At 45.7% G+C, this 71,760-nt stretch overlaps 3 protein-coding genes across 3 annotated transcripts; all 3 read right to left on the bottom strand.

Annotated features, from left to right (window-relative positions):
- Positions 1-18,001: 18,001 nt before the first annotated feature.
- Positions 18,002-29,216, bottom strand: SERPINA11 (serpin family A member 11). The gene is made up of 5 exons (XM_082648187.1): positions 29,129-29,216; positions 25,170-25,815; positions 23,737-24,010; positions 20,796-20,943; positions 18,002-18,346 (listed from the first exon to the last, which is right to left on the bottom strand). Exons 2-5 carry the CDS (start codon positions 25,810-25,812, stop codon positions 18,143-18,145), a joined length of 1,269 nt encoding a protein of 422 aa, XP_082504313.1. The 5' UTR covers positions 25,813-25,815; positions 29,129-29,216; the 3' UTR covers positions 18,002-18,142.
- Positions 29,217-33,220: 4,004 nt separating this feature from the next.
- Positions 33,221-41,034, bottom strand: LOC309818451 (uterine milk protein-like; the record flags this gene model as incomplete). The annotated part of the gene is made up of 4 exons (XM_082648188.1): positions 33,221-33,427; positions 35,473-35,620; positions 37,340-37,607; positions 40,398-41,034. The coding sequence occupies 4 exons, from the start codon at positions 41,032-41,034 to the stop codon at positions 33,221-33,223; spliced, it is 1,260 nt and encodes a 419-aa protein (XP_082504314.1).
- A 9,866-nt stretch (positions 41,035-50,900) lies between these two features.
- LOC309818525 (serpin A9-like) lies at positions 50,901-60,131 on the bottom strand (the record flags this gene model as incomplete). The annotated part of the gene is given in 5 exon segments (XM_082648260.1): positions 50,901-51,035; positions 52,510-52,601; positions 52,604-52,646; positions 54,572-54,841; positions 60,114-60,131. Coding segments are annotated over 5 exon segments (558 nt in total).
- Positions 60,132-71,760: the final 11,629 nt, after the last annotated feature.

The raw sequence follows: 71,760 nt of genomic DNA, 5'->3' as shown, positions 1-71,760 counted from the left end.
AGACCCTATAGCTAGCTGTAGGAAGTAAACACTTGGGCAACCTCATAATCATGGAGCTGCCTAAATCTGGAATAAATCACACTGAAGACATACTCATTTACTTGACTCTTTGCCACGCTTTCCTAGAATAGGATTTAGCAAACACCACTCTAGTTTGTAATCTTCCTGCAAAAGTGACAGTGGCAAGACTTGAAGCATCTGATGGCCTTTATTTCTGAAAGACTCATAGGAACAACCACTCAAGCACAAGACCTTTGACTCTCCATGGAAGGAAAGTCAGGGATTCTCCTAGTCTGTCAAATCCAACCTACTTTCAGGCCCTTGCTAGAATCTGCCTGTCTTCTCCTTGGTGTCTAGTAGTGTCTGAATTTTTCTACTTGGTTTTCCATTCAATTTCAAGTTCTACCCTATTTGATATTTGTTTTCCTATTGAAAATAGCTCAAACCAGGCACGGAAGCCAGAAGTGAAAATGTCACAAATCACAGATAAGGGAACACAGGTGCTTTTGTGACTTTCTCTGCCAAGGTAGGGCTGTGTTTCTGGTTTACTTCTTTGGAGATGCAGCAACTTCCAGGCAATGTTTCTCACTCAAGTGCAGCACAGTTTACTTTTATTTAACTAACACTTATGGGAACTATACTCAATATTTTAAAAATATTTATTTAAAATAATAAATAAATATTTTAATAGTCTTAGTTGCAGCACACGGGATCTAGTTCCCTGACCGGGGATCAAACACCCGGCCCCCTGCATTGGGAACGCAGAGTCTTAACCACTGGACCACCAGGGAAGTCTCAACATTTATTTTGTAATAACCTATAAGGGAAAGGAATCTGAAAAAGAACATATATATATAACTGAATCACTTTGCTGTACACCTGAAACTAATACAACATTGTAAATCAACTATACTTCAATTTAAAAAAATCCTAACACTTATATAGCACTTACTATGTGCCAGGCATTTTAACTGCATTATTCCCTCGTTGAGGGAGCAGTGAGTCGTAGATGAATTTAAGAGAAAAGTCCAGGGCACAATTGTCTCTGTTTGCTGAAAGCGAGATGGAGCAGATGAAGGAAGCTTTGCACGGTCAAGGTGCTGACTTGGGAATCAAGGTTGTGGAGAGCAGACCACAAGGCGGGAGCCTCTAAGGTGGCTGCAGGACACTGAGCTGGGAACTCTCCCGACTTGCATAAGGGATGCTTGCAAAGCCACATCAGGTTCGCATGTCAGGATTCTGGGTAGGGTCCTAGGAATGGGGAGTCAAGAAAAGCCTCCAGTCCAGCTCAGAGACCCGGTCATGCCATCCAAGGGACCCAGGATCTGGGAAAGAAGAAAGGGCTGGGTGGGAGGTGAAGAGCCTTCAGGAAAATCCAGTTTCAGCCTTAGATCAATAGGACCAAAGCTATTTTGGGGTACAAATACTGGGAACATTATTTTAGAACCTCTTTTCCCTCTTTTTAAATTTGTAAGTTAAAATAGCATTCCACGACATTGTTTTCTATTTTTATTTTATTTTATTTTGTTTTATTTTATTTTATTTTATTGAAGTATAGTTGATTTACAACGTTGTACCAATAGGACATTGTCTAGGAATAAAACATAATATTCAAATTAAAAAGACATAATTTATATACAGTATCAAACTTTTTGAAAATTGTAAGTAATAAATTTTATCTGAGAGTTTGAAGTCAGTGGGCAACTTTCCTTTTCTCCTGGGTCTGATATGAGGCCAGCCAATTACACTGTGGACATAAGGATGGGGTCAGGAGGAAAAGAAGCAGCACCTTGTTATCTATTAGTATCTAGCTTCAAGCAACTAACTGGTAAATCTACCAGCCATTCTCACCAATGTTCCAGAAACAGCTTTGGTCCTGCTGACCTTCCCTGACTGTCCAGCATGCAGGGAGCCTGCTTTCTCTTGCTGCCTGTGAATCTGGGCTCAGGAAAGACAAGCCAGTCGGGTTTTTAGGCCCCGTCAAGTGTTGTCTTAGATTACATTCTAAAGGCAAACAAACACTGCTGATGGGTTACCAGTAGATGGAGGGACAGCCATCAATCACTGGAAAAGGACATCATTTTGGTTGGTTGGCAGGTTTTTGCTTTAGATTTAGTTTCCTTTTGGTTTCACAATAGAGTCTGTCCACGTGTTTTACTTTGCTAGGGCTGCCATAATAAAATGCCACAGAATAGGTGGCTTAAACAACATAAATTTATTTTTCATAGTTCTAGAAGCTGGAAGTCCAAGATCAAGGTGCTAGCAGGGCTGGTTTCCTCTGAGGCCTGTGTCCTTGGCTTGCAGATGGCTACCTTCTTACTGTGTCCTCACATGGCCTTTCCTCTGCGCATGTGCACCCCACCCCTGGTGTCTCTTTGTGTGTACAAATTTCCTCTTCTTATAAGGACACTAGTCATACTGGATTAGGGCTCACTTTAAGGGCCTTATTTTAACTTAATTACCTCTTCAAAGGCCCTATCTCCAAATACAGTCACATTCTGAGGTATTGGGGGTTAGGATTTTAACACATTAATTTGGGGGGACACAATTCAGACCATCACACCATTTCTGATTTATTGGAGGACTGTTCTATGATGATGCTTTTTTTATTTCCTTGCACAATTATCAGTATACTGCCTCTCATCTCCACATTCACCTTCCAATCCAAGCTCTGTGACCACGGCATCATGAGCATGATTCCTGTAGGCGTTTCTCCTTTACAGTGTCAAGCTTTCTCAGTAGGAGGCGCTGGAGAGACACTGCAGGAGGAAGAGGGCTTCTACCCGGCTTCCTCCTCCGGCAGCTGCCCCTGCAGCATGGTGCTGGTGGGAGGTCGGTGGGAGGACCACAGTGTGGGTGTGAGACCAGCCAGTGATGCTTCGTCCCAGAACACGCCAGGGATGGGCAATCCTTCAGCCACCTCCCAGCCTGAGTCCAGCATGGTGGTTGCCACCAGTCGCTCCACACCAACTCCAGGCCTCCCGTCCACACTGGTGCCCCCACTGCCTCTGCTTGCCTTCCCCTCTGGAGTTTTGTCTCCTGTGGCCCTCCTGATGCTGCGGTCCTCCCGACATGGACACCACGTGACCTCCTGTCTGCACCAGCGCCCGCAATCCTGCTGCATGCCTGCAGAACCAGCCACCGACGGTGGCCTGCCTGCGCCTTGGAGGGGCTGCTTCCTGCTTTCCCAGTGACTGCAGATCAGCTCTGGCCTGGGCAAACCAGTGACCTTCTCTGACACCAGTGGGATGCACGGGCACCTTCTCCCCCTGGGAGAGAAGTCCCCCTGCCCCAAGGGACTCTCCCTTTCCAAGTTTGTCCTTTCTTGGGTATTCTCTGTCAGTCCTACAGAATCTTCTAGAGTTCATGTACATTTTAGAGTTACTCTTTTATAATGGCTTCATAATTCTTTATATTATATTGTCCTGTTTAAATCACAAGGTGGTTTCTGTCTCCTCACTGGACCCAGATTGACCAGAAATCAACATGTAATTAGCACTTACTGTGGTCCCTGAAGTTTACATATGCTATTTCACTTAATGCACTTAATTTCACTCAATGCGGTGCAGGGTAGTGGATAAAAGCACGGACTCGGGTACCAAGTAGGTGTGTATGACAATTCTAGCTCCACCACTTACCATCTCTGTCATGTTTGGGTAGAGGATGCTGGGATGCACCACCCAGATCTCCCTTCAGGACCCAGGTTCTCATGCATTCAGCCGCCAACAATGTCGGCTGCTAACAGCTCATGGCTCTGTGTTGCCCTGAAATTCATTTTCTACTGAAGGAAGCTACCACGCCCAAAGTGACAACCCCTCTGGGGAGAAATCCACACCAGTGGCTGGTTGATGTGGGGCTACAAACGCCTGGTCTCCCATGCCTTTATTAAGCCCATCTCCATATCAGAGTGTCCTGTGATCTGAGGTTGCTGTTGCAAGCGCATCGAACATCTCCCTCTGTCCAAACCTGTTTCCCTCGCTCCTTCATAGGGATGGTTCCTGCGAGCACTCCCCCGTAAAACTCCTGCATGCACATTTCACAGTCTCTGAGTGTTTTTCAGGAACCCGAATTGAAACAGTAAGTTATTGGACTCCTCTGAACTTCTGTTCTTTCACTTATAAAAGAGAGATGATAATTGCAAATATGTCAGAAATCCCTGTGGGGATTAAATGAGATAATGCACGCAAATTGTGTAGCAAATTACTTGACACACACTGAGCACTCAAAGGAATTCATTTTTAAGATCATTAATAAAATGAACACATGATTATCCCCATTTCATACATGGGGAAACTGAGGTTGGGAAAGTTTAAGTAACTTTCCAAAGTCACATAGTAAAGAACGATGACCTAGGGGGTGGGATAGGGAGGGTGGGAGGGAGGCTCAAGAGGGAGGGGATATGGGGACATGTGTATGCATATGACTGATGCAGTTTGTTGTGCAACAGAAGCTAACACAGTATTGTGAAGAAAAAAAAAAAGAGTGGAGCTGGGATTTCAGCCTATATATAGTTTTTTTCTGCTACCACTTTATGTTGTCTCTGGTTCTTTGGAGGTAACGTGGAAGTTTTGATAGAAGTTTTGATTAGAATAAAAAGTTTGTGGAGGAAGTTGAGAAGGGCAGGTAGAAGGTTGTCTTGGAGACTTATGGAAAGTGTGTGACCATCAGCTTCAGAGAGGCAGAAAGTATACCCAGGGAACAGATCTGTGTAAATGCTTGTATGGGAATTGTATGAAAGAACGATAGAGCACTGGAATTGAATAAAACACCCCAAGCAATTGTTTGGACTGCCATTCATAATGCAGAAAGGGAAAAGTCGAAGCTACGTTCCTCCCAGAAGTTTTACTGGTTTTCAGAGTTATTTTTAACTACTGGCCAAATTCTTAGAACTGGAGGAAGAAGCTATTTGATGTTTTGTTCTTTACACAATTTGTACAATCCACAGGTGGCTTTACTTTTCCTTTTTCCACTCCGGGATAATGGAAACAGCAATTCTCTTTGTAAAGGATTCTCCTGAGCACCTCTGGTTGAGAGTAGAAGAAATATAAAATGAAAAGAAAAATGAATGAATTCTTGCTGTCGAATTGGGAACCAGCAGGAAACAACAGGCAAAGAGACAACATTTAAAACATCAGTGTGTCAGTTGTCAACATCCACTCCTCTGGGCGTTATTGTCCCCAAGACACTTCCTGTGGGCTGAGATCTCACTATTGGTTTGGGGCAGTGCAAGGCCCAAGAGCGAATCTGTGAAAGTCTCCTGATCTTTCACCTCTGCTTGCTCTGTGCTGGACCCCACAGACCATTTAAAGAAAGCAAACTTCACATAGATGGAGCATGTGGGTGGAAACATCATTAGCTGCCCCAAGACACAGCCTAGAAACAGGAGAGGCTGGACAGTGCAATGGAGTGCAGATGGGCATCCTCCAGCTGGAAGAGAAGGAAATTCTCTCAGGCTGAATCAGCGGGACTTAGAGACTACTAGAGTTCATGTGATGGGTAACAGAAAGGAACTTCTAACCAGGAGCTGTCATGTGCAGCAAGTCACACTTGTCTACAGATGCAGATGGATCAAGGCCTCTACAGGTAAAGAATTGGAAGCTTTGGGCAGGGAGAGTAAAAATCCAGTTTTAGAGGGGCTTCCCTGGTGGCGCAGTGGTTGAGAGTCCGCCTGCCAATGCAGGGGACGCGGGTTCGTGCCCCGGTCCGGGAAGATCCCACATGCCACGGAGCGGCTGGGCCCGTGAGCCATGGCCGCTGAGCCTGCGCGTCCGGAGCCTGTGCTCCGCAACGGGAGAGGTCGCAACAATGAGAGGCCCGCGTACTGAAAAAAAAAAAAAAAAAAAATCCAGTTTTAGAGAACTTTCCACCCAAGGCCACCTTTGGCTAAGGATAAGTGCTAAACTGTCGCCCCATCCTGCTTGCAGATCCAAATTTCAAGATTCTCCCTTCCATCTCTGGCCCTGAGTGGAATAAATCATTTTGAGGAAACAGAATAATCATTTTATGCAAATGACCTGTGTTATAGTGCTAGGAAAGCCAAGAGAAAAAAAACTGAAAAGTATTAGACACGATTAACACATTCAAAATATTCATTAAGGTGGTGAGTTAAGACGTGAGTCTGTAGTTTTCATATATATGGTAGAAAAGGCAGCCAGCCAATGGAAGGAAAAATCTTACGCACAAGAGCAACAAGGTGTGTAATACACTCGTGAATGACAGTAACAAGAGATGCGCCAGATCTTCAGGAAAAAAGAAAAAGGAAAACTTGGTAAGGGCCACATACAGATGAGTAAGAGAAGAGGTTCACCTTGTTCTTTGATGGAAAGACTCTACAATTTATAAGATGTACATTTTCTCTACGTCGATTTATACATACGGTATAATTCCTATCAACAACCCAGCAGAATTTTTCTTGGACTCTGACAAGAGGATCCTAAAATTCATCTAGAAGCCTCATTTTATTTAAAAAAACCCTGGAAAAATCTTTAAAAAAATAAGAATATGGGGAACTTGTTCCATACAATGATACTACAGTATTAACACATGAAGTACCAGGTACAAAAACGCAGACAGTTCACGCTGGCTGAGAGAGAGTCAAGAAACAGATTCATGTGTATAGGAGAATTTGACTTACAAAAGATCACAATTCAAATCAACTCTGGCTACCCAGACACAACTATTTTGGGAAGATAATCTGAAAAAAAATGCTTCAATATCCTATAATTTGTATCTCCTTTGAGTGAACAATTTTAATTGCACAGATATATTCAAAGGATACGCATCTTTTTGTTCTTAAAATTTAAAAAAAATCTTAAAACCTGTTAGAGAATTTTAAACTAAAAACTTATGGATGGCACACCTAAAAATGCAATATTATGCAGTCATTAAAATAATATGTTGTTATGTCCAAATAAAATTTTAAAAGCAGTATGCATGGTAGGATCTTGTTTTGGGGTGTGTGTGTGTGTGTGTGTGTGTGTGTGTGTGTGTGTGTGTGTCTATTTATTTTAGCAATGTATATATTCTAAGAAAAGAATATGGCAAAGGCTAATAGGACTCATTCTGGGTGGTGGGTAACTAAATTTTATTTTTATACTACTTCTATGGACCTTATGAAGTGCACACAGTGATCATGTGTGGCTCAGGGAACTAAACATTAATAATAAAGGAAGCTCGTGCAGGGGACACTCAAAACCCCTCATTGCTAGAGCAGGTCTGTCTAGTTTGCTGAATCATACAATTAATGACATCACCGTGTTTCCTACTTATCCAGTCATATGACATACATCCTAAGTGGAAGCACTCTCAGGGAGCAGCAGCGTCTGAACCCCGTTTAATTTCCTATTTGTCTCACCTGAAAACTGAGCTTCAACTTCAAAGCCCATTTGTTCAGATTGCCTTATGTTGTTGAGCCAAGGCAGACATCGTGGCATCTTCTTGACCTTTCTTTCTGATTGCAGGCATCAGTCATCTGAACAATGCTTCTGTGCCTCTTAAAATCAGAACAAGAAGAATTGCGCTAATACAAAGACCAACTGGAGCTGGATTCCAGGAAGAAAACAATAAGTGTTTTTATGCCCACAAACGTCTATTCTCTCCCTTGCCACTAAACACTATGTAGCCGATACATTTCCTTTTGCTTCAAAAGCCAAGAACTTATATCTGAGTTCAGTGTACATGTATAGACAAGATAAATGATAGACAACTTCTATTTCTGCATTTTTTCATACTTTTAAAATGGGCTTTTTTGCATTTTTTTAAATCTTAAGTTATGTTCTTTCATATTATTTAGTTCCATAAATAGCTTGAAATCCTTTTGGAAGAAAGTTAGATTTGGGAGCCCTGCCCAGGGAGGCTGAGAACAGAAACTGACCTTCAGAGATGTGTATAGTGAGCCTGGCTTGTAAGGAGGCACAGTGACAGTGACAGAGCCAGTGCCCCAAGATCGAAACTCAGTTCCACAGCAGTAGTAGGGGTTGTCCTCCTAGCGGCAACGCTGGCAGGTGCAGTGGGGTCTGTCTGACCTTCTCTCACTTGTAAGGCCATAAAAGGGAGCACTCCTGGCCCTGAAAACTCAGGCCTCAGCCTCCAGGAGCGTTGAAGTCAGAGGATGGGGAGCCTGCAGTGGGTGGAGGCATCTGAGCCAAGGATGGTGTCTCTTCCAGCACATGGAGGGCTGCAGGCACTGACAGCGAGGACCAGTGGTGGTGGCTACGGTTGCAGTGGGGATGTTCACTCCATCACTCAGTGACAGGGAGCCCTTTGTGTTATGAAGTTCCTACTGCTCGCTGCTCAACAGGCCAATAAATTGAGCCACTAGTTGTTGAGACAAGGAATAGCAACTTTATTTGGAAAGCCAGCAGACTGAGAAGATGGTGGACTCATGTCCCAAAGAACCATCTTACCCAAGTTAGAATTCAGGCTTCTTTTCTACTAAAAGAGGAGGGCGTGTGGCTGGTGTATGAATCCTTCTTGGTGTATGAATCCTTTGTTCTTGTAGCTGTCCAGTTTGGTCTTGTCACAATGTTCCTATAAGCCTCCAACAAGACAAATATTATTCTCTGTTCTGCAACTTTTTATCTCTATATGAATGGAAAAGGGTTATACCTTTAAGGATCAGAGCCTTGAGAATGGGGTATCATTGCCTATATTTCAGGCTGTAGGCAACATTCTTTTACAAAGATGCAGAGCCAGCACGACTAAGCACAGGCAACAAGAGTTAGAGCTAAGGAATAGATCCAGTATGGAGTCAGGTTTGTTCTTCTCTGTTACATTTGTTCTTCTCTGTTATATTTGTTCTTATCTGTTACATTCTCTGGCTCCAGGGCTTCTGATCCTCCATCAATGCCCCAGACACTCATGGCCAATCTGCCAATTCATTCAGCCTACTCTGACTCGAGAGCCCCATGCCCCTGTGGTCCAGCCTCCGCCTACCAGGTGCAGAGAGTTATCCAGGGGTGTATGCACAGGTGTCCAAGTGCAGAGATGAACAGCTGGGAACTTGTTGCTGAAACTTGGCCTCTGTTCACCGGTGCCTAGAGACAGAGTTTTGGGTGAAGTAGAAAAGATTAGCTCTTATTATTTTGCTGGGCAACGGGGGCCACAGTGGGCTAATGCCCTCAAGACTGTGTCCTGCCCTGGAGGGGGTAGTGAGGAGTCATAGTGTTCAAGGAGCAGGGCATGATCAGCTTGTGGTTGTTCTTATGACTGGTTGGTGGTGAGGTAATGGGGAGTCAGCATCATCAACCTTCTGTTTCCAACCAATCTGGGGTCTATGTTCTTATGGTCAGCAGTTTTCATCTGGTAGGAATGTGTCTCAGGCCTTTATCTCTGTCTTTCAGGGAACTGGGAGCTTGGTGATTCTGCGATGTGGCGGACTCACAGTCTAAATTGTTACCAGTTCCCAGGCCCAACAGCTGTTCTTCGTTTTCACATTTTCTCACTTCCCAGTCATTAACTCTCGAGGCAGCCTTTCACTTCAAAAGACAAGGACACAGGGGCTTGTGCACGGTTTCTAGTTCTCCTCCCAGGGAAGTCTCACTCTGGTCTTACCTGTCTTTCAATTGGAGGGTTTATCTGTGGCCTGCCTCTCAACCCTCATAATATCTCACACCAGTGCCTGTCACTTAATGCCCAGTGGTGATAGTTGCTGTTCTTGTTTTTTTTCTTTTTCTTTCTTGTATAAATAGTATAAATAATGTTGCCTAATAGTCTATACTGGAAGGGCATCCTGGTCTTAGTTCAAATTTGCCCCTAAAAAACTGGGTGACCTTGGGCAGGACAACAACCTCTTTAGGCCTCAGGAGCTTCCTAAGAAAAGGAAAATAAAAAAGAAAGAAGAAAGAACAATAGATAACATAATGCAGACCACAGAGCACTTTTCCTTAAAGTGGGTCACACAGAACACCAAATCTGTGGGATGTTAGTAAGTGTTATGAGACAAAAATATATCTGTGATCAAATGACCTTGATAAACACTGGATTAAATGAAGCAAGGTGATCTGGCATTGAGACAGAGCCTAAGCAGGAGAGAAGGTGAGAGAGAGAGGTTATCCTGTCTGATGACTCTGCAGTTTCCACTTTTCCGCAAATGCTTATATGGCTTTCAGAGGGTTCTTTGATGGCCCTACATCCTTACAATGGATACCCCTCTTCTCATACCAGCCTGAGTAGTTTTCTGCTCCCTAGGCCCAGACGATCACCAACAAATCCCTTCACCAGGGCTGAAAATGAGGAAAGCCATTCTCTGGCCCATCTCTCTGCCACTGCGTCTCTCTGTGCATCTGCTCCCTTCACTTCTAAACATCCTCTGCTTCTCCATTTCATAAGTGGCCTTTAATAGCTGACCCATGACCTTTCAGCTCTGGTATCACAGTACTTTCACGAATTGCCAGGAAAGGTCTTGATTGGTCCAGTTCATCTTTCTGAGCTCAGCCACAACTCATGGGCAGCCAACCAATGGACGGGTTACCCTTGAATCAAATCCCATCCCTCGCTCAGCTGGCCCTGTTCAAGGGCCTTCAGGGACATCAGATTCCTTGAGATGGGGACATGAGCAGGTACCTCAAAACCTGCCACTTCAGTCCTTGGGGAGGGGGTGGGGAGGACCTAGAGAACTTGGGCACTCAGGCACCACAACTCATCATATTGTCTTCTTGGTCTGGAATTCCCAAGGTCCATCCCCACACCCATTCTCCCCTTTATATCAGTTACCTATACTTCATAACAAACCACTCCGGAAGTTGGCTCATAAATCTTTAGGTCAGCTGAGCAGTTCTGGCCTGGCCCAGGCTTGGCTGATCTTGGCTCGGATAGATCAGCAGCTGTGGTCAGCTGGCTGGTCAGCTGGGCCGCTGGTTTAGGATGGCCTCACTCACGGTTTTGCAAGAGATTGGATGTCAGCCATGGTGATGGAGGATCCTGAGCCATGTGTCTCTGATCCTTCAGCAGGCCAGCCTGGATTTGCTCACATGCAAGGGTCCGGAGCTGTCTCTGCCTCACAGATGTCTCTTCTAAGTTCTCTTTTAACCATATTCACTGCTCTTTCTCCCCTGATGCCCAGCCAGCCTGCCCTCCAGCTTAATAGACCTTTCCTTTCTTCTGACCCCGTCACAAATATTGAGCATTTATACCCCTCCCTGGATTGCTAGATTTAGCAAATAAAAATATGACAATATTAATTTGAATATTGTATAAACAACAACCACCTTTTTTTTTTTTTTAAAGTAGAAGTATGTCCCAAACATAGCATGGGATATACTTAAACTAAAAGATGACTTGTTGAAATTTTTTTTCTTTTTGGTACGTGGGCCTCTCACTGTTGTGGCCTCTTCCATTGCGGAGCACAGGCTCCAGACGCGCAGGCTCAGCGGCCATGGCTCACAGGCCTAGCCGTGCCGCGGCATGTGGGATCTTCCCGGACCGGGGCACGAACCCGTGTCCCCTGCATCGGCAGGCGGACTCTCAACCACTGCGCCACCAGGGAAGCCCCTACTTGTTGAAATTTAAGTTTAATTGGGTGTTCTTATTTTGTCTGTTAACCCTCCCCTCCCACAAGTCCTCCTTGGCCCAGCCTCAAGGGAGAGGAGAGGGTGCTGGGCTGCTTCTAGGATGGGCAATGATCCTCTATAACCAGCAGGGGGCAGGGCTGGTCTTCGATAATAGGGCAGTGAGTATGGGATCAACATCTTCTCAGTCTCTCTCTCCTTGTAAATGGTGGGTGATAAAATGTAGGCTGAGGGTACCCATTATTTGAGAGATCTCAATTACTTTGAGAATCATTTCCCTCTCAAACATGAAGTCGATCAAGGCATCACCATAGATACACAAGATTCGGTATTGCCTCATTAATCTTACTCTACTTGGTGCTGAAGTCCATGGGCTTCTGGGCCCAGGCTATCCTGATATTATTTAAACATTTAGCAACCTGGATGCTTTATAGGTATTTCAAACTGGTGGCCCACAAGCTGAACTCAGGATTTGGATTTGGGCCTACGTGTGCAGACCCAATCTTATGTCCAGCCCTCTCTCCACATAGGAGAAGGCTCTGCTATGACACTCACTTTGTAACATCTCTGTATAACTACAGCAGTCAGTCCAGGCCAGAGCCCTTCCGGCAGGCTTTCAAGAGGGTCATCCCTTCCTCTAACTTGGGGGCGGGGAGGGCTTTCTTTCTTGAATGGACCCCTCCCCCATCACACTTGCAGCATGAGGCATTGGGGCAAACATATCCCCTCTCGGTCTGCTCTTTGAGTACATTCTCATCCCACACTCCCTCATCCCTCCATCTACCACAGGATTTCTATCTTGAACCGTCTTAATGGTAGGATTCCAGATTTTGGTTTGGGCTTTGGAGGAAACAGTTCTTGTGGGTCTGAGGCAGATGTCACTGGGTCCAGCTCAACTGACCAGGGTTTTGTGGATGATATTGGTTCAAAGCCATTGCCAACAGTGAAACAAACCTTGGATTTCCATTTGCCTTTTGCATCTTGTTCAAGCATCACTATCAGGAAACTCTTGGAGAGGTGGGACTGTGAATTGGAGTAGACCATGGGGGTTTCCAGATCCCTGCCCTTTTACAATTTTAATAGCACACTGGTTTCTAACACATTAGTGAACAAAATAAATACAAACCCGCTTCTACAATGTTGAGAGATCCAGAGACGAGGTAACAAGATTTCTCATTACCAAGGGTCTTCTCACACAGTGGAGCTGCCATTGGATATTGCAGATGAGTGTCGGGTGGTGTGGTCAAGGTTCCCTAGAGACAAAAGAATTTGAAAAAGAATAGATACATGTATATGTATAACTGAATCACTTTGTTGTACACCTGAACGAACCATATTATTAATCAACTATATGCCAATATAAAATAAAAAGTTAAAAAAATTTAAAACCAGTAAAAAAAAAGAAAATAAAAAGAAACAAATGCCTAGATGCAGTTGGGTCTATTACATGTTTTATGTACTGGTTCATTGATCTGTCTCTTTTGGCATCAGTGCAATTTTGCTTTAATTAATAAAATAAGATCAAGTTAAAAATCAATCAGTCCATCAGTAAATAGTCTGTATATAATCAGCTACTGTGTTTTTGGCAAATACAGGTTTATTACTATTCTTTTCCATAAAGAATTGCATTTTATTCTTGTTTATTATTACACAGTGGTCTCTTCTAAAAAGAAAAAAAAAGTTTCCCTATAGAGAACCAATAAGAGAGATTATTTCTATGTATGTATGTATGTATCTATCTATCTATCATCTTTGTTTATTGGAATTTGCTCAAGTGACTATGGAGGCTGGCAAGTCCCAAATCTGCAGAGCTGATGTCTTAGCGTGAGGGCCATCAGGCAAGTGAATTCTCCCTTCCTTAGGGGAGGGTCAGTTTTTTGTTCTATTCAGGCCATCAGTGAATTGAATGAGGCCCACTCACATTATGGAGGACAATCTGCTTTACTTAGTTTATTGATTTAAATGTTAATCTCACCCCAAAACCACACAAACACTCAGAATAATGTCTGGACACCAAATGTCTGGGCACTCCATGGACCAGCCAAGTTGACACCTAATATGAGGTTATTACAGTGGGCGTGGAATCGTAGCATGGGCTTCTCTTTGTAGGAATACATCTGGCATCTGATTATGGGAGAGAGTCTAATATCAGACTCATCCTTCCTCAAAAAACTATAAATGCTGAATAAAATAAAAAATATAGATGGTTAAAGGTACTGGAGAACAATGGAGAAGGATGAGATAAGGATGGGGAGAAGATTCCAGAGAGAAAGGAATTGTGTTATAGTGAAGCTAACATTTGCTGCTGCCTTTTCCCTCTGGGACTTTTGCTGATTCGCAATCTGGGGCACAGGACACAGTGGCCTAGAGCCTATAATAGTGTCACTAGGGTGGGGAAACAAAAACGGGAGTTCAGAAGCAACAAGAAGTTAGGACTCGAGGGACCAAGTTCCTAGAGAATAGAGAACCACAAGGAAGTGAATCCAGTGTTCTGCATACAATTTCCCTTCAAAGAATTTTCTGACTCCTGAGTGGTGAATGTATGGGATGAGATGCTGAATAATCATGACAAAGTCACCAGCTAAAATAACACAGATTTTAGTAGGCTCATAGTACTCAGGAAACAAAAATTTGTGCGTGAACCTGTGAAGGGGCCAGGGCTCTGGAAAACAGCCACACTTTCCGTGGATACCTCCTCACTGCTACATTACGGGGGAGGCCAAATAAACCTGACCCCAAAAGAGACTGAAACCCAGTCTGTACTCTATCTGCCTGAGAGAAGAAAATCAAATCTCCTCTTGAGGAAGGAAATAGCCGCAGCTACATAATTTCTGATATACATTGTTCGGCATCTAATAAAAAATGACCAGGCATAACAAATAACAGGAAAAAATAACTGAAAATGAAAAGCAGAGAATAAACACTCACAGGTATCTAGATATTGGAGTCATCAAACACAGACTTCAACCATGATTATTCTGTATAATAAAATAGATGAAAAGATAGAAAATTTCACAGAGAAGTGGAATCCATAAAAAGAATCAAAACTCTGGTACTAAAAAATTAAAATACCTTCAATTAAGAATAAAATAGAGGTATTTAACAGCAGATCAAACGGAACAAAAGAGAGCAGAAGTGAGAGATGGGCAAGTAGAAAGTATCCAGATTAAGCCTAGAGAGAAAAAAGAATAGAAAATGCAGGAAAGCACATAGGAGACATATGGGACGTGCCTGGAACATCTAATATATGCATGACTGTGGTCCCAGAAAAAGAAAAAAATGGGAATAGAAGCAATTTTTAAAGAGACAGTCTCTGTGAATTTTTCAAAACAGACATCAAATTGCATTTTCAAGAAGTTATATGAACCCCAAGCCGGATTAATACATGAAAAACTGTACCTAGCGACATCATTTTAAAGCAGGTGAAAGACCAAAAAAAAAAGAGAGAAGAGAGAGAATGTAAAGAAGTCAGAGGGGGAAAAATTCATTACCTTCAAAGGATTATAAAAATTATAGATAACTTTTCAACTAAAAATGTGAAAGTCAAATATAATGGAGTGACGTATTTCCAGCACTGAAAGAAAACATCTGCCTACTTAAAGTTCCACACCCAGTAAAATTATCCTTCAAGAATGAAGGCAAAACAAAGGTGTTTTTATCTGAATCTGTCTGGTTCCTTGAACAGGAAAACAGAGGCACTGCAAGTAGTTTTTGTAATAAAGGGTTTTATTATAGGAACTGGGGATCCCATGAGTGTGGGTGGATTGGGGCCGGTATGAAGTTCTGGAAGACTGCAGCTGGGGGAACAGAGAAAGTCACCAACTACTTTAGCCGGAACTACTGGAGTGGACAGGATGGTAAACAAACACTGAAAGCAAAACAAATTAAAGCAAGCTAACAAGGACTTCTGAGAAACAAAGCTGGAGGGCTTGACTTAATATCAAGACTTACAGAGCTGCGATATTTAAGATGGTGTAGCACTGACGCAAGAAAAGACAAAGAGTTCAACAGAAGCGTAAGTAGGAGTCTAGAAAACACCCTCTCCTACTTGGACAACTTTAAAGCTCTCAGCTCTGTTCCTGGCTGGAATGAAGGGAGAACATTTATGCCCATTTTCGTGGACTCTGTGATGCTCATGGAAACTTGAGGTAGGGTGACAGTGGCTTTAATGCTATTTTCCCCACAGGGTCCTGTGTATTCGTGTAGGTTGTACCTGGCCAGGGGCTTAGTTGCATGTTCAAAGCCTATTTACCTCCTTTGACCCAGGGGCAAAAGAAGTGTAGCTGGGACTCTCTGGCATGGCAGAAATGGTTCAAGACCCACCAAAGAGAATCACAAGAGCTTTAAAAATATACATTTTAGGTAGCTGTTGACTTACCTTGAAAATGATCAGGTTCTTCATGAACTTAGGTTACCAGGGAGGAAGTGTTGGTGGCAGGGATAGATTGGGAGTTTGGGATTGACATGTATACACTGTTGTACTTAAAATAGATAACCAACAAGGACCTACTGTATAGCACAGGGAACTCTGCTCAGTATTCTTGAATAACCAAAATGGGAAAAGAATTCGAAAAAGAATAGATACATGTATATGTATAGCTGAGTCACTTTGCTGTACACCTGAAACTAACACTACATTTTTAATCAATTATACTCCAATATAAAATGAAAATTAAAAAAAAGAAAATGATCGGGTTCTTCTAGATGGTTAAAAGTTCAGTTTGAAGTATAAATACATATGGAATCTCCACTTGGGGAGAAATTTACTCAATTCACAGATGACTGAAAGTGACAGCTTAAGATGGAAAGGAAGAAACAACTCAGTGAATGACACTAACAATAATGTTTCTAGAGAAAACCTGCAGGCTGTCATCCACGTGTGCCTCTACAGTCTCAGCCCTGATCCCTGGGCCAGCGGTTCCCTCTGGGCGCCACAGTGCTGTCACGGTGAATGTCCCTGTCACAGCAAATGTCCCTGCAGCAAGAGCAATCTTGCCCTCCAGATGGAATCTTTCATGCCTGGGCAAAGTCCCTGAAGGCTCTCCATCTACACCTTCGGGTTCTGAGGATGTGCTCCCTATATGGTTTCACTGGGAGGGTTCACATCTGGCACCTGGACCAGTGGCCCCCTGGGGGATTTGGACATTCCCTAGAGCTGAGCTATGCTCCGTGAGAATAAAGGACAGCCCTGAGGGCTGGGGCAACCAAAAGAATAGGGTGGAGATGAACAAATGTTCATTGAGCACCTATGGTTTACCAGGTGCTTAATGCTTCACATTCGTGACCTCATTTGATTTTCACAATTCTGTAACTTAGGTTTTATGTTTTCCATTCTTCAGAAGAGACTGAGGCACAGCGGGATCAAGCATCATGTCCAAGGTTGGCTGACCAGTGGGAGGTGGCAAGAATTCACTAGTGTCTGGAAGTCTGCCTCAATGCTGGCATCCAAAGCCTCCAACCCTTTACCTCCAAATCCCTCTCCAGCGTGATCTTCCACTGTGACCCTACATGAACTTTCTGTTGCTGCAAAACTGGTTTTCTCTTCTTAGAACATACATTTTTCTTTCTTTGCCCCGGTGGCCTTTGCCCATAGTATGTCTCTTCCACCCTCTCCGGGACTATCTTACCCTCCCTTTATTTAAGGCTTCCCTTGTTTTCAAGACCCAACTCGAGTCTTGCCTCCTTTGGGTGGGCATGGGGGAGTTCTACCACTTGCAATTTTTGGTACAGCTTCTTCCTAGACATGCACCACACACAGCCACCCTCTAGGTCTCGACACTGACTTCATCATGGGGATGTATTGTCACATGTATGGTACATACATGCAGCTAAGATGGCATTTCTGAGTTTCCCCACCACTTCCAGATTGATGCCTTTTTAAGACTGGGGGGCACACTTGTGGGAGTAGGACTTCTGACCTCTAAACAATGCATCATTGCCTCTGAATACTGCCCCCGCATTCATCCCACTGACCAAGATTGTGCGTTAAGCCCACTGTCTCACCAGGCCATGTCAACCCTTCCACTTTCTTTGATCTTGGGGTTGTCCTTGGGCGTTTGACTTCCGTTTCTGGATTGGCCCATTATTGCATTGACCTATCCTCACATCCCTTTCTTTTCATAGAACATGTCTTAGAGTCCCTGCCCTGGCTTCAATCTCCTCTCAAGGTTAAACTAACTCCTGACATCGAGGCAATGACGTTTCAGGACGACCTCACTTTGCTGCATAGCCAAGATTGGCCACTATGAAGTGAGAGACTCGCTTATTCCTCCTGATATCCTTTGTGCCTTTTCCTAGGACCCAAAAGACACTCAGGAAAGACCAGCAGTGGCGGGAGAAGTGGTGGACGTCTCTGAGGAGACCATAATCGGAGGCTGTTCTCACCTCCAAATTTCTAACCACAGTTGACACTAGATTGGAGGAGATTGTAGAGTGAATGACTGACCGCTGCTCTGCGTGCTCACCCCCACCCCCGTAAGCATCGCCCCTCACTGTTCACAGAACCCAAGGCCAACTTTATTAGCATTTTTGCACACTGATTAAATGGTCCTCAGAGCAACCCTGAGATGCAGGCTGGCGCTGGCCTTCCTGTTTTTCAGGGAGGTGACAGGACACCTCCTGGCCTCCTACCACCGTCACCCCGCAGCTGGGTTGACGACTTTTCCCAGGAAGAGTAGGCTCTGGGTGGTCACCTCCCAAAACAGCACCAGGAAAGGTCGGTTGAAATGGGCGTGTGGGGCCGACGTTGCGTTCAGAGATTGGGGCTGGGAGAGGAGGCCGGAGGCCACACCTGCCTCTGTTCCCCGCTCACTCACGTCCACTGCCGCCTTGTGTGACACCTAGAAGGAGAGAAGAGGGGCAGAGACAGCATCAGGGCAGGGTGTTTCCAGGGGCTGATGTCACCTCACGCGGCACGAGGGAGATGGAAGCGGAGTCACCCCGTTCAGGTGCCGCCTTCCCAGGCAGCACTCCAACCTTTATTTCATTTCCCGCCCCGTCCCGGTTTCTCCGCCTCCATCATTTCCTGGGGAGTCACCCTGACTGTGCTGTTTGTTCTTTGAAGGGGAGACAGATGGGCCTGAACAGGGCTGAAGGCTACCTGAGCATGCACCAGGCTGCAAAAACCCAACAGCGACTTTTAGGGGCATTTCCCAAGCACCTGGGTGCACGTGGCACAGACCCAAGGACATTTTCTGTCATTTTCTGTTACGAGCTGCATTTGCCCTCTCTTAGCCTCAGTTTTCTCATCTTTAAAATAGCTTGCTCACCTAATTGGCTTTATTTATTTATTTTTTATTGGAGTATAGTTGCTTTACAATATTGTGTTAGTTTATACCATACAACAAAGTGAATCAGCCATATGTATACATATATCCCAATTAGATTAGGAGCTCCAAAAAAAAAGCACTCGCATTTTAGAGATATGATGAAAGGTGCTCCCAGCTGAAAAAAGATTTGCAGTTTAGAATGTTGCAATTGATGGATCAAGGTCCTGATTTGATAGGGCAAGTATGATTATAAATTAAAGAAACTTTTTAAAAATGGTTCTGAAGAACCTAGGGGCAGGACAGGAATAAAGACGCAGACGTAGAGAATGGACTTGAGGACACGGGGAGGGGGAAGGGTAAGCTGAGACGAAGTGAGAGAGTGGCATGGACATATATACACTATCAAATGTAAAACAGATAGCTAGTGGGAAGCAGCCGCATAGCACAGGGAGATCACCTTGGTGCTTTGTGACCACCTAGAGGGGTGGGATAGGGAGGGTGGGAGGGAGGGAGACGCAAGAGGGAGGAGATATGGGGCCATGTGTATATGTATAGCTGATTCACTTTGTTACACAGCAGAAAGTAACACACCATTGTAAAGCAGTTATACTCCAATAAATATGTTAAAATATAAAATTTAAAAAAAAGAAATTTTTTTTAAAAAACATGAAAAGAAAAATGGATTGCTCAGCCTGAATCAATGGTTTTCAAAATAAGCTCAGTGAAACCAGGTTGTGTGATGTGCCGAGCCCTCCACTGGGCTCCATGAAAAGAATTCTGTTTTTTTAAAACCTCATTTTCACACAACTCCTTAGGAAGAATTCTGAGGCTTTAACTAAAAAATGTTGAAAAACATTGGTGTTCACAGTCTCTTTCATTTCCATAAAGGTCTGTGAAGAGATAAATCTAACATCTGAGGTCACTGTGGAAGAAATTCTGTAAAAAACTAAACTATTTCTTTTCCTTTTTGTTTACCTTCTCCACAGAGGGTGCACATGCGCATACACACACACACACACACGTGCACACACACACACACACACACACAAGACTACATCCCTGTTCCTTGGTTTCACATTCCAAATCTCAGCTGGTCTTTCCCAAATAAAAGAGAGTAAACTTTCCTTATGAAATTTCTAATAAAGACCCAACTGATAATGACTCTATCTTAGGAAGATGATGGAAGAACAGAGAAGTGTCTTTTATTGCCTTCCCTCCTGTGGAAAATTGCATTATTATTCTCAAGTATGAACTCTCCCTTCCTGTAGGATCTCATCAGCCCTCGCCCATGCCTTGTGGCTTACAGTACCTCCTGCAGGAGAACATGAGCCCACCCCATTGACGGTGTGGGACTTGCTTTAGCCAATGACTTGTGAGTGGCCTTGACAGAGACCACACGTAAGGAGAAGTGTTAAGAGATATAGCACATTATCTCTGCTTTTTTCCCACTGCTATAAGAATGGTATGTCCCAAATAGGAGCTTCTCCTTTGACCTACATTCTAGAAGGAAGAAAACATGAGAAGTAGATCTGTAGCCAGATGGTAGTGACACACCTCTGACATGTCATATGGCCAGGTAATAAATCTCTGTGATGATAAGGCACTGAGATTTGGGGATCATTTGTTATTGCAGCAAAACTGATGGATATACTTTCTGTTCATGCCCACTACTCTCTACAGCTATAACAAAGGCAGATAGAGTCTCACTACCTGCCCTCGGAGGAAGTTTAAGGGATAAAAACAAAGCTAGTCCCACACCTGGGGAAACTCTGGCTCTGTGGATGACCCTGAATGTGTGTCTACTCTATTCAAGACTCCATCCTTGCTTTGAAGAATATAAAGGTCTAGAAGAAGAGGGTGGGGATGGAAAGGGAGATGCTTATGAAAAGAAGCCTTAAAGATTGTGATATTAAAAAGCCAGAATAGAAAAAAGGGGGAACTTGACTTTCAAATGCACCTCATGTCAGAGGAGAAAAGACACCCCACCTCTGCCAACACACATCCACACTCACCACCTTACCCTGGAGATAGTTCTGTTGAGCTGCCCAGTGATTCCTGAGAAGTCAGCTTCTAAGTTGAATAAGCTGGTGAGACCAATATGGGGGAGTATCTCTTCCAGGTTATATGTTCCAGAAATGGAAAACCTTGGCAAATGCAAATCCAACAGGCTGGGGAGAGAATCAGACGGAGAAGCACTGCTGTCTCGTTATCTGTGCTGCTTTTGACATGTCTGGGGGCAACCTGAGCTTTGGGAAGGAGATGTGCTTCTCAGAGTGTGGGAACCAGTCTTCTCATGACACTACCTGCTATGCCAGGACATTCCACAACCCAGAGCTTCCTTCTCTTCAGACCTCACAGAGAGTCTGTGTCTGGATCTGAGAAGACTCCTGGCATAGCCATAGGTCTTCATCTTTGTCACATTTCTGGAGGGCTTTCTAGGTGCCAGACATTGGATTACAAGGCTTCACTGATGGAAGCCATGTAATAACCATGGAAGTTAAGTACGGTTAACATTATCCCACCTCCATATCCAATTCATCAGCAAGCTCTGTTGGCTCAGATTCTGAACTATATCCTAAATCCATCTACTGGCAACCCCCTAATAGAAGGTACACCATCTCTCACCTGTCTGAGCTTCACGGCCTGTTGAAGAGCTGATGAGAGATCATGCATGTACAGTGTGGGCACAAATCAATAGACTAACTCTCCCTCCTGTTATTGTCATGCCTTTGCCATCAGATTGCCATATTCCTTGTGCTACATTCACAAGTTTCTTGTGACCCATAGAAAAGCTGTCCCTTTCTTCCTGGGATTATTCTCCTCTGGAATTATTGTCTGACAGTTGCCATGACACCCGCAAGCTTGCTTATTTAATAGCCAGCTTGGAAACTCCTGCCTCGAATGAATTCAGATTAGAGATGCTAACTCAGGTTAGAGCATCTTTACCGGTTTAACTCCTGGGCCAATATGAGGGTCCTGATGTCTAACTGAAATGGGAGGTAGTTGGAAGTCAGGGATTGAATGGCGAAAAAAAGGAAACAAATGTGGACAACAGAAAACAGGGCTTACTTGACATAATTTTTTCACAGGTAGAACTTGGAGAGTAGGCCCTACCATGGAGGGGGCTTTGAGTACAGTCTAGCTGAGGGGTGTCTGTTAGAGAGCCCAACGCAGAGTAGGTGTTCAATCAGTGTAAATGAAGAAATGGAGTTACCAGGAAGCATGATTCCTCTGAAAAAACTCATCTTTCTCACAGCTGAATGGAGGGAAACCTGGCAGCCTGAATATTCCATGTCTGAAAGCCCATTCAAATGCTGCCATGATATTGTAACTCTCGGGCTCAAGAAATGGTATCAGGGAGCATCTGAGGTTTAGAAAAATAACTTGGATTGGCTTTGATTTTTGAAGGTCTAAGTGGGAGGTCAAAAGAGACCCTTCCTAAGGGAAAACCTACTGGTCTAGAAGAACCTATAGTATTTCCTCCTGTGATGGGGGAAGGGGCAGGTTCGCTCCAAGGGAGCTTAGGAATATGGGGCTGGAATCAGAAACTGACCAGAGCTATGTAGATTCACAGACAACAGGAATAATACTTTAAATCCTGGCTTCTGTTCTTGACCTGTATCTCTTTTATTTGGTACTTGAATCTCTACCCCCAAACAAAACACCCTTTCTCTATCCTTGATACCTCAATGTCACTGGGGTGCTGAGAGAAGGCTCCCGTGGACATGCAGGTGACTGATGCCTACCAGTTGGTGATGGTGGATTAAAGACAGCCATCAAGATGTTTAGTCTATATGCCCCCCGTCCCTTGAATCTGGTGGGTTCTGTGAATGATCTGATCAATAGAATATGGCAGAAATGACACTGGCAAATTTCTGAGCCCAGGCCTTAAGAGAGTGGGAGCCTTCACTTCCTGCCTTTTAGAACGCTCCTTCTTGGGGCCCTGAACTGTCATATAACAATATCAACTGTGCTGAGCTGCTGTGCAGAAGCCCAAGCTAGCCTCATGGACATGCTGCATGGAGAGAGAGAGAGGTGCCTGCTCGGCCCTTAGCTCAGCCAGCCGGCCAGCCCAGCCTCCAGACATCTGAGTGGAGGAGTCTTCAATATTCCCCCCCTGGCCACCATCTGACTCCATCCTTGAGAGACCCAAGTGAGAACCACCCAGCTGAGCCCAGTCCACCACAGAACTGAGAGAGATACCAGATGGGTTTTTTTTCAAGCCATTCCATTTTGGGGTGGTTTGTTATCCAGCAAGAGGTAATTAGAACTTGAGGCCAGATTTTATCCCAGAGTGCCCCATAAAGGAAGATACACTTCAAGAATGGGTAGCTGGAGTATGGGGTCTAGGGAAATCAGAAAAGGCTAAAACCACTGTGAGAAAAACCACAAACCAAAAAGCAAGTGAGATGGAAGGGGGTAGGTAGAGATTCCCCCAAACTGGCAACTGGCATTTTGATTTTTACAATGTTTTTCTTGGTATTTAATTTTTTAAAGAAATGTTTTAATTAAAACAGAGGCACTCTTAAGAAATACCCACTGTTCTGTGGGGGTCATAATTATTCTTAATAATTGTCCTTGATCTGATTTGTTGCCTACACTTAACTACCTTCTGGTAGTAAATTATTATTTGGAGAAAAAGAGAAGAGCAAAGGTAGAAAGATGTCTGGGAGGGGATAAGAATGATTAATGCCTGGTGAGCACTTCTCCTGCACCAGGTACCAATTTCATATTCTATACATATTAACTCGATTAATCCTCCAACCAACCAATGTGGTGGTTATCATGGCCCCATTTTACATGTGAGGAAATTCAAGGCCCGAAGAGCAAGAATTGCCCAAGACCACGCAGTTGGTTAGCTGGTAGGGCAGTGAGCCAAGCCAGGACTTAGGGTCTTGCAACTGGAGCTGATCAAGGCCTGCTCGAGTTCTTGAACAAAGTCCTTGCACTCTGGCACTTACCTGGGGAGGAGCAGTTGCTCCCATTTCCTCAGGGTCTCTGGCTGCAGGGCAGCCTCTACCTGAGCCATCTTTCCCGGGTCAGGGAGGATCAGCAGGGCCAGGGCGTTTCCACTGTATTCCATCTGGAGGACGGTGCAGGCCACCTCCTGGTCGTAGAGGAACCTGTGCATTTCCTTTTGGTGCATCATGGGGATGCGGAGAGAGGTCCTCTCATCCACAAAGAAGCTCTCTTGCTTCGGGGTCTGGTAGCGATTCAAAGGATGCTTCCACTTGGCTTGGAACACAAAACCCACGAAACCATGAGAACACACTCTAGGAGAGCAAGTCTAGGCAGACATGCACTAAGCCACACTGGTTAGAGATGCACAATCTGTCACAGTCTTGTCCCCGTGTGTAGTATCTCGTCTCTTTCTACTTATCATCTCCACTGACAACCACCTCCTGACAGCACCGATCTTGGTGACAGGGAGAGGGGGCTGGTTCATCCTGTCCCTCACGCCCACTTCCAAGTGACCAAGTACTGCTGATTCTGCCTCCAAAGCCACACCTTGATTTGAGACCACCGTCTTACTTTGAACCATCTCACTAAGCTAACTTGTCTCTGTTCTTCCACCCTTATTCTCATTTCCCAAATTGTAGCCAGACTGAACTTTCTACAACAGGTATGTCACTGCACTGCTTTGAACGTTTTGGTGATTTGGGGATCCTAAGATAAAGTCTAGGGTTCTCAACACAGCCCCTGATTACTTTTTTTATTACAACTCTCAGCACTCCCACCTAGGCATTCCACTATTGTGTTCTATGCTCCAGTCCAACGAAATTTGTTTCTTGAAAGTCAATGGTAGCTCTTTTCCTTGGACCTTTCCTCACCTTTGGAGAATCAAAGATGATTCAGACTCAGACCGTAATGGTTGAACCCATGGATGTGAGGGATACACACCAACCCTAGGATAGCAATAGCCTCCGGGGAGGGATGAAAGGAGGAAAATGGGACCAAGGGATGATTAAAAATGAATTGAACTGTATCTGCAATATTACATTTTTTTAAAAAAATTAAAATCTGAAGTAAATAGTAAAAATGTTAATATTTGCTAATTCTTGGTGGGAGGGAGTGCACGGTGGATTCGATGTCATTCTCTGCATATCTCTATAGGTTTGAAATAGGCAATAATATAAAAAATAAAATATTTCTCTAAAAAATGAAGTATTAATAGAAAAGTGAGATTGAGTGTCAGTGGTATTAAAAATCAGGATAAAACTAGAATAGGAAAAACATGGCAAGAGAAATCAAATATTGATAAATTAAGAAGTAGCCCTATAAGAACATTATTTAAATATACAGAGGCAACTTTCAGAAGAAACAGCTACAGGCTTCTAGATAGGTGCCTTTTAGGGGCAGGGCTGGGGATGGAGGAGCCGGAGGTAGCCCTCACCTTTGAAGAACATGTAATTCAAGAGAACCATGAGCGTGTCTTGGGTGAGCTCCTCCAGGAAGTCCACGACCTGCCCATACGTTTGCTTCTTCACGAAGTCATTTATCTGCCTCCTAGTTGTATTAGAGTCCGTGAAATTGACAGAAAAAGCGAAAGCCCGGTACAGCTCCCTGATGTTGCCCAAAAAGTGCTGCTGAGGCTTCAGCTGCTTGTCCAGGAACAGGGAGTTGCCTACTTTCAGTTCAAGTTTGGGGCTGGGCAGGTCAAGGGTGTGGATGAGGCTCTGGAAGCCCCGGTGGATGTCAGCTTCTGGGATCTCCGTGAGGTTGAAGCCGAGACCTTCCAGGATCTGAGCTGGAGTGTCAGCTTGCGCCCCCAGAGAGAGCAGGGCCAGGGTGCTGGAGATGCTCACCGGGGAGAAGAAGATGTTTCCTGAGGTTTCTGCTGCCAGCTGCTTATATAGACGCAAAGCAAAGTTGGTAATGGTGGGTGTGATTTTGCGGTAGGCCGGGAGGGCTTCCGAGAGCTGGCCACGGGGAGCTTCAGGCACCCCCAGGCTCTTATCTCCGTGCGCAGGAAAGGGTTGCCAGTAGACAGAGGCCAGGATCCCCGCTCCCAGCAGCCACTGCCACGCTGGCCCCATCCTCTAAAAACAAGATGGTGAACACATCATTCTCCTTCATAAGCAGCTTCACAGCGCTTCACACTTACATTCGTCAGGGAATTTACATTTACATTTACATTCGGCAAACCTCCCATCCAAACTGGATCCCACAGAGGTGTCAGGCGGGGTATTGTAGAGCAGGGGTCCCCAACCCCTGGGCCGCACAGCAAGAGGGGAGCGGCGGACAAGCAAGCAAAGCTTCATCTGCCGCTCCCCATTGCCTGCGTTACCGCCTGGACCATCGCCCCGCAAACTCCGTCCATGGAAAAATTGTCTTCCATGAAACCGGTACCTGGTGCCAAAAAGTTTGGGGACCGCTGCTACGGAGGGTGAGGCGGTGATGAGCCAGCGGGCTCCAGATGCTTTCCCCCAGGCTAGAGTCAGAGCAGCGGCCTCTTGTCTGCTTTACATATTGATTTGCCTGTAAGATTTTGCTGAGAAAAGGACTCTGGGCTATTAAAAATAGAACTTCTGTGGTCTTTTCTGCCTGCATTCCTCCCTGCATCTATCCTTCCTCCCTCTCTTCCTTCCTTCCTTCCTTCCTTCCTTCTTTTTCTTTTATCTTTCTCCTTTCCAGTCATTCTTTCAATCACTCGTTAACTTTCAAAGACTGGGGCAACCCTCAATACTATGGAACGAATGGTCAGGACACTGTGACACAAGTGATGTTGGGCTTCCCCTGCACCTAGGTGTTGCCAGTAACTAGAATCTTGCTGACTGGAGGGGAGAGGATGATGTGTGGAACTCCTGGGCCAGGCTCTCCCAGAAAGAGGAGTGCCCTCTACTTTTCTGGTCTCCATTCGCTGGAGTGTGGATGCGACGATCAGCCCTGGGGACCTTGCGGGTGGGTGCAGCTCATGAGGAATGAGGGGTGGCAAAGCCGCAGGATGGATGGAGCCTGAGGGTGGGGAAGAGACAAGAAAGATCTACTCTGTCTCCATCAAACCTGCTATTTCAAGTACCTCTTGTCACACGCAAGGGCTGAAACCTGTATCTTAGTTGATGGAGAATTTAAGGAAAGCTATCTGTTAAATTGTACCCCCCGTCCCACAAATTCATATGTTGAAGTCCTAATCCCCAGCATGTCAGAGTGTGATCTTGTTTGGAAATAGTGTCATTGAGATGTAACTAGTTAATATGAGGTTAATATGGGCCCTAATCTAATATGACTGGTGTTTTTATAAAAAGGGGAAATTGGACACAGACATACACACAAGGAGAAGGAGATGTAAACATGACGGCAGAAATCAATCAGGGTGATGCTCTACAAGCCACGGGACACCAAAGATTGCCAGCAAACCCCCAGCAGCAAAGAGAGAGGCCTGGAACAGACTGTCCCTCAGAACCTCAGAAGGAACCAGCCCTGCCAACGCCTTGATCTTGGACATCTAGTCCTCAGAGCTGTGAGAATCCGTTCCTGTTGTTTCAGCTGGGTGGAAGTTTGTTATGTCAGCCCTAGGAAACAAATGCAGTAACTCCTGTGCTTTAAGTTATAAAATGTGCCACAAGAGCCTTCGTGTCACCCGAGGGGTTCAAAGTGCTTCAGGGTTGGGAGCGAAGCTCCAGCTCAAGGTGAAGCTGCAGTGTAGACAATGTGCTTGTCACACACACATCCCCACGTGCACACACTCGGACACCCCCATCCCCCACCTTGCTGTCCTCCGTAAGGAGTCTCGTCCCCTCGCTCCCTTCAAAACTGACCCTTCTGTTGTCCCATTGCCACAGCGGCTGCCCACAGCTAATCACCCCATCCTTGTTGCTCATCTGTCCTGATAAATTTTGTGTCTTAATCAGCACCTTTAATACCTTTTGCCCAAACCAATGATCTCTGGGTCGCTTACATATTTTTGTAGATGATTTATAGCGCCTGGTGCTCTAAATACCCAACCAAACCCCCAAGGCCAGTTGTCAGGAGGGACGAATCTAGCCGCGTTATCGATTACGTTGAAACACATTTGCTGGTCAAAGTACTGCAGGCAGTTTCCCAATGCCACGTCCTACCCCCTCCAGCACAGCTTGCTGTAGGCCCGCTTAATTTCTGTTCATATTGGGAAGCAGAACAACTTAAAAATTGGTCTGCTCCTGGGGAAAATTAGAAGTACAGCTGTAATAAAACTATTTCCAGTTTATTCTTCTTACCCCAATGAACTCACCACCATTTTCTACTTACTGAACCCCCAGCATACCCAAATTTGCAGAGGACCTATTTCCCAGAGGACTGAATTGTAAGTCAGGGGGTCCGGGTTTGAATCAAGGCTCTGCAGTTAAATCACTGGGTGATACAATGTAGAGGAAGCTCTCTGAACTGCAGTGTGTTATTTGTAAAATGCAAATGACAATGCCTACCTCCTGGGGGTGGGGTTGCTTGTGGATTATAAGACGTAATATGTACATAGCACGTAGCACATAGGAAGTACGCAGTGTTAATTTTCACTCCTTTCTACTGAGGCTGGATATAGTTACACCCAATTTATTCCTTTATTCCTTTTCCAGAAAGATCCCAGAGGAAAATTAAGAACTCCATAATTAATTATAATATCCCTATTTATTATTTCTTTTATGGTAGGGATATTAGCTATATTGTATCATTGGTTCCCGGACAGATTTGTTCTTAAATGCAGGGGGAGGGATGTGTGTGAAGCGGGGATAGTATTTGGATCATCTCAAAGTCTGGAGAAGGAGGTGCTATTATTGGAGTTTAATGGGAGAGAGAAAACTCTCGAAATGCTAGAATAGTCACAGCCAAAGAAGAAGGGTCCGTCCCAAATGCCAGCAGTGCCCCAGTGGAGAAAAACTTGCTTAATTTCTTTAAATTGAATCCTTACGAGAACCTTAAGACCTTGGTAATATTATCCCTGGAGAGAAACACCTATTAAGGAGAGAAACACTTATTAAGTGGCAGGGGCATGATTCAAATTCCAGACCAGGCCCCTGCATCATCACCCTTTCATATAATAGAGTTTCCAGTAAAGTTGCTGAAACAACTTTATCATTTTGTTTTGGGTTGTATTGTTCCGTTTTCTTGTCTAACTTTTTGAGGAATACTGGGAATTTCTCAAAAAATTTAAAGGCCAAGCTATCCATAAAATGTTATTTAAAACCTGAAGTTCCTACTTCAAGCCTTAGAAGGAGTACATCATCACTTTTTTCCTTTAGGGGACTCAGTTCTCCCATTTATTCTGCCAAAGTGAGAGAGAGAGAGAGAGAGAGAGAGAGAGAGAGAGACAGAGAGAGAGAGAGAGGGAGAGAGAGCTGCCACCCCGGCCTGCATTTCAGACACAAGCGTGGTACTCACAGCAAGGTCCCTGGGCTGGGGGCCCTGGGTCTTCAGCGCTGCATCACCTCCTACCCACAGGAAAATAGTGTTTGAAGGTCATGGCAGCCTAGTCAATATTTGTCAGGTCAATTCCTGGAACCGGTATGAAAACAGGAAGTGACCTTTTCTTCAAAGTTTCTGCCCTGCCAGCCTGTCCTACAAAGTGAATTGTGACTCTGGACCCAGCTTGGTTTGAGGACGCTCTCATGTTGGAGGTGGCAGCAGGGGGTCGTGATGCGGAGGCTGCTGATGCATTACCTGTGTTTGGTGTATTCCAGGCAGTTTTCTTTATGAACCACTCTCACAATAGTAATGTGAAACGTTAACTATACCTACAGTGGTGATCATTTCACAGTATCTGTAAGTCAAACCATCGTGCTGTATACCTTTAACTTATACAGTGATGGATGTCAATTATTTCTCAGTAAAACTGGGACCATTAAAGAATGCGAGAGGCATGATTCTCTCTGCTTTACAAATGGGAAGCTGAGGCCCAGCGAGGTCAGTAACTCGTTCGCTCAGTAAGTGGGTGGTGGAGGCATCCATCCTCAGAAGACAGATCTGACCCCCCGGCCGAGGCCTTCACTACAACACTAAACCGTTCCGGTATTTTACTGATGCGTTAATAAATATGATCCATGTACAGGAAAAAAAAGACTGGAAGGAAATTCAGAGAATAGAGCAAAATCTTCTCTCCCGCCATATCAAAAGCTTTGTAAAGTGGGATCACTGATTTTTTTTTTTTTTTTTTTTTTTGCAGTACGCGGGCCTCTCACTGTTGTGGGATCCTCCCGGACCGGGGCACGAACCCGTGTCCCCTGCATCGGCAGGCGGACTCTCAACCACTGAACCACCAGGGAAGCCCGATCATTGATTTTTGTTTACTTAAGATCTAGAACCAAGCGTGGAACTAAATGAATATTTTTTATGAGTGAGTCTTTTGGTGATGGAATTGGGTAATCTTTATGTTCTTTGTAGATTTTCGTCTTCTCTTAATTTCTCAAAAAGAGCATGTATTTTATTTTTAACAAAAAACAATAAAACATTGTTAAAAAGTAGAATTATTTAATTGTACACGTAAAGCAAAATAAAAGCTCATTCAGGTCGGCACAGTGGTTCCAATCAAAAGGCACTTTTAAAACATAAAGGCTCCTAGGATATTGAATCTGTTGCTATGATAGGGTGGGGCTGGAGGTACCTCTGGCCTGTCTGGTGTGCTGAAGCCCCAGATGGAGAGCAGAAGGTACTCACAGTAGGACCCAACAGGTGTGTGCTGGAAAGGTGAAAGCCAAGGACACTTTGGCCAGGCACTGATGGAGTCTGGTACACCCACTGATGTTTGAGACGCTACCCCTGGGTCTAGAACAGTGCCGAGAACTTTCTGGGTGCTTTATAAAGACACATTTGCAGTATGAATAAACAAAAAATTGAAGTACACGGCCAGAGTTCCTTTCTCACCTAAGAGGAATCCAGTTCACTCTTGGCTTGCACATAAATTACTTGGCTGTTTACAATCGTGTGTCACATGCTAGGGAAGAAGAAACGATCCCGGGAGACCCACGTTTTGGAATCGATTACAGACCCCGCCACAGTAGAGACCCTCACAGAGCTGTGGTGGGAATGAAACGTTTGTACGTGGGCAACGTTTATGCAATGCCTGGCCCAGAGCAAGGAGAGAGAGAGAGATTTTAAGGAATTGGTTCACGCACGTGATTATGGAGGATGGCAAGTCCAAAGTCTACAGAGTAGCCTGTCAGCCTGGAGACCCAAGAAGAGTGGACGTTGCAGGTCAAGTGCTAAGGCTGCCTGCTGGTAGAATTCCTTCGTGTTCAGGGGAGGTCAGTCTTTGTTCTATTCAGGCCTTCAACTTATGGAAGGCAGTCTGCTTTACCCAAAGCCCACCAATTTAAATGTTAATCTTTCCCCTAAACACCCTCAGCAAAACATCTGGAAGAATGTTCGACCACGTATGTGGGCACTGTGGCCCAGGCAAGTTGACATAAAATTAACTATCACACATGTCATGTGTTAGTAGGAAAGAGGATTGAGTACCACCTCCTTGGGTTGCTTGGTTTCCTTCCTGGAGTGCAAACCTTTGACCTTGATGCATGGATACCTCACCTGTGTGTCCAATCTCAGAGGCAAAGGGCAGGAAAATGTGCCCTTACACATATGAAAGTAAACTCCTCTCACCGTCAACCTTGGAATCACACCAGCTCACTGCTGCAGTCATAGAAAAAGCCTACCCTGGCCTCTAGTGAAGACACCGCATCTGTGGCACCAAAGTTTGTGAGATGGTACAGTTCGCCATGAGCTTGGGCAGGTGGGCTTGGTTAAGTCTGCAGAGTTGACCTGGGTGCCGACTGCTTCTCAGTCGTTTCCCGGGCTTTTTCCTATATATGCCAATAATCTTCTTGTTTCACGTGCCACTGCCTACCTCCCTTTAGCGTGTGGGTCAGTGGACCCTCAATATCCTCCATGGATACCCTCTACTAAATGGGTCCAGGCCCTCAACATCCTCACGAGCACCTTCCCCTTCTGCTTCTGCTGTGGATCTGCTTGGAGATAAGACATACACAAGCATGGATCTCTAGCCCTTCCTCCCTCTGGTTATGCTGTTGACTCACTTCCTGCACGTTTTCTAGAACGATCCACTTTACTGTTCCTCTCTCGAGTTAGCTTCCTTATTGAGCTACTTCTCCAAGCTGCTCTTGTGTCCCATCCCCAGGCCTCTCCTTTCTTGGAGCTTGGGTTGTAAGTGGTGATGCAAGTGACAAGCTTGGGTGTTTTCTTGGGTGTTTGAGCATCCTTGTTAAAGGAATGAAAGTTTTAGCCCTGAAGTGACTCCTTTGGTAGTGGATGGAGTTCCTTCAGGGTCACATTGTTCCCAGAAGAGAATACTTGGGTTGTGTCCTAAACCCCACCACAGAGGAACTTTTGTGGTTTGGGGTGACCAGCCCTCTCTCATCCAATCCAAGGCTCCTGGGTCTAATTGTGGGCCCCCAGGTAGCTCTGGCTTGGTCATGTCATTGCATGGCTCTGCAGTCAGTCCCCCCTGCCCCATCTTTGGCCTCCAATCTCATTCCTGGCCTTGTGTTTTCAGCACTGAGCCTGGGCTCTCTACCAGAAGAGTTTTATTTCACCCTCTGTCCTAGTCTGCTGCAGTTACTGCTCTGAACTAGCCCACCCAGGCAAGGTCCCGCCTCTTGGGTATCACTCTTGGGTCAGCCTGTTTGGCCAGTGTCTTTGCCAGCTGTGCCCATGGCCTCTGGATCTGACTTCCCTAGTCAAATGTCTGGTTTCCATCAGACTCCATGATCCCTCCCATATGTCCAAGGCAAGTCATGGCCAGCCAGCTAGTTCCCAAGTCCCAGCCTCTCAAACACACACACACATACACACACACACACACACACACACACACACACAATCCTGTTTTCCCCTCATCAGTTTTAGTTCGTTTCCAGTAGGGGGCAATAATAACTCCCTCATAGAGGGTTGTTGTAAAGATGAAAAGAGACTAGAGCATGGGGCAGAGAAGATGCTGCCAACATATCTGGGATCCTCTGCTTCTCCGGGTATCCCCATTTCCCCCTGGAGCTGGGTGAACACATGGAAGCCCACAGAGGTGTCTGTGGGTACCAACCCTCTTCCCAGCCTCCTCTCTGCTGTGGGACATGCCTCTGCCCGCAGCTGCCTGGGGGAGTTAGTACAGCTCCTCTTGTACAGATGAGACGACAGGCTCTGATTGCCAGCTGGACAGGAAGCAAGGCTGATGAGACAGCCACTGACGGAAACAGCTCCCCCGCACCTGCTCACCCCCCTCAGAATTGCTTCCATGCCTATGTCAGCCTTCTTCCAGGACAGAAGGTGCCCCAGCCAAATGTGTCTGGCAGGCCCTCAACCTGCTTCTTATCTTGCTCTGTTCTTGGACAGAAGACCAGCAGTGGCCCTCCCCACTCCATTCCCAGACCACACTTGTCAGTCTCAGCATTTTGATGCACAGGGTGGTGAATTGTATTCATTTTATTCATGACCAGCTAAGTTCCTGTGCAGCACAGCCTGGCCCCTCTACTCAGTTTTGGGGTTTAAGACTTTGCCCACAAAGAGGTCTCTTTGAGTCATCTGATCCTCCACAAACAGCAAGAAGGGTCTATTGAACTTCACGACCACAGGGACCTCCTTCGTGTCCACGGGGACCTTCCACACGTCCGCGTCCTTGGCTGCATCCGTGATTAAGCCATGCTCGCTCACCTCTATCTCAGCTTGATGCACGGCCTGGGAGAGACAGTTTCCTTCTCAGCTCTGGGAGTGAACTCACCTGGCTGGCTGGAGAGCAAGGCGGGGCGGTGTGCCCAACTATCTCCTGTGGTCAAGATCAGGGAGGCAGCTTCCCTCCATGGCCGATGGCAGGTGGAGGAAAGCTGACTTCCATTCCTAGAAAACCACCCTCAGCTCCCAGCAGCTGGGTTCACCATTGAAGGCCAGACGTCCCCGAGTGGGGTTGATACTAGGGTTGGTAATTGTTGAGTTCAGACATTTTCAGCGCAGGGCAGACAGCTCAAGGTGTTAACAGGTTTAAAAGGGAGGAAAGGGGAATAAAACACAGAGGAAGGCTGGGTGGTCTGTAGGCTTAGAAAAAAATCCCATAGAACGACTGAGAGATAGTCATTTCCAACACTTTCAAGAAGAATGTGATAAAATCTACTAGGGGGCTAGTTCTTCTTGTCTCCATCCATGCAAGGACAATTTAACCTCCGTGTAAAAGTGCTTGTGCCGGAACATGCACGTTGGCCTCCCTGATCTGCAAGAGGCCCTGCTGGGGAACGTGGCCATGACATTGCTTGCATGACTGGTGATGGATTCAACATCTCTCAAACCCAGCCCAACAACCAGCACTCAGTGCACACCTGCCGGGTGGGTTCTGTTTGAATTGGACACGGTAAGTAGTGCTTACACTGGGCCACGGGAAGCACGGCATCCCCTCGGGGTCCCAACCCTGGGAACTCCATCCAGTGTCTGTGAGTGACAGGTTCATCATCTCCCAATTAAAGAACAGGACCCCTGCCCTGTCCCGACCCCCAAGGTCATTGGGAGACTCGAGCAAGAGAAACCATGAAAAAGTGCTTCGTAATTTGTCAGGGGCTGTATCACGGGGAGGGATTGTGTTTGCTATTTTTGTCCTGGGCAAAGTCCTCAAAGTATCCTGGCCCCTATGGCGGCCACGTAGCAGCCAGCCAGTTAGTGACCTTGGTGGAGTCATTGGAGGGCAGCCCCTGTGCCCACCGGGATGGGTAAAACTATCTCATAAATAAATGTTCCCCGGCATCTGGATGTCTAACTGGCACCTCAAGTTTAGAGAGCCAGTCTCTGTCTGCTCCCCCAAACCACTCCTGCTCCATCTTTCCTGCCTCAGGCATTGGCTCCATCGTTTCCCAGGCTCCAGCTTACAAGCCCGACTCTTCCCTCCCTGCTCCCCAGCTCTGTCTTCAAAAGGCACACAGAGCCTTCTCACCACAGCTAACCCTCCCTTGAAGGCCCCATCCATCCTCCATTACCTCTCACCTGGGTTACCCTCCAAACTTCCTAATGGGTCCCCCTCTTCCTCCAGGGCCATTGCCTGTTCTCCGCGCGGCAAGAAGTGGTCTTTTGTAAAGCATATGTCAGCTCATGTCAGCTTCGGTGGTCTCCCATGTCAGTCAGAATAAACCCCCGTCCTGTCCAGGGCCTGGGACACCTACATGACCTGGCCCTGCCTGACTTCTGCCCTCACTTCCTACCAGGCTCCATCTTACTCAGCACTCTAACTGCCTGGGCCTTCTTGGGGTTCCTCAGAAATTTCAAGTTCACATTCCCTTAGGATACACTTGCTCTCTTTGTCTGGAACACACGTCCCCAGGTATTTGCTCCCTTCTCTCTCCTGCCCTTCATTCAGGCCTTGGCATAAAGGCCAACCCAGGCCTTCTCAAGCCTGCTCACTGCACCCCAGCATGCCGTTCCCAGTTTCTCTGCTTTCCTTTCTTCACAGGAAGTATCACTGGGGGACGTAATACATATCTGTCTGTTGGTGTGCTCACTGCCTACCCCGTGAATAGAATGGAACGGCTACGAGAGTAAGGTGTTGTCTGGCTGGCTCACGACAATGAGTGCCTCAGTGCCTCCAGTGCTTGATGCAATTACTTTTGAGTGAGTGAATGACGAAAGAACCCCCAAAGCCCAGGGACCCAGTCAGATAAGAGTTATAACTGCTGTATAAAAAAAAAAAGTTTCTCAATCAGGACTGTGGTGGATAAAACAGAGACTCTAGAAATTGCCCCACTCACCTCCAAAATAGATAGAGAAGACTTCTTTGTGATGCTCTGGGTGGCCGCTGTTGTAGTAGGCGCATCTTTGACGTCAATCTTGGGAAGCAGATGTTTTAAGTTTATCTTGGAGGAGATCTTGAACTTGGGCAAAACTAAGTGCACCAATCTGTTGAGAATGAAAACGACAAGGAAGCTGAACAATGTCCCTCTCCTGGGGTCTAGGGGAAGCACCTTGCTTAGGCTGAAAGACCTCTTCCGAGTGAAAAGGTAACAGAAGTGTTTGTTCTGAAGTGCTGGGTTGGGGAGAGATTAAAGATGCTGGGGTATGAGCTGCAATGTTGAATTTCCAAGCAAACTGCTTACTTAAAATATGCCTTGCTATTCAAATGATTCCCTTCACAGGCTCTCTATGCAAGAGAAGATGAGGGTCAGCCCAAGAGCATCCAGCCCTGAGTCCCTCCAACCCTTCTGGAAACAGGGGTTTAAATTGGGCAATGACCCTACATGTGGTGAGGGAGATGGAGGGCATGAGGTCCCCATGCTGCAGGTGGAGCAGAGGGAGTTTCCACAGGAGAGGAAGCTCCAGCCTGGATGAGAAGCTTTCGAACAGAGAGGACTCTTCCCTCTATAGACCAGCCACTCTATGACTAAGGGAGAGTATCAGAGTGCATAGCACCAGCCCTCCCACCCAACATTTTAGACTATGTCAGTGCGGTGTTGAGCTTCTGATGGGCTAGCAACCCGTTCAGTTGGGTCTCCCTACTGCTGTACCCCCTCTGTCCCAACCAGGAACGTTGTGGTAGGCACAACCATGGCAGAAGATGGCAGACGCCCTCTGCCGTGGCCCTCAACTGTAGGAGTAAACGCTGTTGAGAGATTTCTTCCCAATCTACACACTTACTGCCTGAAGACTGTCTCCCCAACCCTGCCGCTCAGATCAGTGGGCTATTGAAAATCATGATTTCACTATTTAATTTACCCACATTTGATGGGACCTTGGTGAATAGCATACCCAAGCTCGGTTAGTTCAATGCTCCCTTCCAGGCATATGCAGTGGGAATCGAAAGATACTCAGTTCAGTGTGGGGCGGAGCATTTGATTGAATGAAAGAGAGCCATGCCTGTCTACAGTGGTCTCAGCTTGAAATTTACCTGCGTAGGCTCCTCCCCTGACCGTCATAACTAATTAAGAGCCCTAATTAATACTTCACAACTGAATTGGCCGATGTCACCCTACTCATTATCTCCTTAGCTTTTACTACAGTTTGAAATTGTGTATTTGTTAGTTGACTTTCTACCTCTTCCACCAGACTGAAAATTCCACGATAGTAGGGAAGTGTTTGGCTAACCATTATATTCCCAGCACCAAGCAGTTTCTCGCATACAATAGGTGCTCAGAAAATATTTTTTGGGTGAGTGGATCACGGGCTAACATGTGTGTGAAAAGCTGGTTTGCTGAGCTAGAGAGGTTAGAAGCAAGGACTAGTGACACCAAGAGAGATGGGGCTCTGGGTGCCCTTGTAGTCCCTTGTTCCAATCCCTCATGAGACTCGGCTGTATATATTCCCTGGGGTTCCATGAAATTCCCATGTACCTTTCCAATAAATTCCTCTCTTTACCCATCCTGAGCTTGTATGAAGTGGGTTTCTGATGCTGTACATGTGACAAAAAGAACCATAATTAACAGTTTAAGGGGCTTCTGGCTGGTAAGGGGACTCAGGCTGCTATTCTTTCTGTTTGGTTTGTTTCATTTTCTACAAATATGCTAGGAAATAACCAGATGCCAAACTCCCCCCCCCCCCCCGCCACAATAAGGCTTTTACATAGAGGAAGTGAGGGTTGAGCAAAAATGCAATGCAATAGCATGTCCCTCCTGAACAGGATACCTGAAGTCACTGGCTTTCTGGAGTCTAGCTCGCTTAGCAGTTATCTCTTTTAGAGCCAAGTGGAACTGTCCTGCATCTGGGAGCACAAGAATGAGGGACACATTTCCTTTGTAAGGCATCTTCACCATCGTAGCAAGCAGCTCCTCGGAGCGGCTGTAAACCATCCGTTCTGTCTTCCTCATCATGTCCACCTGCACCTTGGTGTTTTCATTCACGAAGAAGTCCTCCTTCTGCGTGAGGTTGCTCTGAAAAGCTCTTTCCCAAATGCCTGGGGGAATCAGGAAGGAAAAAGTCAAAGAGTGATCTGGCGGAAAATCATCACCACCCCCAGGTTCGGGGACCCCAGAGGTCATCAGCTTGGGAAGGAAGCAGTCTATTGTTGGTGATACCTTGACCATAGTGAACAGAATATTTAAAATTCTAGACTGGTGCAAAGGAAAGAAAAGCTAACACACGATTTTCAAAGATATTCACCATAGAATTTCTTTAAATCTGTATTTCTCAAAGGATGTTTACCAAAATACCTGCCTCTGGAACTATTACACCAAGAAAGGATTCTGTCATCAAATAATTTAGGAAACATTGACCACAGCAACACTTCTTTGAAAACTCCCACTGCATTTGAGTGTATTAAGAGTTCAAAGAAGTCCTATGGTAAAGAAATCTGTTTAAAATTTATGTAACTTATTCCAGGAGGGAAACTTTTCATCAGAAAGACACACAGCTGCACATACATGCACACCCCTGCGTGAAATCCTACTTTAGCTAATGCACTTCCCCAGTGGATTTTAAAAAAGATTCAAGGTACACACCAGTTAAAAAATGCATGTCACCCAGAGTGACGGCCATCTAGTTTGGTCTGGAAAATCTCTACAAGTGTTAGCCTTGCTTCTGATTCTATAGCCAGCCTTACGGTGCTCTCTGTTCCGTTTTTACGACTTGCCTTCTAAAGTGTGATATAGATAAAGCTTTTAAGAGGGAATCATGCCCGAGAGTTCTCTGAAGCATCCAGAGACTTGATCCCTCCAAGATCATTTGTGGAGCACTTTCTATGTCCCAGGCACCTAGTCTGGAACTGTGAGTCCAAATATGAATAATGGTCCCAGTAGCCTGAGCAAGCATCCTGTGCTGGGAAGCATTGTTTTTACGAACATTTCCTTCACTTATTATGTAAAGAACAAACAATCTGCATGTCCTGGTAGGAACCCTGTTTAATCCACAACAGGTTATCCATTGACTCATTCAAATCTGAAATTTCTTGAGCTCAAAAAATGTGCCAGGTACCATACTAAGAACTGAGGTTATAGCAGTGAATAAAACAGAGGACCTGTGTCCTCATGGAGTTTACTTTCTAAGGGGGATACAGAGAGAAAAGCAATCTACCACTGTAAATGGTTAAAAGTGTGATGAGCATTAGGAAAGATGCAAGTAAAGAGCTGAGTGCTAGCATGGAAGCACTTCCTCTGAAAGACCAGGGAAGGCCTTCTTGAAGAGGGAGCATTGAGGCTGAGGTTTAAAAGAAGAGGGTGTTCCATCTGGCAAAGAAGGGGAGGAAGAACATTCCTAGGGAAGGAACATCATGGACTAAGACAGGAAAAAGCAGGATGCATATAAGGAAGAAGGGAAGGTCTTTGTGGGCAAAGCATAACAATGAGAGGGATAGTGATGGGGAGACACTGGAGGGATCAGCAGGGCTCAAACAGCTGGGTCTGGGTGGGATTGCATTCCAAGTGCATCAGGACGCTATGGAAGGGCTTCAGATGGGGGAATGATGTGATTTATGTTTTAAGAAAATTGTTCTGGTCTTTTAATGGAGAAGGGATTGGAGGCATGAACGAATGGAAACATAGTAATTAGACAGCTGGGGCAAGTCATCTAGGCAAGAGATAGTGGTGGCCTTGGCTACAAATGTGGTAGACCAGATGGTGAGAAGCGAACACACTCCAGATCAGCTCTGCAGGCAGAATCCATGGGACTTACTGTGTTCTTGAATCTGGAGGCTGGAGGGGAGCTTTTGTCAGGAGAAGGTGGGTGAATGGCATTGTGATTCTCTGAGGCGAGCAGATGCTGGGCGTGGTTGGGGGGATTGTGTTCGAGGGTCTGTGAAACATCTCCAAAGAGATGTCAGTAGGCAGATGAGCATTAGAGTCTGGATCTCAGAAGAGGTGGTCCAGGCTGCATCTAGAGTGCAGGGAACAGTCCGAGTACAGATGGTGTTTGAGGTCGTGAGCTCAGGTGAGGCAGGAGACAGTTGTAGAAGTCAGAAGAGGAGAAACCAGCCAAGGAGACAAAAGAGGCATGAGCTATGGGGTAAGAGGAAAGTGGAGGGAGTCCTTGGGCAGGGAGGATGGAAAGGGACCTGCCCTGAGGAAGGGGAGGGGACAAGCACTCCCTCACTGTGACCAGAGGGGAGAGTGAGACGAGAGGTGTGTGAGCCTTGGGCAGCACATGGAGGACATCCTGTCAGAACTGCTTTCTTGTTCCTATTCGGGCAGGAGGCAAGGCCATTGACTGAGAGTCCATGGCGGAAGGAGACTGGTAATGCTAAGTGGAGGAAGAGGGTATAAATAGATGCCAGTGAGCGGTAACTCTGAGCCCACCTGAAGAAACAAGGGCCACGTCAAGATCTGTGACCTGGAATTTAAACTGCTAGTTTAGACACCTGGTGTGTGATCCTGAATTCAACAATGAACAAAACTTCAAAAAGCATCTCATCTCACGCTGATCTGACCTTACAAAACAAGTGAATTAGCCAATGCTCATGCCTCTGCAAAAAGATTTCTTTTTCCCTTTTTTACCAGCAAGAGTCATTGCCTTTTTACTCCAAAATATCTTAAGCACGGCAAACAAGATGACTGAGAAGATTAAGAGGAGAAATACTGAAAAATGCTAGACAACACAATGATATCAAAGTCCATTTAAAAAGTTTTGGATCTACTGGTTTCTGGGAAAATGGGATATACTGACAAAATTTTTTTTTTTCCTGACTTAAATCTTTTAGGAAACACAAGGGCAAAGTTTACCCCAAATGAGAATTCATGCATTTAATAAACCTCACCTTTGAAGAGAACATAGTTGACAAGACATAGGAGAGTCTGAGGGTCCAGGTGGGTGATTAAGTCTTTGATTTTCTTATGTATCTTTTCAGCCACATAGTGATTGATGGCCTTCTTGGCTTTTTCTGTATCTTTAAGGTCAATCGTCTGGATGTCCACTTCATGTACTCTGTCTATCTGCTGCAGAAACATCTTGTTGATCTTCCTGTTGTTATCGATAAAGAGAACGTCCTTGTGCTTCAGTTGCTCTTGCTTCACTAGCTCATTCCACGTCTGGGCAAGATGCTTGTCCTTGTCTAACACTTGGATTTTTCTGAGGTCAAGTCCCAGGTCCTCAATGAGGTTGGTGCGCGTTGTGGATTTGATCCCCAGGGAGAGGGTGACCAGGGCGATGGAGATGGCCACAGGGGAGAAGATGATATTCTTTCTGGGATCCTCAATTATCAAAGCCTTGAACAATTCTTGGGCAAACGCCTTATGGCCAGCTTCCGTCTTCTGGGAGAGAGATGGAATTTTCTTTAATAAGACTAAGTTGATATTCTTTTGGGAGTCTTGCTGCTTTTCACAGAAGATGCTATTAAAAAGGCCACAGAGGATAAGGACCAGAGACAGCACCAGATGTATTTTCCTGTGGGACATTTCTGCAACAATCCAGAGCTGTTATTGGAAGGAAGAGGTATACGGGTGAATATTCTATGGAACGTGTTCTCAATGCTGAGGGTATTGAAAAAGGCTCATTCTTACCTGGGTGCAGTTCACCTGGGTGGGGTTGCTATTTGTCCTTAATTGAAGGATCCTAGCTAAGTCTAACAAGGAAAGTCTAATGAGTATTCTGGAACATGACTTCAGACAAATTAAAGGTAAGTGACCTGATTAACAGGGATTCAGTTCTGCCCCTAGCCTACGCTGCAAGTGGGTCTTCTCCATCCACACTGGGGTTTCTTTATCCTTTTTGCTTGCTCTTCTTCTTTTTTTTTTTAATACAGAGGTCATGACAAAAATCCTGAAAAGTGTGGAAAGGAAAGAAACAAGAGGAGAGAGAGAGAACAGATTGCAGATTCAAACATCTGCAGAGATCTGGCCAGAAATACCCACGTGGAAAGACAGCAAGTGTAATGCAATAAGGTGTGCTGGGGACTGTGGAAAATGGGTCATCGTGGCCAGGCTGAAGAGGCAGATGTCACTCAGCTCCAGCTGTGATTAGTGGCAGTGCTGGGTCAGTGGTGCCGGATTTTTTTGTTTCTGAAGCATCTAGAAATCCATGTTTTTACATGAAAATTCAATCTTGCCAAAAGCAACTTGCTAGTAGCAGCTGGCCCAGATGCAACCCAGACAGATCTGGCTTTACAGCTGCCAGCGTGATTTCTAAAGTAAAGCCCAGGTGGTGGTGCTCAGGCGACTTGGACATCAGCTGAATCAAGGGCCTGGCAAAGGTCATCTCAGGAAATCCTGGTCACCTCACTTAAGCCCTCCCTGTGCTCACAGCTATGGTCCCTCACCCACTGTCAGGGCAAAAACCCTCTCTGCCCCCATAAGTGCCCCCCATGATTGACTGAGACCAAAAGTCAGGCCTTGCATCTGAAGGGGACACCAATGGTGGATTTCTGGCCCCACTGATGGGAAAGGAGAAGATGAGAACCATGACCTGAGCTTGCATTCAAGTTTCACCTCTTTAGGGCAGGGCCATGTCCTCCCTTCCTTATTTTCCTACAGTAACCAGCTCAGCTCTGGGTACAGGGTCCACTTCTCTGCATCATCACTGCCACCACTGGTGACCTTTTTCATGGCTACTGAAATAGCATCTGCTGTGCACTAAGGCAGATGCTACTTGAACCATAGCAAGAGAGCAATAAAATGCCTACCCATGTGGACCCTCACTGTCCCCAAGAGGAGAAAGATGACTTACCCTCCAGGAGAGCCTGCTGTTGTCTACTGCTGCTGTTCTCTGCATCCATCAGTGACTTATTTATACTGCCACTGGTGTAATGAAATGGATAAACCTGAATTAATATTAACTTGGCCAAAAGATTGTGTTCAAATATTGTCCAGAACAAACAAGAGATGAATCATTTCAGTTCCCAGTGAGACAATAAACAAATTAATGGATTGTTGTACCGTTTGAGCTACTGTTCATTAAATTACTCCTGTGCTATTTCAACAAACATTTACTTAGCTCCTACTAAGAGCCATGCTCTGGGCTAGGGACTGGGGGAACACAAGGCTTCAGGCTTGACCTCCACCCTTGAGGAGACTTCACCCTTGAATTCAAGGAGATCTTGGTTTTGAGGAAGAAACAAACATGTAAAAGGACTGTGGGCTACATTTTGACTAGTTCGTGGAGAGTCCGCATTACCAGTAAGGGGCTGTGCATGGACAGAGAAGGGCACAGTTAATAATTTAGGACAATTAGGAGAGATTGAGTAACATTTCCTCTAAGTCTTAAAAAAATACACAAGAGTTAATGTATTGTCCAGGAAGCCTGAAGAGGGAATTCTAGATGCCGGGCTGGGGTGAAGTTCCCTGGGGGAGTGGTGGTCAAGGCTGTGTGTGCAAGGTTTCTCCAAGTCTAGGAGAAATTCACTTCTGGCATGGTGGAGTGAGGTGAATGCCAAATGTTCTCTTCAATAGCAACTAAAGAGGTGGACAAAATTGTCAAAAACAACCGTTTCGGTGCTATAGAAAATCCACCGAAGGCCCACAACAAACAGATAAGTGTTCATTCATGAAAAGTACTGAACTCTGTGTAAGAACAGAGTGAGCCTGTGGCATGCTTGTCTGGGGCTGCTTCCACCCTAATCCAGCTCTGCTGGTGGGTTGTCTAACCGGAGGGGGGTTGCTGTCGCCAGAGCAGACTCACTTGACTTGGAGCATTGCCAGTTAAAGTGATGACATCGGTGGCAAGCAGAGTGTGTGTGAATGTGGGTGGGGGCAGGGGTTCTGTTAGCCTGGAGTTGTGTTTGGAACAATAAAGGGACTAATGGATTAGCAGGGGATTAAACAGGGAGTCCCAAGAGGTGTGACAGCTACTGGGGGCTTGACAAGCTCTCTGCATATCTCAAGTTGAAAGGAGGTTCTGCACGTGTGCAAACAGAGACTGGAGCAGACCCAAGATACCCACACCTCCCTGGCCCTTGGGGAAGCAAGAGAGAAAGGGGGAAAGTAAAATATGATGGTACTTGAGGTTGGCCAATATGTGGCTGAACAATAAGCAATACAGACACAGGGGTGACCTCTAGGAGGCAGGTTTAAAAATAAAGATTGAGAAGAAACATCATTGGTCATAAATTTCAGGGGAAACACACTTCACAGATTCAGTCCAAGCAAATTACTAAACAAACAAAAACTCTCAAGAGGGGAAAGTCAGAATCCAGTTACTGCTATATGTTATCTAACATGTCCAGCATTCAACCAAAAAAATTGTGAGAAATGAAAAGAAATAAGAAAGTGTGATCCATACTCAGGAAAAATGAAGTCAATAGAACTGGTCTCTGAATGTCCCTAGATGTCGGATTTAGCTGCCAAAGACTTCATAGCAGCTGTAATAAACATGTCAAAAGAACTAAAGGAAACCAGTTTAAAGAATGAAAGAAAAATATGAAGACATTGATACAACAGATAGGGAAACTCAGTAAAGAGATAGAAATTATTTTTTAATGGGAATTCTGGATTTGTAAGTACAATAACTGAAATAAAAATTCACTAAAGGGCTCAACAGTAGATCTGAGATGGTGGAAGAAAGAATCAGTGAACTTGAAGCTAGACCAATAGAAATGCTCCAATATGAGCAGAGAAAGGAACATTTAAAAATTGAAAAATAAGTGAACAGAGCCTCATTGACCAGTGACACAGCATCAAGCATACTAACATAACTGTAACGGGAGTCCCAGAGGAGAGGAGAGATAGAAAAGGGCAGAAAAAATATTTGAAGAAATACTGATGGAAAGCTCCTCAAATTTGGTGGAAAAACAATCTACAAATCCAAGAAGCTCATAGAGATCCACACCTAGGCACCATAATTATTGGTAATAATTTAATTATTCATAATTAAATTATTGAAAGGCAAAGACAAAGGGAAAATCATGAAAGCAGCAAGAGAAAAAATAACTTATCACATGCAAGGGAATAACAAAACAATTAGTGGCTGACTTCTAGTTAGAAACAATAGAGGGAGGAATGCAGTTGGATGACATAGTTAAAGTGCTGAATGAAAGAAAAACCTGTCAACAAAGAATTCTATCCAGCAAAACTGGATAGAAAAATGAAGGTGAAATAATAACATTTACAGGTAAACAAATACTCAGAGAATAGTTGCTAGAGAACCTCCTTTACAATAAATACTAAAACAAGTCCTTCAGACTGAAAGGAAATGACACCAGATGGTAACTTGAATCCACAGGAAGAAATAAACAATGATAAAAATGGTAAATATAGAGACTCTAAATATGTTTTCTCATTCTTCTCTTAACTTCTCTAAAATACATAAGATTGTGTAAAGCAATAAATACAACAATGTGTTGCTGCATTTATAACATATATACACACAATATACATACAATAATAACAAAAAGGAGGAGGAGGAAATGAAGCTATATTGGTCTCAAGTTTTTATATTTTACTGAAATTAATACTATTTTGAAGTAGATTGTGATAAGTTAAGGTGTATATTGTAATCCCTCGAGCCAACAAGAAGAAAAATATTTTCAAAGAGGAATTAAAGTGATACACTAAAATTTTTTATTTAACCCCAAAGAAGGCAATAAAGGAGGAACAGAAAAGCAAAAAAGGCATGAGGCTGGCAAAATGTGAGACATAATTCAAATATATCAATAAATACATTAGATATGAATGCACTAAACATTGCATCTAAGTGAAACAAACTATCAGGCTGAATAAAAAAGCAAGACCCACCCACATGCTGTCTACAAGAGACACAGCTTAGATTCAAAGACATAAATAGGTTAAAATGATGGGAAATGTTATTCAGGATAGTATATAATCTGGTCAACAAAACAGGTCTAACAATAAACTGAAAAGACAGAAATTATAAGAAGTATGGTGTCTGACTGTGATATGTTTACAACAGAAAGAAATCTGAAAAAGCCATAAATATTTGGAAAACAAACAGAGCACTTCTATATAACTCATGGTTCAAAGAAAATATCACAGGGGACAGTAAAAATATTTTAAAGTAAATGAAACAAAAAAAAATCAACATTTCAAAATTTATGGGATGCAGCTAAAGCAGCTATTAGAGGGAAAATTATAACTTTAAATACGTATATCAGAAAAGAAGGTGTCAAGATAATTAAAGGGAGAGAGGGTTAGTCTTTACAACGAATGGTGCTTGGAAAATTGAGAATCTCATCTGCAAAAGTAAAACCAAAAAGCTTATAACCTTACCTCTCAACAGATACCAAATTCAACTCAAATGGGACACAGATTTAAGTTTGTGTTAAAATCATTACATTTCTAGAAGAAAACAGAGGAAATTATCTTTGTGAACTTGGTTTAAGCAAAGTCTTCTTAGACCTGACACCAAAAGCATGAGTCATACAAGAATAAAAAAATTGATAAGTTAGACTTCATTAAAACTTTGGTGCTTTGGACATAATGAAAATGAAATATCTAGGCACAGACTGGGAGAAAATTTTTGTAAAACGTGTATCTAATTAGGGACTTGTATCCTGAATACGCAAATAACTCTTATAACTCAACAATAAAAAGAAAACCAACCCAATTTAAAAATGGGCTAAAGGGACTTCCCTGGTGGCACAGTGGTTAAGAATCCGCCTGCCAATGCAGAGGACATGGGTTCAAGCCCTGGTCCAGGAAGATCCCACATGCCACGGAGCAACTAAGCCCATGTGCCACAGCTACTGAGCCTGCGCTCTAGAGCCCTCGAGCCACAGCTACTGAAGCCCACGCACCTAGAGCCCGTGCCCCACAACAAGAGAAGCCACCACAGTGAGAAGCCCGTGCACCACAACAAAGAGTAGCCCCTGCTCGCTGCAACTAGAGAAAGCCCTTGTGCATCAATGAAGACCCAACGCAGCCAAAAATAAATAAATTAATTAATTTAAAAAAATGGGCAAAAGACTCTATAGACATTTTACCAAAGAAGACATATGAATAGCTAATAAGCACGTGAAAATGTGCTCAGCATCATTAGTCATTAGGGAAATGCAAATTTCACACATGCTGAGATAACATTACACTCCCATCAGAATAGCTATTATAAAAAAGAAAATATCAATTGTTGATAAGGATGTGGAGAAAGTGGAACCCTCATATTAATACATTATTGCAGGTTGGAATGTAAAATACTGATACCTGCTACAACATCAGTGAACTCCAAAAGCATTTTAGTCTAGTGAAAGAGTCCAGACTCAAAAGACTATGTAAGATACAACTTATATAAGAAATCCAGGAAAGTAAATTTTTAGAAAGAGACAGTGGATTAGTGGTGGCCTGGAGCAGAGAATGAGTACTAGGATAGGCTGCAAATGGGCTTGAGGACATTTTCTGGTAGTTAAAATGTTCTAAAACCGGATAGAGGTGGTGCTGCAGAATGTTATGAATGAATGAGAAATCATTGCTTATACATGTACAATGGGTGAAATTTTCGGTATGCAAATTATGAACCCAATAAAGCCATTTTAAAACATAGAAAGATGGGCAGTGGCGGCAGGCTTTGTGGGAAAGATAATGGGCTGGGGTCACATGGACCTGAAAGTGAATACCAGAGCCCTGACTGTCGTGTGCGGGGCACCTTGAGCAAGTTACTCATCTTTCTGAGCCTTAACTTCCTCCTCGGTAATGGAGTAAATAGTATCTATTTTGTAGCTTGTTCTGAGAGCTTGATGACTTAATGTATGTACACAGTAGGCACCCAATACATGATGCTCTCCTGGCTGACATCGGACATTCTATGGGGTTCTGAGTCCCCTGGGAGCCTCCACTCCTCCCCCTTCTCAGGCTAACTCAGCTCCTACCCACCTTCAGGATTCAACTCAGATCTCTCCTTGAGAAAGCCTTTCCTGACAGCTACCCTTCTCTCCTTCCACCTGGGCCGGGTTAGGCTCTGTGAGCTCCCATAATACTCCGTGCTCACCTCTCATCATGCTGGCTCACATAAACAGATTCATTTCCTCGAGTCTGTGAAATCTTTGTTGGAATAATCTGTATGTAATTCATGATTCTCTCCTTTGTGCTGGCACACAGTAGGTGCACAAACATTGAGTAAATGAACAAATGAGTATATTATATTCCTCTGAGGGACCCTGTCTTCACAGAGAAGCCCCCATTCCCTCCCAAGGGCCATCCCTCTCTGTCCATATGAGGTGGGTCCCTTGGGGCATTTCTGAGCTAGAGGAGGTGGGGCTACCAGCCCTCATTCTGCCTAGACCACTGTGTACGTTGAATAGCAACAGTGGTCACCCCTGTGCCGAACGTCACCGAATGTCACACCTGATCTGCAGTATCTCATTTAACCCTCACAACAATCGCACCAAGGCAGGTAGTATTATTACTGTTCCTGTTTTAGAGCTGTGGATCCAGGCTCAGAGAGGTTCAGTCACTCACCCACAGTCACACAGCTAGCAGAGGACAAAGCTGGGATTCACACCCACGTCTATCTGACACCACAGCCGTGCTCCTAACCCAGTCATCTCCTGGCCAGTCATCTCCACTTTTGGTAGTAGATCCTGGACTAAAGTGTAGCGAGCAAACTTTCAGGGATAAGGGCTTTTAAAAATTCTTTAAATGCTTCATCTCATCTTCAGTAATGGCATTATTTATCAAGGACGGCAACATCAGCCTCCTTTCTTAAGTAAATTTTATGTAAGTTCCTTGGTACAGAGAGATTTTAATTTTTGGCTTCAACTAATAAATATGGCCCATAGTATTTCATTTAAAAGCTGGGCCTCTGAACACATTTTCTGTGGGATCTGCTGAGCTGGGGGGAATGAGGGTATATTAGTACCAGAGATCAGCCGCACACCGGGGAATGAAAAGGGACCCTTTGGGTTGTAGATGGTCCTGAGGTCTGAGTGGGACAGAGGATGCTGGGCACACTGTGAGGGATGCTCTGGGGCACAACGTTCTGCACAGATGCTTGCCTTTTCTTCTCAACTCCCAGCTGGGAAAGGAGCAAGAAAGAAACGTCTTTGTTGTTTTAAAATGTTCCTGATATGGAAACAATAAGAACAATGCCATTAACGGGTAGCCTTCACTGGACGTGGACAGTCTGCAAGGCATTGTCCTGAGGGCTTTCTGGTTGACTCGCATGACCACCCAGTGATGCAGGAGCCCTGGGTTTCCGACCGTGACTGGGAGCTGGAACTGGAGGCTTTTGAAATCCTTTTTCCTGAGCTTCGTTGTCCCTTTTGTCCCCGTGCTGTGTAGCCGTCCCGCACAGGGGTGGAGCTGGGGCAGGGGGGTGGTCACGGATGCCACATCCCCAGGCCCAGCTTCTGCCTGCCTCAGCACATGGGTGGCCGCCGTTCCCCAGGGAGCCATGGTACCACTTGAGGTGACTGTGCTGCACTCGGGGGGCTTTCTTAGTGCTTGTGCCCAGGTGGATGCTTCGAGTCACATCAGTAGCTCCAGATTCTTGTCCTAAAATTTCGTGAAGGGCCGTATTGAACATCACTTACGGTATCTCCCCCTCCTCCACGTCGGACTGTAAACCCCACGAGGCAGGAATAGTTCCTTGCTGTAGCCTCAGCCTCAGTGCCGTGTCTGGTCCACAGGATGTACTCAACTCACCTCAATGCCTGCATGTGGGTCCACTGGGCTGGTGACTGGGGGGTGGAGAAGAAACACTCACCTAGAAAAGCCAGATGTTCCAATGTCCTGAGTGACCATATTTCTATGATGTCCTTGCACAGACGTGAGGGAGGTAGCAACTGTTTTTATTTACATTCTAGGGATAGTTAGTTAACAGCCGAGGAATCCCATTAGCAGTAGACACTGCGGGGGAGTTCGCTTTCAAAGGCGGTGGCTGCCGTGCTCTGGCTAACTAGCATCCACGCTAGGTGGATCTGGAAGGTTGGATCAATTAGAACTTAGATCTCAGTTCCCTCACCAGGGCTCAAACCCACGCCCCTGCAGTGGAAGCATGGAGTCTTAACCACTGGACCGCCAGGTTTCAGTCCCCGTTTCTTTCTGTGTAAAGAACTTGGAAAAGACAACGTGAGCCCCCCTAGCACATCTGAGGTGGTGTGGGACACTGGTGCCCTCAGAATCTGAAAAGGAAGGAGCCAGTACAGCCTGTCTGCAGAGGGTTTGGGGATGGGGGAGGAGGGAGGATGATGGAGCAGTCTCTGCCTGACACCTGTGGCCCTTGCACCCTCTGCAACGCTGGTCCTGAGGAATCAGAGTAAGGCAGCCAGGCCGTCGTCACTACCAACCAGCAGGGAAGAGGACGAACGCAAGGGCTGTGTGTACGTGTGTGTGACAGCGTCAGAGCCAGGAAGGCAGCAGCCCTGATGATGGAAAACCATTGCACAGACTCAGAGAGGTCTTCACAGCCCATACCTTAACCCTTCATTTTCTGGTTTGAGAAACTCAACCGGTTTAATGCCCTCTCCCCACACACCCAGACTCCTTTCCTTAGCCGATAACACCCTATGTGGTCTGACCGCCCCTTACCTCTCTGACCTTGGTTCTGCCATTCCAGCCACAAGGGCATCCTGCTGTCCCCCCAACACACCTGCTCACCCCGGACTCAGCCTTTGTGCTCACAGAAATGCCCCTCACCATCTCGTTTCCTTCAAATCATCCTATTCTGTACCTTCACAGCGCTGATCGTAACCTGCAACAATCATGTTTATTTACAGGTTTGGTTTTACAGTTGTGGTGGTTGCCGTCTGTTGCCCCCATGGAGGCCCAATTGGCCAGGGACTCGTTTGTCTGGTTGACTCCTAGCACATAGTAGGTGCTCAATGTTTTTGTTGAATGAATGGATGAATGAATTCATGCAGCCCCTGAAATGTCACATATTAACAACCCAGCCACTGCCAGTCAGCACGATAGACCCCCTTCAGGTGAAGACCCTGGAGGCGTGTGGGAACACGGCTGCTGACTGGATTCACACTTGGGGTTTATTGAATTTATTATTGTAATTCTGCAATAAAGGTGACTGACCTATATGTCACCCTTCCCAGGGGCTCCGAGGACTGGAAATACACCAACCCAGAACTGTTCCATGAAGCTAGTCACCTGGGAGAATTTGTGGAAAAGAAACTGGAGGTTAATGGGCTCTGGCTTGTGACTGGGAGCTCTGCTGCCTCTGATGACTGAGTTGAACGCGGCTCTGCCAGGGTCAGGTGGAACCTGAGAGCAGAAGGCGGCACGCCTCCACATCCGGGGCGTCAGGCAGCGCGGAGGATCGTTTTCTGTGCATGTCAGTGTGTCTGCAGATGACAGGGCTTTTTCCACCTAGAACTCAGTGGGGTTCCCAAATTTCCCGAGGAAGAACGTGGTCTGTGTGGCTTTGTTTATAATCAGCGGCATGAAGGACCTATTGAAACAGATGGTGGAGTAAGAAGGGACGTGGACTGGACTCTGAGTTTGGTGACGGTGGCTGCTGCAGCCTGGGTCCCCTCCTCTCTGACGTCCAGCACAGCCTCGTGAGCCACCTGCCGAGGGAAAAAGAAACATCAGCAGTTCACATGCAGACACCTTTATTTACTGAGTTTTGGTGTTCTGCCTAGGAACAGGGACACCCCCTCGGGAGGCTCCAAGGTGATACCTGGCATTAGGTTTGCTCAACTAACTACAGCTGTTGTGGTCACTGGTCAGCTGGCCCTTAAGCACGGAGTTAAATGAGTCCCAGTTCTGCCACGTACTGTTGCAAAACTTATTTGGGTGCTGTGTGCTTCAATTTTCATTTCTGTTAAACGATGATCGTACCTGCATGCCTCCCACAAGTTTATCCAGTGAGTTAAAGATCTTACAAAGCAAGTGCTCATGAACTTGCTAGCGCTTGTAATTGCTACCATTGTTGCACAGGAGATCTAGGTTAGGGATTCCTAAATGCTGGATCCCTGCTTGGTCTTCTAGGGAAGAAATTAATGTACTCCCAAACTGCAGGGGGCTGGAGAATTCCCGACAATTACAACCATTGTTTTTCTTTTTGTTTTTTAAAATTTGAACTTTAATCACTGTTTTTCATATGTGCAGAAAAGCATCTCATGGGAAAGGTTCATTATGGTCATCGTATTCCAGTGAGACCTGTCTGCATTCTTTCCCTGAACACTGGTGACAGAGATCCCTTTCTGTGGCCCAGGACCACTTCTGACCATTATAATCTGTCATAAAAATAAATGTTTAGGTTGGGGATCAGAAACTCATATGTGGACAGAGGCTGGGCAGATAACCCCCATGAGATGATGAGATGTCTTGTAAGAGCAAGGGGCACATGGGGAACCTGGAGGGCTCGCTTGGGCTGACTGTTTGGGCTCACTGTTGCCATGTGGGAATTGGGCTTGGCACATAGTAAATGCTCAATAAAGAGAATCAGAATCTAAAGTTTTAGGTCCAGTATGTTACATTTTAGAAGTCAGCTCCCTTTCCTCCTTTCCTCCCTCCTTCCCTCCTTTTCTTTCCTTCCTTCCTTCCTCTCTCCCTCTCTTTTTTTTCATTTTCTTCCTCCCTTTCTTCTTCTCCTTCTTCCTTTCTTCTGACTGCAGACCAAACACAACACATCTACAGGGTACTCACGGCCTATGAGCAGCTACATTATGACCTCGGTGTGAGCACCTAGGCTTTAGGGAGGTGAGGTCAAACGCCAGGGGACAGCTACTCATCTGCAGTGGGTTTGGGGCAGCAGAGCTGCCTGCCGAGTAGAGGTCTGATTCTCAGAGCACTGTAGTTGGACCTTAGGAACATTTATTTGAAGAGGGATAAAAGATGCCTGTGTATCAGTGGTATGACGGCCATAAAGCCACAGGCCTGGCAGCCGTGAGATGCAGCCCTCCTGTTACACAGAAGTCACTTTGCCTCCTGGGGCCTCTGGTTGCTAATCAATGAGATGAGGTTGCTCCACAGGCCAGTCTCTACAGGCCCTTCCGACTCACGCTTTCATGCAAATGTGCTAATCAACCAACTCACTTTGGAAACTTGAAGGAAGTCTTTCTTTGTGATTCCAGAAAAATCAGCATCTTTGTCAAGGGCATCCCAGATGCCCATCTTGGGGAGGATATTTCCAGGTTATAGGAGGAGGAAATGGAAAATTTTGGAATGAACACCTCTAAGCACCTGTGGAAAAGAAGAAAGAACAAGATGTGATCACGAGCCCGTGGTGACCATTCCAGGTGACATTTCAGGAGCCTCCGCTCTTCCTCCAGGCACCGGTTGCTGCTAGAGGGATCAGTACATCCCAGACCACCAACCCAGCTTGCTCTGGAAGTAAGCCTCCTGGATGAGCAAGTCCAGCTTTGGAGATATATGAGATGAAAAATGGGCCCCTTAATGAAGTAGGGGGCAGAGCTGAGAAGGGGGACAAGCAAAGGTGACTATAGCAGAGGCCCAGGGGAGGCACTGGGCAGCGATGGAAGTGTGTCTACTATCCCTGGCCCAGAATGTGCCTCTCACCACCCTTCCTGAGACAAACCCTGCTAATCCCTGAGAGCAGCAAAGTTCAGTAGAACTTTCTGCAAAGTTAGAAATATTTTCTACCTGTGCTGTTCAATATGGTAGTCATTAGCCAGCCCCATGTGGCTATTAAGCAACTTAAACACGGATAGTGCCAAGAAGTAAATTTAAAATTGTACTTAGTTTTAAGTAATTTAAATTTAGGTTATAACGTGTGGCTGGTGGCTCCTATATCGAACAGCATAGGCCCAGAGTTTGGTACACTTCTCTCTTTCTCTGCGATGGTTTTTTCTGAACCAAGAATGAATAGCTCACGTTTACTGAGCATTTATTATGTGCCAGGCATTGTCCCAGACACATTCATCAACATTATCTCCATGTTAAAGATGGTAAATCTTAGTTTTAGTGCTTTTCCCAAGGCCATGTACTTAGTCACAGAAGTGAAAGTACAGAAGTGTTGGATGAACATCTAAATTCCTCATTGGGGGACTTCTTGGGACATCTAGCACAATGGACAGCTCTCTCGCCCCTGTTACCGTCTCCTGCGCTGGCTTGGCCATCTCCATCTTCTCTCTGCTCTGTCTGCTGCTCTTTAGAGAGCCCTCCCCCACCCCAGTCTCCGTGCCGCCTCCTCTTTCTCCATCCACCCCCGGTTGCAGTCTAGGAAAGAAGGAACCTGAAGCATCCTACAGTGTCGCTTGATCCCCGCTTTGCCTTTGTTATCAGAATGCCCTTCCCAAGCCCCTGTGTCCTTTCCATACCTGTGGCTCAAATGTGTCACCTCACTGAGGCCTTCCCTCAATCCCAGCTCTGATCTCTCTTTGCTCAGAAGCGCCTCAGGACTCTGCCCACCCACTGACCTTTGTCTTTCTTGAATTACAGTTATCCCTAAAACTGTCTCTTCTCTCCTCCTAGACTATGAGCATCTGGGAATGATGCTAATGATGCCAGGAAAATATTGCTAAGAGACTGTGCATTAGACCTTGACATGCCTTGTTATCTTATGATTAACATCCTTTTGATACCCTCCATAATAAACACAGAACTACTAAGAATATTACGACTGAGTAACATTTATTGAACACTTACCATCCCTTAGACGTTCTCCTAAGCACTTTAAAAATAGCAACTTATTCTATCCTTTCAACAACCTGTGAGTTTGATAATATTATTATCCTCACTTTATAGGTGAATAGCAAGTTTTGTGTGTGTGTGTTTATGCAATAATTCTACAGAATTCAATATTGAATTGGCTGATAGAGTGAGCTCTGCTGACACAGAATAGCTACCGTGACGTAATACTTTTGCAGTGATCTATTAGCTACATGACCTGGGGCGATCCACTTCTCCTTTTGGAGCCTCTATTTCTTTATCTGTGAATGGGGGTGGTAACACTTCTCATCTGTCAGGTATTCGTGAAGTTCAAGGGAGAACATGTCTGCGGCCCCAAGCTCACTGTCCAGCATGTAGTTGGTGCTCAATCTGCAGGAGTGATTATGCAACAGCTGTTATCGTGACATTTTCCTCATCCTTGGGTGTGCACCATCACCTGCCTCAGGCCACAGCAAATTGGCATACATACCCACCTCTTCTGGAGTGAGCGGCTCCACTTCAGTGTCCTGGCTGACAAGGCGTGTTCCAGCTGCCTCATCTTGCCCTTGCCAGGGAGGACAAAGAAGGCCACAGTGTCTCTGCTGTAGTCCATCTGCAGCACAGAGTAGTTCAGCTCTGGATCCACCCCAAAACCAACTTGTTCCGCCTGGTGCATCATTGGAACATGTACATTGGTCCTCTTGCCCACCAGGAATGGGAAGCTTTGACTTGTGTATGCAGGGTTAAAGCGCTTCTCCTACTTGGCCAGCACAAAGAGAGAAGAGACGTCTTTATGTCAAAGTACAATTAGTGAGGTGAAGACAGCGAGAATGGTGAGGTAAGGATCTCTGAAAACTCTTTCCTCCATAAAAACAATGAGAAAACTGCAACAATGGTCAGAATTAACTTTTTTAGAACTCTGGAAATTAACCAAATGCTTTCAGAAAATCAGGGAACAATTTGTTAGAGAAAAACAACAAAATCTTGGTAAGAACAGTGAGCTTTGTGGTACTTTAACTTGCCCTAGCTCCATTCTCCACTTCTCAGCTCTTTTGTAGCCTGAAAATATAATGGTCTGAATTTGCAGTGAGATATAGCAGCCTGGCAGTCACTGAAGGGAAAACATAGGGCTGGAACCCTAGAGCAAAGTGAGAGGACTGACTAGCCAACTTCAGTACTTACTACAAAGCTACAGTAATCAAGACAGTGTGTTATTGATAAAAGGACAGACAAATGGATCAATGGAACAGAATAGGGAGCCCCCAACTTGACCCACATAAATACAGTCAACTGAACTTTGACAAAGGAGCAAAGCTAATACAATGGAGCAAAAAGTCTTTTCAACAAATGGTGCTGGAAGAACAGACATCGATATGCAAAAAAAAAAAAAAAAATCTAGACATAGACACAGACCTTATACCCTTCATAAAAATTAACTTGAATCGTAGACCCAAATTTAAAATACGAAACTATAAAACACCCAGAAGATAATATAGAAGAAAACCTAGATGATCTCAGATATGGCAATAACTTTTTAGATACAGCACCAAAAGCACTATACATGAAAGAAATAACTGATGAACTTCATTAAAATTAAAAACTTCTGCTCTGTGAAACACAATGAATGAGAAGACAAGCCAGATTGGGAGAAAATATTTGCAAAAGACACATCTGATAAAGGACTGTTATCCAAAATATACAAAAAACTCCTAAAACTTAACAACAGGAAAACAAACAACTGGATTAAAAAAATGGGCCAAAGGACCTGACAGGTACTGCAGCAGAGAAGATATACAGATGGCAAACAAACATATGAAAAGATGCTTCACATCATATGTCATCATGGAATTGCAAATTAAAACAACAGTGAGATACCATTACACACCTGTTCAAATGGCCAAAATCTGGAACACAGACAACTCCAAATGCTAGCTAGGATGTGGGGCTATGAACTCTAACACATTGCTGGTAGAAATGTAAAATGGTACAGCCACTTGGGGAGACAGTTTGGTAGATTCTTTCAAAAACAAATATACTCTTGCCATATGATCCCACAACCATGTTATTTTATATTTATTCAAAGGAATAAAAAATTATGTCCACACAAAAACCTGCACCTGTATTTTTATAGCATTTATTCATAACTGCCAAAACTTGGAAACAACAAAGTTCTCCTTTAGTAGGTGAATGGATGAAAAAACTATGGTACAAGCAGGCAATGGAATATTATTCAGAGATAAAAATAACTGAGCTATCAAGCCATGACAAGACAAATAGGAAGCTTAAATGCATATTACTAAGTGAAAGAAGCCAATCTGAAAAGGCTACGTACAGTATGATTCCAACAGTATGATATTCTGGAAAAGCCAAAACTTTGGAGACAGTAAAAAGATCAGCGGTGGGAGGCAGAGCACAGAGGTTTCTAGGGCAGTGAAAACATTGTATGATACCATGATAATGGATACATATTATTATACATTTGTTCAAAAATATAGAACGTAAAACCCTAAGAGTGAAAATAAACTACGGACTTTGGGTGATTATGATGTGTAGGTTCATCAAATGTAACAAACATACTTCTCTGGTGGGAGATGTTTGTAATGGAGGGGGTTCTGCATGTTGGGGGGTAGATGGGAAATCTGCACTTTCCCTCAGTGTTTCTGTGAAACTAAAACTGCTCTTAAAAAATAAAGTCAACTTAAAAAGGCAATCAGGGCCTCCGTGGTGGTATAGTGGTTAAGAATCCGCCTGCCAAGGCAGGGGACACGTGTTCCAGCCCTGGTCCGGGAAGATCCCGCATGCCGCGGAGCAACTAAGCCTGTGCGCCACAGCTACCGAGCCTGCACTCTGGAGCCCGTGAGCCACAACTACTGAGCTGGTGAGCTACAGCTATGGAGCCTGCATGCTTAGAGCCCGTGCTCCACAATAAGAGAAGCCACTGCAATGAGAAGCCCGCACACTGCAATGAAGAGTAGCACCTGCTCGCCGCAACTAGAGAAAGCCTGTGCGCAGCAATGAAGAACCAACGCAGCTCCCCCCCTCAAAAAAAAGAAAGAAATCAATAGAAATTTTCCTGAGGAAGTTCAGGCAAAGACTTTAAATCAGCTATTTTAAACATGTTCATACAACTAAAAGAAACCATGTTTAAATAACTAAAGGAAAGTATGAGAATGACGTCTCACCCAATAAAGAGCATGAATAATAAGATAGAAATTATTTTTGAAAAGAAACAAATAGAAATCCTGGAGTTGACAAGCACAGTAACTGAAATAAAAAATTCTCTAGAGGACTTCCCTGGTGGTCCAGTGGCTAAGACTCCACGCTCCCAATGCAGGGGACCCGGGTTCAATCCCTGGTCAGGCAACTAGGTCCCGCATGCCGCAGCTAAAGATCCCACGTGCCGCAACTAAGACCCAGTGCAGCCAAATAAATAAATAAATAAATATTAAAAAAAAATTCTCTAGAGAAGCTCAATGACAGCTTAGACTAGGCAGAAGGGGAAAAAAAACCCAAAACTGGTGAACCAGAAGATATAGCAATTGAGATTATGTAGTCAGAGGAACAGAGAGAAAAAAGAATGAAGACAAATGAATAGAGCCTCAGAGACCTGTGACAGTCTGTAACGCATACCAATATAGACATAATGGGATCCCAAAAAGAGAAGAGAGAAAGAAGGGAGAAAGATTATGGGAAGGAATAATGTCCAAAAACTTCTGAAATTTGATGAAAAACATTCATGTACAACATTCAAAAATCTCAACAATATCTGAATAGTATAAACTTAGAGATCCAGAGCCTAGACACATCATAATCAAACTGTCAAAAGCAAAGGCTAAAGAAAGAATCTTGAAAACAGCAAGAGAAAAGTGATTCATCATGTACAAGATATCCTCGGTAAGATTCACAGCTGATTTCTCATCAGAAACCAGAGAGGCTAGAAGGTAGTTGGATTGCACATTCAAAGCACCAAAAGAAAAAAAACCCTGTCAACCAGGGGAATTCTACATTGGGCAAAACTACCCTTCAAAAGTTAAGGAGAGATCAGGACATTTTCCAATAATAAACAAAAACAGAGGTTTTGTCACTAGCACACCTGCCTTATAAGAATACTAAGATTCCTGCTCCCTCCGCGGGCCTCATCCAGCAAGACTGGCGCCGGGAGGATTTTAGACTGAGTGACCCGACAGCAGTTGGAAACTCCAGCAGTTTTGGAGTAAGTCAGTGTTGGGCTTGTATCAACTCTGACGTTCACGATGGGCGAGTTCTTTTTTTTTTTTTTTGCGGTACGCGGGCCTCTCACTGTTGTGGCCTCTCCCGTTGCGGAGCACAGGCTCCGGACGCGCAGGCCCAGTGGCCATGACTCACGGGCCCAGCCGCTCCTTGGCATGTGGGATCCTCCCAGACCGGGGCACGAACCCGTGTCCCCTGCATCGGCAGGCGGACTCTCAACCACTGCGCCACCAGGGAAGCCCCACGATGGGCAAGTTTTTAACCTCTCTGGACTTCAGTTTTCTTTCTCCGCTCTGTGACACAGGGGTAATTACCTGCACCCTGTAGAGTTGTTCAGAGGATGGAGAGCAATAGGGCGCTTGCCTATGTCAGGCCAGCCCCCACGTGATAGCCACGCTCCCAACAGCCTCGTTGTTGAAACTAAATTTATGTAAATTGGATAACACTTTATTATACCAAATATGACTAAAATTAGAGGAAAGTATACGAGGAATCTTTTTGCTGAATGAGTAATTCCTTTAGGAAACTGCAAATTTCTCTCCATTTCCATTTATTTGATTCACCCATCTTTTGTTTTGTAGCTTTGTGTCTGTTTGACTAGAGTTGAGTTTTCTCTCTAAGCGGGGCTCACATAGACCCACCCACCTACTGGACTCTTTATCCACACGTTCCAAGCTGAGCCCCTAAGCCATCCCACCCTGGGCCCAGGGGGCATGGATCAAAGCCGCTTCTCCTTCATGGCTCTGGTGCTTTTCCATTCTTCACTTGGGAGCGGGGTGGAGAGACGGGCTTGTGGCTGGATATTTGCGACTGTGAGCGGGGAGAGGCTGTAGGCCGGGCCCAGAGGGACGGGAGTTGCTGCCAGGTTCAGGGATGAGGCGCCAGCGAGCACGGGGCCATCCTACCAGGGGCCAGAGTCCCATCCTGGAGAGGGCTTGGTGGGGTGGGGCACCTGCTAACACCCTGTGCCTCCCGGGAGCCCACATCCCCGTCAGCAGACACGGCCTTGCTGGAGGACTTCAGACTCCGTGCCCCCCATCCTGCTGAGTGGGGATCTGGGCTGAGCAGGGGGCACCCTCTGAACTAGTAGCCTCTCATGGGTGTTGGCTGCTAGGAGTCCCGGCCCCCTCAATGGCGCTGGCCTCCACGTGACCTTAGGCAAGTTGCTGCTTCTCTCTGGGCCTCAGGGAGGAGGCCTCAAAGGGCTCCTTACTCGACAGCCTGGGCTCCACGTCCACAGGCCTCAAGAGGCAGGTCTTTATGCTCTTGGGGGAAAAGCATGAGGAAAATATCTTATTCTGTCGGCTCTTCAAATCCAACCTCCTGAGACTTCCCTGGCGGTCCAGTGGTTAAGACTTGGCGCTTCCACTGCAGGGGGCGTGGGTTCGATCCCTGGTCGGGGAACTAAGATCCCACATGCCTCACAGTGCAACCAAAAAAAAAAAAAATCCAACCTCTTTCCCCGTTGTCTTCTCTCCTCCCAAACTCCTGTCCACCCGAGGCCACTCCTTCTCTCCCCCAGCCCCATGAAGACCCTCGCCCCTCTCTCCGTGGTGACAACTGTTGCCTGGAGGTATGTGTGCGTCCTGCTGGGGGCTCTGCCTGACGGAGTGACAGGGACACTCCGTCCTCTCTGTGCTCGCCCCGTCTGGGGTCCTCCTTCCCAGACCCCACTGCCTTCATCTCACCCTCCACAGGCTCACACCCCCTCAATCCCTGACAGTCTTCCAGCCCCAGTCACTAACCACACTGCAGACAGCCTGCGCTTCCCCCAGATGCAAATCTCGGGGGTCACCCACCTGCTCAGATCCCTCCATGGCTCCCCACCAACCTGGGGAGGGATGCCCAACTCCTAGCATTCAAGGTCTTTCTCCATTGGGCCCCAACTTACCTGCCCCCCCGCTTTATCCTGGAGCACACAGCTGGCCCTGTTTCCTGGACAGCTGGTCCCACTTCCCTTAGTCCACCCTCCCTCTCCTGTCTTCATTTGCCTCCTTATCTAGCTTGGCTGTCAAACAGCATTTCATTCCCAAACCCTATGCTCCCCGGGGCCGCTGTGTCTGTGACACTCACTTCTGGTGAGTCCCCACACCTGGAATGAGCCACCTCTCTGCTCTTTCTCTGCCAGTGCTGTGGGGAAGGAGGCTCAGTAAGGCGGGCTGGTCCACTGTGAATTCCCAACCAGCCACCTCTATTCGCCTGGCAACAGAGCTCTCACCAATGCACTCGCGCACAGACTTTGGGGAATCTCTCAACCTTTTCCTTTTCCTTGAGATGGGCTCCTCACCCTGCCACAAACACATGTACCCACGCATGCGTGCACACACATACACACACCAGACAACCTTGCCTCCTACCTCACATTAAAGAGAGACCCTCAGAAAAGGAACTGCCTCCCCTCCCCCATCAGACATACCCCTGCTTTCCCCAGCACTCCTCCCCTCCCCCATTATTTCTAAGGTCCACCTCCCTCCCCAAACTCTAGAAACCTTCCTTCATCTCCATCGCAGGACCCTTATATCTCTCTCTTCTGTGTTTAAACACGACTCAACTGGATCCTTGCCACTGGCTTTTAAAAATAATTAATTAACTATCTTTTATTGAAGTACAGTTAGTTTACAACTAAACTTGAGTTAGTTTCAGGCGCACAGCAAAGTGATTCAGTTGTACATACACATATATCTATTCTTTTTCAGATTCTTTTCCCTTACAGGTTATTACAAGATACTGAGTATAGTTCCTGTGCTATACAGTAGGTCCTTGCTGGTTAGCTATTTTATGTATGGTAGTGTGTCTATGTTAATCCCCAACTCTTGGTTTATCCATCCCCCTTTCCCCTTCGGTACCCATAAGTTTGTTTTTATTTATTTAAATACGTTCAAGTCTTGTCCATCAAGACAAACCACCACCACTACCACCAACACGTTACCTTCTAGCTATTGCTCTATCTCCGTCCTCTCCATCACGGCCCAAATCTGAAAGAGCTGTGTATTCACGGTCTCACCTTCCACTCACCCCCTGGCCCACTCTAGCCTGGCTTCTGGGTCCACAGAACCAGGACCAGGCCATGAACATATCTAAGTTCTCATCTTACCTGACTTCCCAGGAGCCTCTGACGCTGGAGACCACACTCAGCCCTAAGCATTCCCTCCCCTTGGCTCTGGGACACCGAGTCCTCCTAGATTTATCGTATCTCTCTGCTCCTCCCCCTTGTCTCCTCTGCTGGTTCCTCTTCTCCCAGTCCTCACGTGTTGGGAGCCTGCCAGCATCTGTACTTGGCTGTGTTGCCCTCTTCATTTTAATCTCTCCGTTCTCTTCAGCTGACCTCATCACGCCCACGGTTTCATTACTAAGAGACGCAAATCATTCATTACTTTCAAGCTCCAGCCCAGACCTTTCTTCTGAACTTCATGTATTTGACCACCTACTTGATATCTCCTTCTGATGTTGCAAAAGAACCTTAAGCTCAATGTGACCCAAATGGACTGAGACTCTTTCCCAAGCACCATCTCCCAACCAAAGTTACAACCGAAACTTCCTTTCAACATCTCCTTCCACGGCACCACCACTCACCTAGTTATTCAAACCTAGGACTCATCCTTGCACCTCCTTCTTCCTCACTCCCCTTGTCAACATATCACTTACGTAGGTTAAATGTTCCAACAGCCTCCTATTTCCCAGAGTGGGCGCTGACATTTAATCCAACCCACAGAGCCTGTGCTCTGCTGGCCTCTCTAACTTCATCACACATCTGAAAGCCAATGCTCAGACTGCTATGTCCAGCCATTCTGCCCATTTTCATGATCCTCACAGGTGATGCTTGTTGGACCCTGCTCCTAGAATGTTACCCACACTCCCCTCACTGATCTTCCCCCTAATTAATTCATATTCATTGTTTAGATCTTAGCTCAAGGAAGATCTCTTTGACTACCCAGATAAGAAAAATTCCTCCTATGAAATGTTTCCATAGCACCATTAACCTCTTAGTGAAATACCTACCATTGTCATAATTTTGCTTTTATTTGTGTGGCTGAAAATTTAATGAATCAGGAAGTTGTCTATATTGTTCTCCCTGTACAGCACTGTGTGGTCAATAATAAGTGCTCAATAATTGAAATAAAATTAAATGAGCGATTTATCTCTGAGGGGTGGTACTGATTGGAAACGAGCAAAAGAGACTTTTTTAGGGTCTTAATTAGGATGATCATTCCACAGGTATATACATATATAAAATGTGAATTGACTTACACTTCTGGCCAAGATAAGTCTGACATTGGACTTGCAGTTAGAAAACTGGACAAAATATATGAAACAATTGAGACACAAAAAATATGAAACAATTCAGACACTGAACAACAGGCAGAGAAGGGAAACAAATGAGGTAAGTCTTATAATTGTTTCAATTTTCTGCCAATTGGCACGTTCTATACACAGGGAGGGGAGCCCAAGAAGAACACGGTAGATTTGCTTAGAAGATGGGTATCAGAGTTTGGGAAAGCTGAAGAAGCTACAATTTGTGCAGCAAAAATGTACATTAGCTTAAATCCAAAGCTAAGTGCTCAGCTCTGCATGCACAAAGTGAAATTCCACAAAGTTGGTCAAAAACAAAAATAAACAAACAAAAAAACCCTGCTGTTGAGATGTAAGCAGAACAATTCCTAGGATTCACATAGCATGGGGAGGTATTTAGGTTATAACCAGCCAGAGTGACGAGACCTCATGGAACACCTGGGGCATTCAGTAGAGACCCTGGAAGTTTTGCATCTTGACATTAGGCTAAATTAACTTTGGTTTAAAGCTGTTCTAGGCACCCCAACAAAACCTGAAAATATGCATTGACAGAATAAAGTAGTTTTGTAGGTAATTTAGTTCACTGTCAAAACCAATGTCAACACACCATAGAGGAAGACAACAAAACCCAGATCAAAAAATTGTAATGCCACAATGTCCAGCATCCAATCAAAAATTGTTAAATATTCTAAGAAATGGGAACATGTGATCCATGTCCAGAAGAAAAAAATCAGTCAGTGGAAACAGACATAGACATGACTGAAATTATGGAATTAACAGACAAGGACTTTAAAATAGCTATTTAAATATGCTTAAACAATAAAACATTGATATAATGTGAGAAAAATCAAATGTATAAAAAAGAATCAAATTGACCTTTGGGAGATGAAAAATTCAGTAACCAAAATGAAAAATTCACTGGCTAGGCTCATAAGAAAATCTAAATTGTAGAAGAGGTCAGTAAGCTTGAAAATAGAGCAATATGAGCTCTCCAAACTGAAGAGAGCAAACTGGGGGAAAAAAAATAACTGTGTCCCAGTGACCTGTGGGACAAAATCAAGTGGTCTAACATATGTGTAATTGGAGTCTAGGCAAAAAGTGGGTAGGGGAGGACAGAAGAAGCTTTGAAGAAAAAATGGCCAGAAATATTTGTGTAATTTACACTATATAAACTATACCTAAGTAAAATAGACTAAATAAAATAAAATGAAATGAATGCAGCCCTATCATTTCTTTCCCTATCGGTATGATCACACATGATTTTCAGTCTGTCTAGATTGCCCTCGCCACTCTCTCACCTGACAAACTCCTTTCCACCTGCCAGCTCCAGTTCCAAATCACCCACTCACCAAGTATTCCTGGATCCCATATAAAGTCTGTGCCTCCCTTTAGAAACACCTGGAGCAAACCAGAGCAATTTACATTCCTACGTGTCTGTCTTCCTGGTCAGACAGTCTGGACCTTGTGTGGCTTCCTCCGGGACAGGGACTATGATCAGGGAGTGATGGGGAGAAGAATAAAGGGAAATATAAAGACGCTGGAGGCAGTGGGAGGGCAGTGGGAGGAAAGTTGGGAGCCCCGAGGGCCAGGCTTTGCTGATTCACCCACGCCCAGGGCCTTTTGTAAAGACCTACAGTTGGCGAAACACAAGTTGGCAACCTAAAGGAGTATGGGGTTCTCCAAGCTTGGCTGTAGTCTTGTAAAAGTTCGGATTCCCAGGCCCAACCTAGAACAGCAGAATCAGACTTTCCAGGGAAATATGAGAAGGTTTGGGAGTGGAGAAAGCTGGCCGCTCCCTCCCCACACAGCTTGTGCCCTGGCCCCAGAGAGAAGCTCTCCAAGATTACTTTTGGCTCTGAGCTCCTCAGCTGCTGAGGTCTTGGACTTCCTGGAAAGCAAAGGCCTGTTTCTCCCCAGATCATAAGACCAATCTGGCTGGCTCAGCAACAAAGCAGGAGCGGGCCCCCATCCATGGTCCCATCAAGATGGAATCTTTCTCCCAAGTCCATCCTCCAACATGGAGCCTCTCCTGCTGTGTCCGGGCCACTCTAGACTCTTCCTTTCTGGGCTATCGGACCTCCTGCCTGCCTCACATATCTTTATGCTTTGGTCCCATTCCTGGTTTATGAAGATCTTCATATCACTTCATATACTTCTCTCTTTATATGTATATATTTAATGTATTTTTGCTATTAACTGTGGAGCAGATCGGGTGCCTCAAGGCTGACCTTGCAATGCCATCTTAACCACAAGTGACCCTTCAGAGCCTCCCAACAAGGACCCAACATTACCCACTGTGGACCTGTGCACCTGTCTCAAGGGGAAGGGCTACCCAGAGCTCCTGGCAACCTGTTTTGCTGCAACATTGCTCATTTCTTAGCCTGCCTGGATGATCACCTGACTTTTAGGCATCTGAGTCAAGCTGAGGGTGGAGATGTGGAAGGTGGGTAGATCTAGACAGATGCCCAAGCCCTGAGGAGTTTTTTTTTTCTCACTGTTCATCTGTTTCTGGTTGGTTTTGGAAAGGAGGTCTCTATTTCAACATTATGAAACACACAGGCTTCCCGCTCCAGAAGGGATCTTTCTCCTGGGGGGCCCCTTTCCCCAGCCTATTCCAGGAATCTGTGAGTCTTTTGTTTACATCATGCCAAGAAAAACAACAGTCAAAATGTTACCTGTGCTGGAAGGACAAGCGGCTTTCATGGAAGCGCACACAGTGCACTTCCCTCCCCAGCCTGGATGCCTTTAACAGCCGTCACAGATACGGATGGATGTTTACCACGTGCAAAGTAGATTCGCACGCATTACATCATGGAAGCCCCTCAAATACCCTGTGAGATGTCTCTGACCATCCCCGCTTCACAGAGAGGAAAAACTAAGGATTGGGCCCAACTAAGTGCCTTGCCTAATGTCACAAACCAAATGCAAGACAGAGCTGGAATTTGAAGTTCAGCCTATCTGACGCCAGGGCCTCCTGCCAACCTCCAGCGCCTTGAAGCCCCTGCCGAAGTCCTTAAGGTGAAAGGCCATTAAACGCAACACAGTATCTTGGGTTGGAGCCTGGAACAGACAAAAGGATATTAGTGAAAAAAAACTGTTGAAGTCCAAATAAAGTTCAGTTGAGAGTAATGTTCCAACATTAGCTCCTTAATTGTGTCAGATGCCTCATGGTTACGTAAGATGCTAACATTGAGGAAATCGGGGCCAGGGGAAGCAGAAACTCTACTATCTTCACAACTTTTCTGTAAATCTAAAGTGATTCAAAAGTTTAACATTTATTTTAAGAAAGAAGAATGGCCAATCAGACACATAAGTCATGAACACTTTCCAACCTTGGCCTGAGACTCCGGGGCAGGGGATGGGGAAGGTGACTTCCATGAAACAACCTCAAGTGCTTTCTGCCTGTGACGTGGACCCGGGCAGGAGCACTATCCTTCCTTTACCAGCTCTCCTTCCTGATCTCCTCGAGGAGGAAGTCTCTCCTCGGCGCCAGCATGTCTCTACAGCCATCGGGTGGCTGTTAACTTTCCTTTTTAACAAAGAGAGCAGGTTTCAGGCTCAGAGGCTGCAGGAGAAAACGGTCTCGGTGGAATATAATCACCACCTTGGTTGCGTTGTATATTTTTACAATTAATTTTTATTTGTGTCAAGTCTTTATTTTTCGTTTTCTATATTTGGTTGTGATGTTAATTTTTCTGCTTAAACTTTTTTTTTTTAAAAACGTGCATCGATTTGAAGATCAATCTAGGTAAATAATGGAATGAAAGAGATGGGGGTTCAGCCACAATCGTAAAAGTGGTTCAGGAGTGGATGAACGTTGGGAAGTTAAGTGGAAATGGAAAGCACGTTTCACAAAGAAAAAGGGTGCCTTGGCCTCGGACTCTTATTGTCACACCTGATCACTGACGTGGTGACCCAGGAGAGTGGGAAACGCTCTCTTGGCTGGGCCTGAGCCAGAGGAAGCCGGCCACGGGACCCTAAGCTCTCGCCTGGCTTTCCCACACTGGCACCCTGTCTGGCACAGACTCAAATGCTCAAAAAATATTTGTTGACTCAATGAATGCGTGGAAGAATGAACATGCAGATAAAACTCTGGAGTCAGTTCTGTCATTTCCGATATGAGTGTCAAAGTATTGTCTGAGATAGAAGGGCCTTGGGGACCATCCAGGGCCACCCCATCATGGCACAAATGGGAAATGGAGGCCCGGGAAGAAGAAGGTGTTTGTCCGAGCCACACAGTTTGCAGGAAAAGCAGGGCCAGGAAGGAGGGCTTCTCACCTGTGATTATCCTCGCCAGCACACCAGCCTGTCACTTCCGGTGTGTGACCACACGAATGACCTCAGCCCAGGCAGACAGGAAACCAGCCTCCTGGCGCCCTGCGTGTGCTTGAAAAGCCGTCTGCTCGGAAGCCACATAAAGGCTTTCTGCATTACTGGAAGGTCAAGTTGGATCACGTCCCAGGGGCCTTCCTACCCTGGGATTGTGATGCTGGGCACTTCCGTCCTTGGCCGAGGCTAGCCTCTCTCCTCTCATCAAGTACACCCATTCGTGGGCATCTCCTGGGTCAGAAGTCTCCAGACACCGATCATACCTCAGAGACCACGGAAAGCAGCACCTCAGGGATGCCACCTTCCCAAAGAGGTCGACCTGACCACCAGCAGTCCCTCCAATCACCCTGACCTGCGCTATGCAATGTTCTTATTTAGTTATCACTCCTGTTTGTCATCTGCCTCTGTCTCCCAGCCTGGAAGCCCTGCAAGGGCAAGGAGTTGGATATGTTTTGTTTACTGATGTGTCTCAGCCCCTGGAACAGTCCCTGGCACAGAGTGGACTCTTGGCAAACCTTTGTTGGATGGATGGATGGATGGACAAATGTTCCAGAGTCCTAGCTCTGTGGCTTTCTAGCTGTGGGGATTTGGGCAAATTAAGTGATCTTCCTGAGCCTCTGTTTTCTCATCCGTAGAATGGAATGGCCACACTAACTTGATGGGTTGGGGTGTCAGGGGTTTGGGGAAAGGCCCTATGCAGTGCCGGGATCCTGAGAGGCATATAGTCAGTGTTGGTTACATCAAAGTCAAAACACATTCATCTGCTCATGAGGTCTGTCAGTCCCCAAACATGTGGCCTGGTGAGGTTTCTTAGAAGAAGTAGGAGTCAGCCTTTTCTGGATGGATGAGGAACTGGTGGGAGGGGGAGAGTATGGGGAACAAGGGGAGCATCCGGGCGGGGTGGGACGGCAGGAGCAGGGCAGGGAGGTGGCGATGCAGAGGGTGTGTTGAAGAAGCAGGCATGGCTGAGCCCCACGGCAGGGCTGCCAGGCAAAGGCGCATGGCCTTCCCTCCCTGAGGAGAGGAGAGCTCTGGGTGGGGCTGGCTGTGTCCGGAACATGGGTGATTTCTGAGACAGTCTTTCTTTTCAGCAAACACGTACTGAGCATGTTCTCCATGTGACCTGGCTCTGGGCCCTGGGGACACAGGGACACCCAGTCTGCAGCCATCGGGACACTTAACAACGCACGAGTTTGTCTGGGTCACCCTCCAACTAAATGTCTGCTAAAGCTGTCCACAGTCCTTCATTTAAAGACCAGCATTGTCCCCGTGGCCCACGAGGCCCCAGCCTACCTCTCCAGCCTCACCGCCCACTTCCTCCTGCCTTATTTTGTTGCTCTGGCATGTTCATCTCATTTCAGTTTTTTGTCCACACCACCATCCCACCTCAGGGCCTTTGCACATACTGTTCCCTCTGCTTGGTACGGTTTCCCTCTGCTCCCCATCCCAGCTGCTTCCCCCTCTTTTTTGCCCAGATAGAATTTATTTCTGTAGTGAAGAATGAAAATATGGCTGTGAAAGTAGGAAATCATATAGAAAAATATTGAAGAGGTGCAACAGTCCTTTTTAGAATAAATTTAGTTAAAATAAAGATGAATAAAGCACTAGATATTAAGCTTCATTTCCATTTGAAAGACCAACCAGTGTTTTACATATTATTAACTACATGAGGAAAAATACACCCATAGGCAGTTTTAATTAATAGCTATAGTTCAAAAACAGATATGCTCCCAGCATTCAGAGCTTTTCCCAATTGTCATGTTCCCAGGGCCTGATCCCCCACACTGGGTCAGACCCTCCCATTACAAACTCTCAAAGCACCCCATGACCGCCTTTCATCATGTTCACTAGAGCTCATGATCATACATTTATGTGTTGTTACTCGATTCATGGCTGTTTCTTTCACTGGATATTAACTCCATGAAGGCAGGGGCCAGGTCTGTTTGTATCAGCTTCTAGCCCAGGGATTGCTGCGCCATAAGTCATTGTTTCATGCAGGATTTGATTGTAGCCCACATGGGGGTGGAGGGAAAATTCAGACCCAGGAGCCATCACAATGCGTGGAGGTGAGTACTTTACTGAAGGGCTTCTTGGTAGAGAAAATTCCATAAAGAGGTCATAAAGGATTGGGCATTGAAGGATGAGTAGGAGCTCATTAGGCAGGAGGTGAGCATGCCCAGTAGAGGGGACAGCACCTTTCAACAAAGGAGGGGGTGCTGAGGCTCAGAGGCTTTAAATGACATGCCCAAGTCACCCAGCTACTAAGTGGCTTACCCTCCTGTCCCATGTCCCCAGTGGCATACGTCATGGACCTGAGATGACTCATGAGGGTTCTGGTGTTCATCTGGTGTCCTCCTACCTCCATCCCCAGACTGGTGCCAGAGAAATGGTGATTGTCAGCAAAGTACTCCATGGGGGTCCTTTTGCTCCCACATCTGTGTCCTGGGTACAGGATCTCAACCTTCTTGCCCTCCCCACCCTCTCAGAGAGAGGCTGCTTACTCTGGTGCTCCCCAATCTTGACACTTAACACCCTAAACCGGCTCTATCCCTCTCCAGGCTGCCTTCCTTACCGTCTTTTGTGGGGGGTAGATCTCCAGGGCCCTGCGGGTACCCAGGACAGAGGAGAAGGTGCTTATTGAATACACGCACGTGCACACACACACACACACACACACACACACACACACGCTAACCGGGACGGGGCAGCTCTCTTACCTTGGACTGGAGGTGAGGAATGACTAGCCGGACCCCCAGGTCTATGGGGAGCCCCTCCCTTCCTGCCCAAACCAGATGACACAGCTGTTTGCTGCCTGCGCCTAGCCACTAGGACAAAGAGAAGTCACTTCACCTCTCTGAGCCTCACTTTCCACATCTGGCCTATGAGTGTCCATCCTGACTGCCGAGGGGTAGCTGAGACCAGAACACAAAAGGCACTGTGAGCTGTGAAAGCTAGGGGTTGGCAACTGCTTCCAGCTCAGGCTCCTTAGGGTCAAGCCAGTGAGGATCCCCTCCTCCCAAAACACCTTCGGCGTTGGCTTTGGGAATTCACAGCAGGAAACAACGGAATCAAGTGCTTAAAGAAACCTCATGCTCATATTCTTAGCCCTGTGAACACTAGTGCCTCCTGGTGGCCATATGCAGACACTGCAGGGGCATGCTTTCCAGGGGCGGTGCATGGACCCCATTCACTCTTCAGCTGAGGTTGCTGACAGGTTCAAGCCCCAGGGCTCTTCGTTTTGGGCCGAAATGGTGGCTCTGGAGTCCGACAAACCTGGCATTGAGTCCTGACTGCGGCTACTCTAGGTTGCATGTACTCTAACGCTGGACCAGCCCCACTCCTGTTTTGCTGGACTGAGTCCAGAGCTACCGTGTGGACCCTGTTGGGGAGATATCTGTGTAGCTCGCGTGCCAAACACTCAAAGCCAAGGGCTCTCAAAGGGGAATTAACCTCTCTGAAGCAGTGCGCTAGTTTCCTCAGAGCCCTCGAGGGGATTATCATTTGTCCTCAATCATTGTCTATTTCTGTAGGGAAACAGGGGCACAGAGAGGGTATGGCTTTCCCAAAGACACTCTGTTTCTAAGATTAGAACCCAGGTCTCACTCATTCTGAACCCCAGGTACTCATCGTGGCTCACAGCTTCCCCATATTGTCCACCAACAGTCAGCAGACCTTGGGGGTGTTGTTTATTAAATCACAAAACCCCTCCGCCGGCCAGAGGGGGAGAAGATCACTGTCAAGTGGTTGTGGGTGGAGCATCTAATCCTGACATTTGAATGGGGAGAAAACTGATGGCCACAAGTCAGTGGTGCGACCTGTTTGGACAGTGGTTTGGGGAGCGCACGACAGTGTGAGATTAGGTGAGAAAGTCCCTGTAGTCTTCAACCCCAGAACATAGTTGAGGTCTGTAGCAAGTCAGATTTCCCCCTTATCTCCCAGAAGGATTAACAATCTTTCCAAGGAAGAGCAGGTTATTCATTCCATTCTCCCTAATCATCAGCAGAAAGTGTTTGTTTATCTTGACCTTAAAAGGTGTCTCCATGGGCAGTGTCTGTGCTCCGGAGCCCGCAGCCCCCTCTGTGCCCTTCTCATCCATCTTCAGGGTAGCCTTGTGCATCGCCTGAGGGAAACAGGAGCGAAGTCAGTGCTTGCGAAGCCGCTTGGAGGTCCTGGATGGGCAAAGGCCAGCAAGAGGCCCAGAGAGGGAGAGGCCTCTGCCAGAGTCACCCAGCACAGCAGTAACTTGGCTGGTGCCAGCTGCCCCAGGGCTCCTGGCTTTTCTGCTGTCATCACTGAAGGATGCTCAACAGTAGATGCAGCATGAAGGAAAGAAATGATGCAGGGGGAGCATCAGCTACAGGGAGGGGGACAGAGCAGGGTTTGCTATGTTTCCCATGACTTACAGGGCAGCATCAATGGTAATAATGGCAGAAAGGCTATCCTGAACTTTAGCTAGATGGAAGGGAGATGGTGGCATCCCTGGCCCAAAGCCTCCAGCCCGCTTCACACTCCTTTCATCCTCCTGGTGGAACGTTAAGAAGGAGTCAGATTCCAGGGACTGATGACTCAGACCCCAGATCCACCTGAAAGGCATCAACATCTGTCACTAAGTAATTGACACTGGGAAATTGATGGGCTTCTGTGAAATACTGATACATTTCATTCCATTCTACAAAATGCTAACAATTTTACTGGCAAGCCAAGAGCTGATGTTTACGTATAGAATCGCAGCTATCAGCACATCTGACTGCGGAAAAGAAAAGGGCCATTGAACTCAATAAAGGCCTATAGGAAAGGGGCAGGTGGTATGGAATGTTTATGCAAAGT

The sequence above is a fragment of the Grampus griseus genome (assembly GCF_964374135.1).
Source record: "Grampus griseus genome assembly, chromosome: 2".
In the NCBI taxonomy this organism is placed as follows: domain Eukaryota; kingdom Metazoa; phylum Chordata; class Mammalia; order Artiodactyla; family Delphinidae; genus Grampus; species Grampus griseus.
This window is presented reverse-complemented; position numbering and strand designations above follow the sequence as displayed.

Excerpts from the sequence above, each read along its gene's own strand:
- SERPINA11 (XM_082648187.1), bottom strand. The coding sequence starts at position 25,812 with ATGGGGCCAGCGTGGCAGTGGCTGCTGGGAGCGGGGATCCTGGCCTCT. Across the intron at positions 20,944-23,736 it reads GAGCAACTGCTCCTCCCCAG|CCTGTTGGATTTGCATTTGC; the intron begins GTAAGTGCCAGA and ends TTCTCTCCCCAG. Across the intron at positions 18,347-20,795 it reads TCAACAGAACTATCTCCAGG|GTGTCACACAAGGCGGCAGT; the intron begins GTAAGGTGGTGA and ends CTCTCCTTCTAG.